Source organism: Miscanthus floridulus, chromosome 14 (genome assembly GCF_019320115.1).
Source record: "Miscanthus floridulus cultivar M001 chromosome 14, ASM1932011v1, whole genome shotgun sequence".
NCBI classification, from domain to species: Eukaryota; Viridiplantae; Streptophyta; class Magnoliopsida; order Poales; family Poaceae; genus Miscanthus; species Miscanthus floridulus.
Genome location: NC_089593.1, coordinates 18,186,415 through 18,258,503, shown reverse-complemented (window position 1 = coordinate 18,258,503; position 72,089 = coordinate 18,186,415). Strand labels below are relative to the sequence as shown.

At 45.5% G+C, this 72,089-nt stretch overlaps 1 protein-coding gene and 1 pseudogene across 1 annotated transcript; one reads left to right on the top strand and one right to left on the bottom strand.

Annotated features, from left to right (window-relative positions):
• Positions 1 to 19,898: 19,898 nt before the first annotated feature.
• LOC136503125 (uncharacterized) lies at positions 19,899 to 55,873 on the bottom strand (annotated as a pseudogene).
• Positions 55,874 to 60,205: 4,332 nt separating this feature from the next.
• Positions 60,206 to 62,969, top strand: LOC136505860 (protein SMAX1-LIKE 3-like). Its single transcript, XM_066500995.1, has 2 exons — positions 60,206 to 61,692; positions 61,835 to 62,969. Exons 1-2 carry the CDS (start codon positions 60,452 to 60,454, stop codon positions 62,967 to 62,969), a joined length of 2,376 nt encoding a protein of 791 aa, XP_066357092.1. The 5' UTR covers positions 60,206 to 60,451.
• The last annotated feature ends 9,120 nt before the right edge of the window (positions 62,970 to 72,089 follow it).

The window sequence follows — 72,089 nt, the reverse complement described above, 5'->3', positions numbered from 1 at the left end:
GCTTGCTGCTCCAAGTCACAGTGCAACTCAGTGGCTAGGGAAAGGCATCGATGATATTGTGGTCCACGGAGAAGATGACGGCGCCATGATGGCTTGGTGATGTGGCATGGCGAGGTCATGGATGCAACATGGAGGAGGTAGCGTGGCTCGATGGGGTGCCAGCGGCGACGACGGCTTGGCGAGGAGGGGAAGCTAGAGAGGTGGTGGCATGGTCGATTGAAGCAGAGGCGAGGAGCGAAGCATAGCATGGCGAGATCGATGGTGGTGGTGTGGCCGAGGGCGGCTGGTCCTAGCGCGGTTGGTTGTGGTGTCCGTGTGGTCGGCTGTGGCTGGTGTCATTGGCAGCAGAGAGCGGAGAGCGAGGAGAGGAGGAAGAGAGAGTGCAGTGGCAGATTAGGAGTAACAGAAAGAGCAGCGATGGCTGTTGTTCTTATAGCGAGCGGTGGCTAGGGTTGGAGGCACTCAGAAGATCGTCGTCGTCTGTGCCACGGATAGGACACACGACACGCATCCCTAGGTGCATGGTACAGACGTCGAGGCAGGGGCATGGCATGGGTGCGTGCTTATCGGCGGCGCCGACGGCTCAGGAGTGGGGCGCGTTAGGGTTTAGGTCAGGCGCGCTGTCGTTTTGGGCCCATGGGGGCTGTGACTGGGCTGGCGGGCTCACATCATGGACAGGCCTGTGGGGACCAGCGCAACGCTGGTAGGCCTACAGGGGCCATGGTGCGGAGCTAGGCCAGGAGCATCGCGTGTGTGGGCCATCACGGGAGCAAGCACGAGGCAGGCCTGGCGGGGGCGCTGTAGGGCCGAAGGGAGGCTGAGGCCTGGTGATAGTTTGGGACAAGGGCCTGCTCAGCTTACACAAGAAGGGAGGAAGGGAGGAGTTTTGGCCCAAAAGAAAAGAAGAGTTTTCCTATTTTGCGATTTATGGAATTTGAGATTGAGTCAAAGAAATTTGAAAGGGGAATTCAAAGAAGATTTGAGAAGAACTCAAAGGGGAGTTTGAGAAGGGATTCTTGCTATGAATTTGTGCACTCCAAACTCTAATGAGACTCAAACATAGAACAAACTCGAGAGCAATGACACACTTCTACACATAAATCTAAATGGATGCAACGATTTGTTAGTGGGTTAAACTCCGGTTTGTCCTAGAAGCTACATGCTTCACACAATTGTAGGAATTTTTTAAAAAAAAAGCTTGCATTTTTGGATGCTCGAAAACCCGGGTTGTTACATGTTCCTTCGACTGACAAAGGTAAAATTCTGGGACAACCGAAAGATCTAGAAACTACAAATCCTGTTGATATTAATAATGCAGCATACTACTGTATACAACCATTGACGGGAAGGTGAATAGATTATTCCTTGTCTGAAAAGAAGAGTGATCTAGGGAGACCTGTCATCCACATCGCCATTAGACCTCATATTTTCCAAGAATCTATCTCTGACTTCGGAGTAAGCGTCAACATTATGCCTAAGGTAATTGATGATCAAATTAATGGAGATACTTTGTTGTACACAAATATGAGTTTGCAGCTTGCAAATCAGTCACTCTACTACCCCAAGGGATTTCTTGAAGATGTCATTGTTCGAGTGGAACAATCATATGTTCCTGTAGACTTTGTGGTTTTGGAAACAGATGAAGATGTAAGGGCACCCATTATTTTGGGCTGACCTTTCTTGAGCACCACAAAAGATATCATCTACGCGGACAGTGCCAAAATCTGCTTCACAATCAAGGATAAAAAAGGAGAAGTTTTCTTTCAAGAATCATATCTTGCAATCTGCTGGACATCCACAGACGTTGTACCTACTCGAAGAGACAACAATGAGTAAGAAGAAAAACAACAGGAGAAGAAGGAAGAACAAAGCCAGGCAGTCACCAGAAGAGTTAGTCAACATGATCAACACACTTCGATCAGAGTACAACCACCTCCTCGCTTCACCATATCTTACCAAGATGGATGATCTAGGCATACCTATGATCGAGTGTACCATTGGACAAAGAATATTCCACAAGATCTTCTGCGACGTTGGATCGGGTGTCAATATAACGTCCAAGATGGCAGATCAATCAATACAATTTTCGGAGGGAATAGCCAAAGATGTCAAAGTGAGAATACATGATCAATATGCCCCTGCTGACTTCGTGGTTCTGTACATGGGAGAAGAAGAAGATGGCACACCCATCATCCTTGGAAGACCGTTCCTCAACACTACTAATGCAATCATCTATGTCGGATCTAGATAAGTCTACTTTTAATTCCCTAGAGAAAAGGTACGCTGCTATTTCAATAATTATACCACTTATGAGCAGCCAAAGAAGACCCTCTCCAGGAGGACACGCTGATCATCTGAACACCAGAAGAATCAATTCCCAAAGAATAGATGGGAAGCAGATGAAGAACCTAAAAAAGTTGTGAAAGATAAACCTACTCTACCAAAGTTAAGTCCACATACCAAGCAAGTGTGGAAGGAAAAAGTGACATCATTGGAGTCACCATCACAAGAGGTGCAACCATCAATGTCTCCATCTCCGAGACAAGATTGGTGGACCTGGGCTTTTCTTTTTTTGTTTTTTTCTGATTAACCGAGGCAGGCAGGCAATTGCCTCGGTTAAGGCCACGATTAACCGTGACCTTCGGCCGAGGCGGTTGCGAAAACTGCCTCGGTTTACCCGAAATGCCCTCAACGGTAAAAATTCCTGTAGTAGTGACACAAACCATTAGCAAGACAAATCAAGGTAACATATTGCCGATTCTTTATGAAAAAAGAACTCAGTTTTGACATATATTAGTTGTTGTACAATCAGAGTGAGGAGGAGCATGGCCGCTGTAGCCAGATCGGGCTGCTACAGTGGAGGCAGGGTGGCGGCAAGGCAAACACAAACTCGAGGAAATAGCACAAGACAGTTAAGGAATAGAGTACAGCCGGGTTTCCAGATACAGACGTCTAGCACCCGAACGTCTTTCGCCAGCAGCGCATCCAGACGCCCCGCGCCTGCTGCCCGCCCCGTGTCCGGCTTTCCCGCGCAGCGCCCGTGCGTGCTCCTTCCCCTATGCCTCTGTCGCTGGGTCCTGATTTGACCGTGCACACTTGTGGGGGGAATCATCGCGCCCGCTGCCATGAGAAGCAACACCAATGGGCCATGCCTGGCCACGCACTCCTGTTGCCCCGCATGCTGCTGTTGGCACGTGGTGCTGCTGTTGACCACATCCAGCTGGAATAAGGAGAGAGAGAGAGAGAGAGAGCAACCAAGCATGGATGCAGCTTCATGCTCCACGCTCATGGATACAACTTTTGTGCACCGCGCCTGTTGTCACGCCCGCTTGGCTTCCCGTGCATGCGGCGACTGCTGCGCCCGAGGGGACCACCTCCCTGCACCCCTTGTTGCGCCTGCTGATGAAACACTTGTAACATAAAGTATTTGCTGTAACATATGTCCGAAATAGATGAAATATTACAACATATGTTTGCAACATATGTGTATGTGCACTGCAACATATACAAGATCAAGATAAAACACTTACAATATATGTTTAAAACATTTGAAACATACACTTGCAATATATGTGTATAGCCAGTGCAACATATGCAACATTCAGATAAAACACTTCCACATACATTTAAAACAGCTAAACAGCTGAAACATTTGAAACATACACTTCAAACACATGTGTATAGTCATTTCAATATATGCAACACCAAATCTACTTTTGCAACATCTAGATAAAACATATGCAATATACTTATGTGTATAGCACGGCGGGAGGCACGAGGCGCAGGCGAAGGTGCGCGGCGAGAGGCATGAGGCGAGGTGCGGGGGCAGGTGCGTCCGTCGCGTCCTTTGGTGCGAGGCACGAGGCGCGAGGTCATGCAACGGGAGGCGTGGGGGCAGGCGCGTCCATCCCGTGCTTTGGCGCGAGGCACAAGGCGCAGGACACGCGACGCGAGGCCCGGGGGCAGGCGCGTCTGTTCCATCCAGAAAGGACGGACGTCCCGAGGGGTATCATTATCGTTTTAGATAACCTGCATCATGCTACCAGTCTCTGAATATATATAAGAGACATTCTGAGCTGCTTGGTTGCATGCTTGGATTGCTCTGTATATTCAGAGTTTCAGACCTGCTGCACCAGACTTTGTATTAGACACGAGGAACTGAACGCCAGTTATGAAATCCAATCATAATTCACGGTACAAACATGCGGACTGCCGTGGAACAAACCAAAGAAATAACTAAAACGGAACCTGCTACTTGCTGCATGCAATTTTCTTTTTCTATAATGAAATAAACCCAATACACCACAAGTGCACAAAAGTGCATCGATAACCAAGAATCTAGACTACCAATTGGCTACTCTATACAAATCAAAGTGAAGTAACAAATGCACAAACACATTTGCACATATCTCACACCAAATACATCTATCAGAAAACTGAAATTTGTTTCCCTTCTGAGGGATCGTCCCCGAGTACAATTGTGTGAGATCTCTGTCTTGCTTGCTAGCTTATCTAGCAAATATGTACATAACCTCGCAGCAAATAAGCAAATCCCCCACAATTCAACAGTAGCAAATATATGTTCCGATAGCGAACTAGAACAATGGATGTTCTTACAATTTAACAAGAAATAACTTCATCAACCATTACCATGTAATGCTTAAATTCAACAAGAACCTAGTTTCAAAGCCTAAATCAACAACCAAACATAATGTTTTGTAGCACGTGGAGAAGCAAAAAAACATAACTAGGCTGAAGTTTTCAGAAGTTGCAAATTGCAGAGTTACAAAGGCACACATGGGTAATTGGGTATAGAGGTGTAATGTGAGCTCTTACAATATTGAATATTTGCTAGCTGTGTTGTCCAAGATCTCATCATCAGGATCTGCAAAAGAAAAGGCAAGAGTGTGTTTGATTGCACAAGAACAGAGCACCTTCAGATAGGAGGCAACAAAAGGGAGGATATCGGAGTTGCCAACACTAGAATGCATTCATTTGACAACGCCATAAGACCTATCAGAAAAGCACTGATCATTTCAAATCAGCTGAACTACTTAACATAAAGATTCAAAGTACCATGCACCAAGCAGATCTATAACTTTGTAAAGTTCTATGTAACTCATGTTCTGTGTGATGATCCAGCGGTACCAAGCAGATTCTTGACCTTTTACAGACAAAAAAAAAACTTATTCCATCGGCTGAAATGAAGTTTAGGAAGATATAGATCTCGTGTACCATCTAATAGAGTTGTTCCATGATCACTACAGAGCTGTTCCGGTAGAATATAATGAGATGATAATTTCTACCAAGTCTACCTACTTCTACTTCCTATCCTTTAGGGTGAAGTCACTTGTAAGATTGACGCTTGTGCATATCTCTGAGGTGCTTCGCTTAGCCTGGCGTGCCACCGTCAGTTCAGTTACCTATCCCAGTCGGAAGGTAACAAATAGTCACACAAGAACAAACAGTGACCGCTCTGGCCACAATCGGTTCGCCCGGAGCGCGTGCCAGGACCCTTTGCTTGACGCCTTCATGGGGGCTGGAGACACGGGACCCCATGATCCAGGAGGCGCACAACCCCGTGCTACTCGCCGGACGGCGGCGTGGAGACGCACGGCTCGCCGGAATACGCGCCGGTGTCCGGCCTGTGGGCCAGCAACCTCTCCACGGCCAATACTGAGGCCCACGCACAGGGCATCCTCAACAACGGCAGGAAGGAAATCGCCTTTGGGCCAGGAGTTCGGCTCTCAGACGACGCCCAACTTGCCGCAATCTCGGACCAGGTCACGAAGATGGATATCGACGCTGCACGCCTGCACCACGCGCAGGGACAGTGCTGGGAGTTGGCTCTGGCGCTGCGTCTGACGGCGGCGATGCGGCTGGGGAGACGGAGGCGGGAGGACACATCACCGACGAAGGCTACAACTCTGGTGCGCAGGGGACGCTGGTGGCGGCCATCCCTGACGACTACGACTCCTGAAGAAATGAGACGTTAAGGGATGCAGTGGCCCCTGTGCCGCCGACTCCTGCTTCGCCTCCACGCCGCGGTGGGCTGTCAGGTGCCAGAGGCCGCAAGCGGACGATGGCATTGTTTGAGTGGGCCATAACCCCGGGCATAGATATTGGGCTACACTAGCTTGTATGGGCCTGTAAGTCGGCCTGTGCGCCGCGGGGGATCCTAGTTCGTAGCCCTGTCCCAATAATCTGTGCTTGATTGGTAAATTCCATGTGTTTTTTTGAAAGCGGTAAATTCCATGTGTAGTATCTGTGGGTGTAGAATTTTGTCTTAAACTCTTGATTAGTTTACACTTTTCCTCGCAGATCTGCCCAAACTTGTATGTGAAGTATGCGTGATTTGGATCTATCGAAATACAATTATCTGGAATGAAACTTGAATTGTTGATTCAGTGTTTCCTTCTTATTAGTGCAAGTCAAGGAGAAATTTATAACATATGAATAAACACAATGTATCCTATTGTGCCGCATCTAATTGGGCACGTTAGTGCTGATCATGCCTTCTGTATTTTGCATTGACTGCAGCTTCTCCAGGATGCAGCAAGCAGGGTTTTTATGAGTTGTATTCACATCCTAGTTCTTTGTTTGCTGCACTCCTGCGACTATAACGAAATGTGGATGGGGTGGAGAAGTATTTAGTGTCTATCTGTCCAAGCCATTTGCAAGATGAATTTATCCGCTTTGTTAAGGATAATAAAAGGTTTCCCGTGAAGACATTGAACTTGTAAGATGAGTTTATTCTATTTTGAATATTGGAATGTCAGGGATTTGGGTACAGAGTTTGACCTTCTAGTCTTCTGAGCGACAAAAAAATGATTTTGCAGGTTCAGAATCTGATAGAGCATTGTTGACAGCTATATAAGAATAATGAAGAAGCTGTTTGACCTTCTATTTTTACAGTTTTAGGTGAGAAGCTGATTTGTTCATTGCTCTGAACCTGTAATTGCTTATTGCACAGAATTGAAGTCCGACCTGTAATGCTATATTGCTCGGAACCTGAAAAATGCTAATTACACATGTAAAATTACATATGAACCTTTGATATGGATTTAGAAGCCTCTTATCTGGGGAGCATTTATCAGCTATGGTCAGCAGTGACTACATACTCTTATTAGCTACTAGTTCTCACTTGTATCTATTCCAATAACTATGAAAGAATATTGGCCATTGCCTTCCAAATACATTCCAGTCTGCTAATTACTAATTTTTAAATCCTAGCGATGATACATCCTAAAGCCAAGCTTGTTTTGTTTTCCTTCTCTAGCATTCCAGCACTACATTATTTATGCACCTTATTCATTCTTTGTTTTGTTTCTTACAAGGAAAAGTGCCAGAAAAAGAAGTTCAACCACCTACTCGCTGCATGGTCTACAAAGCTTGTGAGAATTCCCTTCATCTTAACTTGTAGGTAGCCTTAATATTTGAGATGGTGGATTAGCTCTGTATGCAGTTGTAAGCTATAACTGGATGGAAGATATTTGAAACAGTGAGTAATAAGCTATGTATGTAGGTGTTAGTTCCCTTCATCTTAACTAGTGGCCATCTTATCATTTCAAATGATATAAGATATTTTTGTTGGATGCTGCAATTCATGATCAAGGTTCCAACAATAGATTAAATCATTGTGTGGCTTTTTATAAAATTTAGGGAAGCTTGGATAGCCAGAAGGATTAGAGAAAGGATTATCCATGTATGCTAGTGTTGATGGTTCATCAAGATATGAATAAGTGAATGAAGGTATAGTTGTTTTGTTATGGAAAACATAGAGTCTGAAAGGATGGTTTTATTCCATTGTGCTCAAGTTTACTTTATCATTATGAATCCATGCGAAACAAGTTTTATTCTATTGTTATGGCAAACATGGAGTCTAAAAGATTTTGTCTCTTAAAAGTGATAGCGATTTTCACCGCCAGCTCCAAATGGCACTGCAGCCTTCCATCGTCAAACTGGCAGTGAAACTTCTTATCACCGCCAGTTTGTAAGTGCATTGCGCATTGCATGACTAGCTGGCGGTGTTAAATGTTTTCACAGCCAGTTTGGCACATGATATGGCGACGAAGACTAGCGTTGTTTTCGCCGCAAGATCATATGTCGATCCGGCGGTGAAAATGTTCATCATTTCTGGTGGGTGGCCCTTCTGCACACCCTCTGCCTATGAACCAGCGGTGAAAGTCTAGGCAATCATCATCCTTTCTGCAGTAGTAAAAAGATCTAACTCGATGATCAAGCTCTGAATGCAATATATGAAGAGCTTCATCCCAAGGTCTTTGAGTCCATCAAGGTCTTGGAGATGGCACTTAAGGTGTGGAAGAGGCTCTAGGAAGCATATGAGAGCACCGCAACTGTGAAGGATGCCAAGCTTTACATATTCAAAGATAAATATGACAAGCCAAGGAGCTTACGACCAGATAGTGAAGCATAATCACTGCTTGGTCCGACAATGATTGTCTGTTCTTTACTAGTGCAAACATATATTTCAATTAATTATTTTTAAATTTAAATTAAACTTATCGTTTTGAATTATTGAACAAATCACACATTCTGTCAAACAAACCACAAAATCTATTTATTTATTTACGGAAGCGCTAGCGCCCTGACGTCAGGACACGCGCGTCCGGATGCCCGCACTTGCACTTCGTTTCCGCACACCTGCACTCTGTCCCCTTTCCGCGCTTCGTTTCCTGCGTTCACCTGCGCTCCGCCCCCGTGTTTGCATGCCCCGCCGTGCCTGCATTTTGCGCGCCCACACAGGGCCCACACCGCCCGGACGTTGCCCGTGCCGCTAGACCGCGCGTGGGGACCGCTCGCGTCGCCTCTGCCATCAGCGCCCGCTTGGCAGCTCCCCAGCAACTGCTACAGGTGGCTGCTACAAGTGGGTCCCGTTACAACTTGTGCAGCACCCGATCTACTTTTGAAACATCCAGATGCAACATTTGAAACGTACGTCTGAAGGCAGATGAAACGCTTGAAACATGTGTCTCGAACACTTGTAAAAACACCTGAAAACACTTGAGAACCATTGCAAAACATACACAATATCCAGATAAACACACTTACAACATATGTGTGAAACATATGCAACATCCAGATAAACACACTTGCAACATGCGTCTAAAAAACAAATGAGATATTAGAAACATAAGCTTACAACATATATGTACAACCATTACTAATATGCAACATTCTGATCTACTTTTGTAATATTTATATATGAAACACTTGCAACATACCTATGCAACATTTGAAACACTTAAAACATACTCTTGCAACATATGTTGTTCATCCTTTTTTTCGAACGACGCAAAGAAGACTGGGGAACAACTGTTTCTGGCTAGCTTGCGGCCGAGGATGGTGGTATGGCCTGGCAGCGGTCAGCTACGCCTGCCAGCGACGGCCCCTCTCCTAGCCACACATGGCGGGCAGCGCCAACACAACGCTTGGTGAGCACAGCGGAGAGGGAGGAAGGCGGCAGTGAAAGCTCTAGTTTGATTTTGGTGAATTGATGAAACCCTAAGTGCTAACCTAGTTTATCAAAAGTGATCATGAGGTAGGTAGCACATTCCAAGTGGTTAAACAAATGAAGATCATGACATGATGATGGTGATGCCATGGTGATGATCAAGTGCTTGGACTTGAAAAGAAAAAAGAGAAAAACAAAAGGCTCAAGGCAAAGGTATAAATGGTAGGAGCTATTTTGTTTTGGTGATCGAGACACTTAATTAGTGTGATCACATTTAGGATCGATAGCCGTACTATTAAGAGGGGTGAAACTCGTATCGAAATGCGGTTATCAAAGTGCCACTAGATGCTCTAACTCATTGCATCTGCATTTAGGATCTAGTGGAGTGCTAACACCCTTGAAAATATTTGTGAAAATATGCTAACACATGTGCATAAGGTGATACACTTGGTGGTTGGCACATTTGAGCAAGGGTTAGGAACTTCACCGGTGCCCTATATAGAAAAGACAGGGTCTCATAGAGTGGATCGGACGCTGGCCTCAACTAAACCGGCGCATCCATTCAGTAGAAGCAGTGAAGACGCTGGTGTCAGTCTTCGATCGGACGTTGAGTGGGTGCGTCTGGTCCCACTGACGTGGCAGCACATAGAAGAGACGTTGAGTGACCGGACGCTGGATGAGCCCAGTCGGGCATGACCGAGCGCGTCCGGTCGTGATTTTTCGCTTCTGGTACCTTACTGGAAACGATCGGACGCTGGGGTCCTGCATCCGGTCACTTTGAGCAGCGCGTCTGGTCACTACTTAAATGTATGGATGACCGTTGAGATCGGGCGATCAATATTTGAAGTCGATGACGCGTGGCAAGCATCAGGCGACCGGACGCTGGGGTCCTGCATCCGGTCGATCTGATCGGAACATCCGGTCACCCCGAGCTATGCCTAGTGAAGGGGTGCAACGGCTCTATTTCATGGGGGCTTCTATTTAAGTCTCATGGCCAGCTCAAGTTCACTCTCTTGACCATTTGCATTGATATAACAACCTTGTGAGCTTAGCCAAAGCCCTCTCACTCATCTCCATCATAGATTCAACATCTTTGTGAGATTGGGAGTGAATCCAAGTGCATTGCTTGAGTGTTTGCATCTAGAAGCACTTGGTGTTCGTGTTTCGCTGCGGGATTCGCTTGTTACTCTTGATGGTTGCCGCCACCTAGACGACTTGGAGCAGTGAGGATCGTCGAGCAGAGGTTGGTGATTGTCTCCGGCTCCGATCGTGGTGATTGTGAGGGGTTCTTGACATTTTTCCGACGGAGAGCCAAAAGGTACTCTAGTGAATTGCTCGTGGCTTGTGTGATCCTCATCTTGTGTTGGTTGTGCGGCACCCTATTGAGGGTTTGGCGTGTAATGCCAATTAGCACGTGAACCTCCAAGTGAGTGAATCGCCACAACGAGGACTAGCTTGCCGGCAAGCAAGTAAACCTTGGTAAAAAATCATTGTGTCATCATTTGATTCCGAGGTGATTGGTCTTCATTGGTATTCATTCTTGTGATTGATTGGTTCACTCCTCGATTAGGTGGTATAAGCATCTTGCTCACTCTCTTTACATTACCTCAAACTAGTTGTTAAGCTCTTTAGTGTATCTAGTTGTGAGAGCTTGTTAGTTTGGTTAGTGTGGCTCTTTAGTTAGCTTTTGAGAGCGCACTAACTTAGTGTAGTGACATTGCTACTGTGTGGATCGAAACTATATAAACTAGAATTGTGGTAGGTGGCTTGCAATTTTAGTAGGTTAGCGCAACATTTGCTTCGCCTCATATTTGTCTAACCCGTTTGCTAAGTGTTGTTGTATAAATTTTTAATAGGCTATTCACCCCCTCCACCCTCTAGCCATTAGGACTTTTCTGACAGCCGGTGCTCGAATGCGATAGAGATTGAGGAGGGCGCAGGGGAGGTGGAGAGTGTGGCATCGGGAGCAGCGTGGAGAGGAGCGGGGCTCGGTGGACGGTGCGGACACCGCGGCGCAGCGAGCGATTGGGCGAGGAGGAAGAAAACTGCGTTCATTATTTTTAGATGGACCATGAGGGGAGTAGGCCGGGCTGGTTTGTAGGCCTAGGGATCCAGCGTCTAAGTAGATGGACACCCTAACTCTGGCATTACCGATTTATTTAATTATCTATATCTATACTTAATGTTAAAGAGCTAGCAAAGTGATTCTTCCCTCTATCTTTTTATTTGTACCCTCGTGCCATATGTGTCTCGTATGTGATCCAAACTCACGACTATGCTCATAAGAGTTGGAACAACTCACGTCCTGTGATCATACAAAGTCCGTTACAATGCATGAGCACATTAGCTAGTAAAAAATTTAAAAAGCGAAAGGATTTTTGTCCTCCATAACCTATAATCGTTCGATGGGGATCTAACAAACGCAATGCCTCTCGTGCCTGCACAAGTTAGAGTAAGGCATGTAAGAATGATGCAGAGTTTAATTCCAAAACCAATTGGAATACAAAATGTTAGAGCATATAACAGATTACTTATCCCACATGTCCTAAAAGTCTATATAAGTGATCTCCTATTATTAGTAATAGTGGAGCTTTTTTTCTTCTCTTCCAAAAGATTATGAATACCTTTAAATAAAGTGGATAGGGGAGAGGAGGTGGATCTCCTACATTGAGGAAGAGGGGGGTGGATTTTCAGTAACTACATAAAACTTTTAGGTGTTGGGGATAGGATCAGTAATCTATTGGAGCAACCATAATCCCTTATACTATATATTTTAGTATTAGGAATGGGATAAATAATCTATTGGAGATGCTCTTACATTGGTCTGTTCAGACATGGTGCAGAGTTTGATCCCAAACGAATTGGAACGTATGACATGACCATCGATAAATCTCTAAATTAAACCTATTGTACTCAAACGAGTTAGAGCAGCACCCATCTAGACATAGTACGGAGTTTGATTCCCAGATGAATTCTGGGGCGGACCTAGGGTCCAGCGACCCTGGGCGCCTGCCCGGGCTCCTCGTCGAGTGTCAAAAGACCTGCACAGCAATACCCGGCAAATATCAGTTCAAACCATGAAGCATAGATGGGAACTTAGAGCCTGTTACTAGATAGTATCATGTTTTGCCCGGGCTCGAGAAAACTGTTGGGTCCGCTACTGGATGAATTGAAACACATATAAGGATTGACCGCTAAATAAATCTTTAAGCCACAAATCATCTAAGTAACCATGCAACAAGCTGAATATCATGTTGCTACATACGGATATGTTTGCTAATAAGTAGCTAACAATATCTCTGAGGATACACCCTTATTGGTCTACTTTACCAAAGGCCAAAAGAAATGATGCTACACACCAACTTAATATGCAATAAATATACTCTCTTCGTTCCAAATTGTAACTCGTTCCGCCTTTTCTTGGTACATATATATATTTTTTTGCTAAGTATCTAGATATAACATAGTAAAAATTATGTATCTAGAAAAAACTAAAATAGCTTACAATTTAAAACGAATAGAGTATATACTAACGGCTAGCACGTTTAGTACTGCCATATCTGTGGAATCTTGAGCTGCCGGTGAAGCTTATCGTGCAACCATCCAGCATATATATGTTGAGGGCATTCAGGCATGGGTAAAATTATTTCAGGTTCGTAACACAACCAATGCAAGCTGGATACCGTATCCAGCACCACCAGATATGCATGGTCGTACTATACGAGACACGGCCGTAGCAGCAGCAGAGATAGCGCTGCGCGTACACCCTGCAGCAAATTAATTGGTTCTCCCGGCGACCGACGGCCGGCGGATCTCCTCCAATCCACCTGGAGAGCACCGCACTCCCGTAGGTACGAGCCGGCCGGCATACGCGTCGTGCGTTCCCCGCCGGCGTCTCGCTCTTCAATCGTCACATCCAGTCCGCTGGTGTCCGCCCGACCAGAGTTGCCCCACGGCCCTCGCCACGCGCAATACAATAACGCCTCTGTGCTGAGATCTGATCGTAGTAAGGAGCGGCGCGGCCGTGAGCCCGTGACTACAGAGCCAAGCAAGCATGCAGGCGGATGCATCTTGCATGAGCTGGTAGGTTGCGCCTGCCCTTAGCAGCCATGTTCCTGTTCCCCAGGAACGAAAACTTGGAGCATCATAACATGAAAACGAGAAAGCTCCTCTTTCTTGAAGGTAGGCGGCAAAGTTCCTCTTTCTGGTAGACGTTACAGGAACATGGGAACAGGAACCTAGTCCATGTTCCCGTTCCCAGGCTGCGCTAAGCACCGGCCGATCGACCACGACGCTCACACGACACACGGCGATCGATGTCACGAACTACTCTACTGTCTACAGTCTACACACACGAACAGCCTGCGGGAATCACACTCCGATCCGCAGTCTGCACGCAGGATGCTCTGGCACTGCACGTAGGGCATGCAGCTGGGCGTACGTGTTTCACGTGCACCCTCGATCGATCACGTCGCCCTCCGCGGGTCCGCCGGACGACAGGCGTTGACGTCGATTAGAATACATTCCTGTGCACAGCACGTCACTTCCCCAGTTCATTTACGCCTGTCCTGCCCTCCGTCTCCGTGCTGCGTACACGGTACACATACGTGATGACTGATGACTCCGCAATTATAAGGGGGCACACCTGCGAAAACTCACGTACGCGCATGTGCATCGATGCATGCAGGCGCGTGTAAGAACAAGCTAGCTGTTGGTCGTATAGATTTTTGCAGCTATTTGTCAATCCACTCATATAATAGTTAGCTCTTCCCTATTACTACATGGCTCACTTGTCTTTTTCACAAAGTTTTCTTTTCTTGTGTCTAAGTCGGCGGTAAATTATAGCCTATTTTTTCTCTCTCTCCTCTCAGCCCACCTGTAGTCATTTACTATAGTTGCTCTAAGTGCGATCGATGTATGACGTCGTAGACGTAAAAACATGTAGGGCGTGTTTGGGCCCGATTAAAATCAGATTCCATGTTAAATTAATCGATAATCCCACCCAAACGACTTTGATTGTATCTCGAGTTTTTTTTCTATCGCAGCGGTGGTAACAATCGCAATTTCAACTGGAACCTGCGTTCACTGTACCGCGAGCCAACACTCGCGTTTCTTCCACCGCGAACAAATTGCCATCCCTGCTCCGGCACCGGGTTTGACATGAATCGGAAAAGCCGGAGGCGGCGGCGATGAGCCCAGTACGGAGCACGGGAGGTAGCGGTGGTGGCTCGGCCAGAGTTTTCGCAAGGGTGGCGTGGAGCTCGGGTTCGGCCAGAGTTTACCGCAGGGGAGGCGTGGAGGTCGTCCGCCCTCGCGCTGAAGATCCCACGGGGTCAATCGGAGGCTCCCTCGGCCGCCCTCGCCCTCGCGTTGGAGATTCGCGGGCTCGGTCGGAGGCTCCCTCAGTCACCCTCGTGTTGGGGCGGCGTGGAGGTAGTCGGTCCTTGGGCGGAAGTCGACAAGTGTGAGGGACTCCCTGGGAGATGGCCGAGTTAGGATACGTCCATTGAGGAAGAAAAAGGGTTATTGGTCTTTTTACACTATCTAGTAGTATCATAATAATCAATATTGCCGAACACTCTTGATTGTTTTTTACTAGAGATTTTTTAGACCGTGACTTATAAAAGAATCATTATTGAATTATTTCGGCCCCAAACACGCCCATAGGTCGTCCTGCAGATTAATTGCTGGACACACATTAGGACACAAACATTCCTGCAGCATGCATCTCTCACTGTAGCGGATCTAGCCAACAGCCTCGGCCTCACGTCAGTGCTGCGTGGGAGGTATGTAATCGTCTCGCCCGCTCTGCTCCTAGATCGAGGGCATGTTCGGTTGAACTTATCAGCCGGCTTATTAGCTAGAATCTACAATATTTTTCTCTCACAATAAAACAACTTCAACCAACTTATCAGCCGGCTTTAATACTAGCCGAACAGGCCATCGATCCGTGCTGGGGCAGCGTGGAGGTAGTCGGTCCTTGGGCGGAAGTCGACAAGTGTGAGGGACTCCCTGGGGAGATGGCCGAGTTAGGATAGGTCCATTGAGGAAGATAAAGGGATATTGGTCTTTTTACACTATCTAGTAGTACCATAATAATCAATATTGCCGAACACTCTTGATCGTTTTTTACCAGAGATTTTTTAGACTGTGACTTATAAAAGAATCATTATTGAATTATTTCGGCCCCAAACACGCCCATAGGTCGTCCTGCAGATTAATTGCTGGACACACATTAGGACACAAACATTCCTGCAGCATGCGTCTCTCACTGTAGCGGATCTAGCCAGCAGCCTCGGCCTCACGTTAGTGCTGCGTTCAGCTGGTATTAAAGCCGGCTGATAAGCCGGCTGAAGTTGTTTTGTTGTGAGAGAAAAATACTGTAGATTCTAGCTGATAAGCCGGATCAACCTCTAAAAAGAACCAACACCTAGCCTCTCCACCATGTAACGGATACGTACTATATACCTACAGACTACTGTACAAAAAGATTTTTAGAGACGGTCAAAATAATTTTTAAATGATTTTAAGAAAAAACCCAAAAAAATAGGTCTTTGAGGATTCAAATCCCAACCTACTACACAAATATGTATAACACCTCTACAACACACACTTATTTGTTATTATATATAGGATGCTAACTTTTTATATCAATATTTTGTAATCTTATATTGAATATTTTAACTACTAATATGAACTTGTTACGAACGACGTATAGGAATATGAAGTAAAGAATCAAGCCACAGAGGAGACACACGATTTAACGTGGAAAACCCCTCCGATGTGAAGGGGAAAAACCATGGGCACCAGCCAGCAACAATCTCACTATCTCAAAAGTTTTGGGTTACACGCCTATGGCGGCTTACAAGAGAATCAAGTCTCCACGAAACCCTAGCAAGGGTGTATATACCGCTACGCTCCGGCCCAAGCCTCCGGCGACGGGCATCCGCTTCGCTCCGTCAGAAGCCCGGCCTATATCCTGGAGTGAATTTGGAACAACTCCAACAGAACTCAGATGAAAAAAGTTCAAACTTCAAAGTTTAAAGTCTTATGAACCACTAAAACTTTTGTATAGGATGTGTCTCCACATCCAAGATTGTTTGAAGAAATAAAAAATTTGAATCTCAAAATTGTTAATCTAAAATAAATATTTTAGACACTAAAAAACTTCAAATAAAAAAGTTGTCAACAACAAACATGTGGCTCAAGTCGGTCACTACAACTTTGCTATTATCTATATGAACATTCACTATCGTTTGGAAATTCCGAAGTTTGAATTTCAAAATCTATGAACTTAAAACACATATTTGTGACTCTAAACAACTTTAAATAAAATTTCAACTAGAAAGTTGTAGATTGTATTTAGAACTACAGCTTTGGTATAGACCATGTCAACATCTAATTTGTTCAAAAATTTTAAATTTTAAATGTTAAATTTTAAATCCATGAATTATTTAAAATAATATTTTTGGAATCTAAATAGTTTCAAATAAAGAATTATCAACTACAAAGTTGTAGATCACATTGATTGCTACAATTTTGATATAAAGGTTATCTCCATCTAACTTCATACGAAAAGGTTATGAATTATTTTTTGATGCAACTATTTCTATGGACGGAGCCATTAAGATATTCGTCTCTGTTAATCGATTTTTAGAGACAGGCCCTTAGAATGGCCGACTCTGTTAATAGTGATTTTTAGAGATGGGTATCTTAAAGTTGTTTCCCTCTGAAAATCGATTTATAGAGATGGACGTAAGACGACCGTCTCCGTAAATCGATGATTAATAGAAACGGATGCCTTAGAATGTCTGCCCCTCTCTAAACCTATTTTTAGAGGCTAGCATATTTTTTAAGTGTCTTTTAAAATATTTTGTCTCCCAAAATTATTTACAGAGGCAGTCAAATAAATGTGTCGTCTCCTATAAAACAAAAAAAAACTCTATGTCCTATTTTTTTATTAGTAATTTAAGTACGTGCATGTGGGGCTCCAGCATGAATGAAAACACTCAGGCGTGTTTTCGAAGTTTGCCACATCACAAGTTTGGTACAAACTTGGCCTACTATTTGCTGGTAACTAAAGACTTGGCTGCCGCGCATTTGTTTACTTGTTTTTCTCTAGATTCATCTGAGTGCCATAGCTTGCCAGATTTCGCTGCCGCACTCGTTCCGGTTTTGCCACGATGGGGATGCAAAGCAAACTGGCCCTAAGCACCACATTATTTAATTCACATAAAGTCCTTATATAAAAAAACCCACAAAAAGTAAGGTAGGACAAGTGACTTGATCCTGATATTAGGAATTCAAATCAAATATCTCAATTTGAATCCTAATATGTTCTCCGTTTCAAATTGTAAAATGTTTTGATTTTTTTTAGATACATTACTTTTAGGTACTTTTATTATATATCTAGATATAGTGTATATCTAAGTATATAGAAAAAATACTAGAAAAACAAAAATGTCTTACAATTTGAAATTAAGAGAATAAAAGAGTATTATTCAGGCTCGTAGGCATCGTGTCGTCTCCGTACGACAAGATGTTAAAGTATAATAAGTGCAGTAGCTCTGTTTTACTGATAATACATAATAACGGATCGGTAATGCAGACATTCACAACGTACGCACACTCATCCCTATGAATGCACGCGTGCAAAAACCCTACGCCTATAAGCAACGGCGGAGCTACGTGGGGGCCATAGTGGGCCATGCCCCCCCCCCCCCCCCCCCCCCCCCCCCTTGTTCTGAAATTTTTCTAAAGTCCATATACTGTTCAGAGGGAATAGAAATACAAATACAAGGCCATGACTTAATAATAGCAAGCAATCAGTCCATCCGTAGGCATGGCAAACAACGCAATCCACTTTCAGTCTCCATTTCTCCCTTCTGCTTTTCTTCGTCAGAGTGATAGTGTCTCTGTGGCTATACATCTCTCACCGCAGATGGCTCTGCACTTGGCATGCCGCAACAGAGCTCTTGCCAGCCTACAAAGCTCTCGGACTGCCGCAAAGTGTCTTCTTATTCAGCACATGCTTGCAAAATGGCCCCCCTTGCTTGGGCTGCACGCTCCGCCACTGCCTATAAGCATCTTTGAAGACTGTGTTGGCAAATCCTCAAGATTGACGAAGTCACCATAAGTGCCTCGCTGTCGATGGCAACATCGCCTACCACTAAAAGCACAACGCCGTTAAATCCTAAAATATTCGCTTTCACGGGGAGTTGAACCTAGAACCCTTACGTGCTACTGAGGCTCTTGTAACCACTAAGATATAGGCCCTTTCGCAGAAATGCAGAATTCTTTACTACCATAGCTTCGTTAGGTACTCATGGAGGCTGTCGCGAACATGCTCAATCTATATATGCGAGTAGAGGTGGGAATAGGGAAGGAAGAGAAGGAAGAAGGGGAAGGTGGTGTGTTCAATAGTGGTAGCTCACTGGTGGCGCCTCGATTCTCATCATCTTCCCCACATGGTGTTATGGTTCAACGTCGCCGCCAAGGAGAGAAGAGAAAGGATGACTCTTCAATGGACACACTCTTGATGCCCAAGCCAATGAGCACCATGGCCAATGTGAGGACAAGTTTCCGCATGAAGAAGAGCTTTGCATTGCTCTTCTACAAGAGCACCATGACGCCTTTCACCAGCACCACAACTCTCGTCGAGACGCCTTCACTACCACCTTGCATAGCTACAACATCGCATGGGCAAGTGCAGACCACCTATGCAATCCACTTAATTTGGCTCATTACTACCCGCAACTTCCTTCAGTTCCTCATAGCGCCACCACTAAGTATCGTTGTCGTCAAGATGCTTGCATGTGAGAGGGGAAAAGGAGGCTAGGAGCAATTTGGTCATTCCATGTGGCTAAATGGATTAGAAAAAACAAAAAGGAAAAAAGATCCTTTTTTTTTTGGAGTTCACGTATATAGTGGCAACCACGCTTTAGAAAAAATGATGCCATGTCATACTAAAACTAGGATTTTCTGTGTTAGGGGTGGCGGGTGATATTTTTTTGTTTCAATAGTTGGGAGGTGTCTGCTACCTTGTTTCCGAACTTAAATTTGACAATCAAACTACCATGCTAGTTGAAGGTTAAAAAATAGACTTTACGTACACTTAAAAACAACATCCATGAATGACAGTGGAAGGACTGGGTGTGGTGTGGGTGTTAAGTGTTAACTTATGGCGAATTGAACGTCGGATCCTTTTAAGGTAGTACAAGTGCATTAGTACTTTATTGGGCGCAGCAGTTGACAGACACTTCTTAGCTTGCTAGTACGAGCGCATTGTTATTCCTGAGTTGTGGCATTGACATAGTCCTGAGCTTGAGCTTGGTAGGAGGGCATTATAATCAAGGGACAATTGTCTATTGGACATCCAAATTGATGGTTCTTTGTTGACGGACACCTACTTTGGAGTATTTTGCTAGAAGACACTATAGTTCGATGAAATTAGGCCACAGGACACCGCTGACCGGTTGCAGTCGGTTGAGGAGAGAGAACAGCGGTGAAATAACATTCTTGCCCCTGTCGCTTTCTTCTTCCTCTCCCCCTTTCTCTTTTTTTTCTGTTTCCTGTCCCCGCCACCCTCTCCGCCTCCGACGCCCGCGCCATCGTACATAACTATAAGAGTGAAACCAAGACAAATGGGGAAGAGCGCGTCGCTGACGCTGTGGCAGAGCACGACGGAGGCGGTGAGCGCGGTGCATAGCGCGGTATGTGAGGACGGCATCCCGCTGGAGCTAAAGAGCATCCATATATAGGTCTCACCGGCGCTCGACGACAGAGGTGAGCTGTGGCAGAACCGCCTAATCTAATGCCTTCTAGGAGTACTTGTCTTTCATTAGACACTAAGTACTCAAGGGAGAACATTAAATTACGCAGTTCCGTCGGGCACACCCCATGAGAGAACCCAAAAATCTACATTTTTCCATCAGGATCACAAATGGGAGAATAAAACTTACATCATTATTAATAATTTCTTACATCACTTTTAATACAACATCAGAGTTTAATATTTATTATTTATAATAGCGGAATATAAATATGTGATCAGAGTTACAGCGGAAATAAATATCTATTCATGACATGATGAAACATTAATGTATAAACTATGACAACAGATTATAAAACTTCTATTTTATAAAAACATTTAGTGAGAGTTATAAATAAAAACTTTGCTCGCAGCTTAAAGGAATCCTCTCTGAGCCCACCAAGAGGAATTCACACCTAAGAGTCAGCTCTAGCATCTGCCTGTCACTTGCAACAGGGGAAAATAAAACCCTGAGTACTCAATTATACTCAGCAAGACTTACCCGATAGGAGGAAAGAAAAGACTCCAAGGATATGCAAGGCTATCTAGCTTGTGGGTTTATTGCATCTGCAGTAAGCATTCTAAGCGTGCGTCCTTATATTCAATTTTATTCGTAGTCATCATTAATTCATTAACTAACTATTCTATGTAAGCACATATGCTACTTTCAAGCAGGTGGTAAGCGATCAGATTTATTTTACCATCTTTTATCTTCCAGTTCTTACTACGGTGCTAGACTATAGACAAGTCGTACCGGATCGCCCGACAATTCGTGAATCAATGTGCCCAGCTGGGTACCCTGAAACACACGCCCCGCATATACCCCAGGCACAAGCAGGAACAACCCACCACTCTCCTATCATGAGGTTCAGGTCCTTGTCCAAACTTGGACTCTAAGCTTCCACTCCTGAGTCCCGGACTCAGTGCGGTGCTTAGACCTCCACCATCCCTGCCTCCAATCAGTCGGTCCGGAAAAGAGCCAGAACCCACGACAAGAGAGCAACAAGCCTTCCCTACGCCCATACACAAGTATGTGTTTGGGATAATAAGTCTGTGACCTGCCTAGAACTCAATGCAACGGTCGGTCCTTAACCGACACAGGCGGAACAAATGCAATCCAAGCCTCGCTCGAATGCCAAACCAAGTTTAGATCCAAAGTACCATTCCGCCCGGTCTCCAATTATCATTCATATATATTTTCCAGGTGATAATAATATAATAGTAATAATAATATAGTTTCTATCTCTCATGAGTGACATGCAATCACTCGACTTCTTCCGGAGTCCTATAGCATAGCAATCAACACGATCCTGTCATACTAGTAGGACTCATAGGATAAAGATATATATATATGCAAGTGGGTTTCATTCAACTCCTTAAACTTAATGCACAAGCATAAATTAAAGTGCAGAATAATATGGGTTATGCACTGGGGCTTGCCTGGGTAACATATAACCAAAAGTTAGTATTCTATCTTGGTGACACGATCTCCAAAAGTACCATCTCACCAGCAACTCCCGATGACTCTGCGATCCATCGTCGTCCCTATTATGGTATGCAATGCGATGTAGAGATGATGCAATAGTTAATTAACAATGCAACAACAACTCTTAAAACAGAGTACATACTACGAACTAACAAGCTAGCTCTAATGACTAACGTACTAATCTACGTATCAACACCGTCGAGAAAGGTGTCGTTTCCCAACAAGTGTTTTAGTTATGCAATTCCAAGGTGTTTCTTTACTTCATTTATCTGATTTAATATACTCAAAACTAGGGCACATTAACCAATCTAGTAAACTAATTATTATTGGGCTACAAAAATTACAGAGAACACCTGATAACACTTCTAACCTACTATAAAATTTTTAGAGCTAACACTATCACCGATTGATCACGAAAATTCCTACAAGTTTATGTCTTAACAATACTAAGCATGTTAAAATAATTAGAGCAATTCTAAAAACATACAAAACCTGTGCGAACAAAATACACTATCAGATAGATCATGATTTTAGAAACTTAACAAAATTCGTTTAGCATTTTTGTGATTTTTCTACACTTTTTGGTGGATTTATGAAGTTTCTGCAAATAAGAAAAAAGGAAAATGCAATTCCTCTAGACACTGGCTATGCGGCCAGCCCGCAGCCAGGGCGGCCCATGCGGACGCACGGCCCAGGCGCACAGCGCATGCATGCGGTCCAGGCGTAGGCGGCACAAGGCCGGCCCAGATGGGGCGCGCGGTGGCCCAGCAAGCCGGCCCACGTGGCCGGGGCAAGGCGGCGACGGTACATTTGTGAAGAGGCCCCTGAGCTTTCCTCAAATCAACCCGCAATACTTTAGGCACTATGCATCACTATTCATATGAGTCAGAGATTTACATTGGGGCCCCTAGAAAAATTCTATTCTTACACAGCGGTCCTTTTCGTCCTCGTCACAAGTAGAGCATGGGCAGGGGAGCTGGCCGGCGACCGATTCGGCACGAAGGGTGGTCGGCGACGATGGAGGCGGTGCGCAGGAGCAGCGAGGGTGACTGTCGCTCTCGTGGGCATTGGCCGCATGGCTAGGGGTAGCGCGAGGCGGTCCAGCCGCGAGCGCTGGCGGTCGGCTGGGGCGCAACGGCGACAGCAGGCGACGGCGGGGACGCTATGGGGCACGACAACGGAGGTGGAGCAGCGCGGGGCTCGGGCACGCTCACGCGCATGGTGGCTGGCGATGGGAGGGGCTGCAGGTGCTTGCAGCGGGCTAGCCACGTGCATGGCGGTGTGCAGAGGCCGTGGTGGGGGGAGCCATCATCGATGGGTCTCTGGCTAGGGCGAGGAGAGGTGGTCGTGGCCAACAGCAGCTCGGTGTCGTGGCTACCGTGTCGGGGTGGCGAGGTCATGGCCTTGGTGAAGCAGAGGAGGCACAGCGTGGTTCCCACATCGGCGAAGCGAAGCACGGCGTGGTAGAGGAGGCTCAGCCGGCTGGGGCGCAACAGCGGTAGCTGGCCACGGTGACGGCGCTCCTGGCTCGGGTGGCTGCACAGCGGCGGAGGAGCAGGGATGGAAGCAGAGTTGGTGGGGTGGTGACCGAGCCCGAGGCTCACGACCATGGCGGTCGGTGCGCACGCGCCAGAGCAAGGAGAGAGTGGGGTCGACAAGGACCGAGCAGGGCAGGTGCCAACCGGGCGGGGCGAGGCATGCGGCAGTTGTAGCGATAGACAGACAACATTGCAAGGACGTGGGCAGCAGCAGCTCAGTGAGTAGGTGGGATGAACGGCTGAAGAAATGCCACGTCGACTAGGCAGTGGCCGCGAACGCAACCCGAAAGACAGAAAATGGCGCCATGCATGCTATTTAAATCATACCAAAAACTGCTTAAAAGCTCGACTAAGGCTCAACCATCTACACGAACCTAAAGTCCACACCACCGGCTATCTAGTGAAGCAATCATCCAGACTAAAGAGTGACTAGTGAAAGGATCAAGATGCCCAAGAGAGGGGTGAATTAGGCTAATTCTAAATTTCTTTGCGACAATTAAACCCTATGGTTAGCCCAACTTCACCCCTTGTGCCTAGAAAGTGTTTCTAATGTTCTACCATACAAAAAGTCTTACAACCTAAGTTCCAATCCTACTCTAGCATGGCAATTCTATGAATGTAAAGACAAGAATTGAATTGCTCAAAGTAAATGCTCAAAGTAAAGGGAGAAGGAGGAACGCGACGATATTTTGCTGAGGTATTGGAGAGTCACCACTTCCCACTAGTCCTTGTTGGAGCACCCGCGCAAGGGTGTAGCTCCCCCTTGATCCACGCAAGGATCAAGTGCTCTCTATGGGTTGATTTTTTGACACTCTGTCGCGGTGAATCACCCACAACCGCTCACAACTTGAGTTGGGTCATCCACAAGCTCCGTCGGATGATCACCAAGCTCCCAATCACCACCAAGCCATCTAGGTGATAGCGATCACCAAGAGTAACAAGCACGAACTCTCACTTGACAACGACAAGCCTAATGAGAAGGGTGGATGCACACTTTGCAACTCTTGCTTTCAGTAACGAGGCCTCTCTCTTGGATTCTCAAATCTCAATTACCTCACTAGGACCTTGCTCTTCTTGGCACTCTCAAGGGTGTTTCTCAACTATTGGAATGAGCAAAAGTACCCCCTCACATGAATGGAGGAAGTATTTATACACCCGTGTTCAAAACGAACCGTTATGTGCCTCTGTGGGGTGACCGAACGCTCCGGTCAAGTTGACCGGACGCTCCGGTCAGTTCTCCCCGAAATCTAGTGTTTAAGTTATGACCGGACGCTGGACAGCGTCCGATCAGCACTGACCGGATGCGTCCGGTCATAATTTTCCCTCTCTGGAACCTTACTGGAGTCGACCGGACGCTGGCACCCAACGTCCGGTCGCTCACCTCTCAGCGTCCGGTTGCACCAGATGATTTCACCTTGATCAAATGAACTGACCAGACTCTACACCAGCGTCCGGTCAACATTTGACCCTCCATTCACTTCCAACTCTCAATCATACGTGAATAAAGTTTGCTCCAATTGATCTAAGGGATTTTTAGTTGCTACCTAGTGCTAGATTTAGCAAGTGTGCACCACACCTAACCCACTAGACTCACCTAGGTCAAGCTACCCGTCCATACCCCCCTTAATAGTACGACCAAAGGAAAAACAAAGTCCTAAACTACTCTAAGTGTCTCTTCAACACCAAACAACACTTAGAACTAGTCCATCCTTAACCTTGTCGTCCAACCTTTGAAAATCGAAACGATTTCCATTGTAGGGGCATGGCAACCATGATTGCCCAATCAATTGCCATTACCATGACCTAACTTAATTGCATCTGCAAAACATATGTTAGTCACAGTAATCTCGTATTATCATTAATCACTAAAACCCAACTAGGGGTCTAGATGCTTTTAATCTCCGCCTTTTTGGTGACTGATGACAATACCACCTCGAGTATATGAAAGAGATGAGGTTTTTAAACATGCGTGGTTCATATAAGCTTTTGACAATAAGAACAAAAGAGTTAGGCAAGCTTATATGACCCAAGCCAACATGATGCACTCAATAGATATGAAATAAGCATGAGTATAAGTAATAAAGCTCATTCGCATTGGAGTAAAACACGAAAGCAAAGCAAATGAGCATAACACAAGTGATATGACATATAAATAATTCAAAGTAGAGAGCACACATGTCACATATCACATAAATATCATGATCATGTAGATAACACTATCACATAAATATATGGTTCGATGCATGAAAGTAAACACACTAATGCATAATAGTGTATCACACATAAAACTCCAAATATAATAGATAAGCTAATAGATAAACTCCCCCTAAATGTATCACTCCCCCTAAGTCCAACATACTCGAACCCTCTCCCCCTTTGGCGTCAAAACACCAAAACCTAAGGGTCGGTTGGTGGGGCTGCAGTGGGTGAGTCGGGCATTGAGATACGAGGAGTGAGCTAGAACTATGTGCCATCATCATATGATCCTAAGCTCTGAGTAGAATGACCCCCTATAGCTAGAAGCGACGCTGAAGCGGTCTAGGCCAGATCAAGAACTAGTGCGGCCTGTGATGCTGCAGGTATGACTGACGCAGGCGGCTCTGATGATGCAACTGAAGAAGGGAGCATCTATGTAGTCCTAGTAATAGGTGAAACTATGGAAGGACCTAGGACATGTAGATATGGCGGAGTAGGCTGCCTTGTCAACTCACTAAAAGTAGCACCAAGGCTCCTGGAGACTGATGTATCTGGCATAAGCAGCGAGGAAGTCTGAGCCGGTGTGAAGCCCGTCTGAAAAGGTCTGAACTGCGGGGCTAGCACTGGCGAGGCAAACCACTTAGACACCTGCTCTGGAGTCGTAGAAGTGGTGGTAGGCTGGCCGATCTAGGGTGAAGGCTATGGCGGTGGAGCCCCAATAGCAGTAACTATATGCTGCATAAATCCGAGTAACTGCTACTGCATGAGTAGTTGCTACTGATGCATGGCTTGCTGCTGCTGCTGTATAGCATGCTACTACTGCTAAATTGCCTGCTATTATCGCTGAAACTCATCCTGCCTAGTCTAAAACTGAGCAAATATAGCAGCGGTCTCCTAGGCCTAGCGAGCCTAATCCTGCCTCATCCGCTCAAGTATGGCAAGTAGAGCGAGGTCTATCTGTGGTGCAGGTGGAGCTGAACTAGAACTACCGGCCTCATGGTCATGTCATCATGGAGGCATCTGAGGGATAGCCTAGTAGTCATCATCTAAGCTGTTACTAGGGTCGCTCTCAACCATCCCCTCCTGCTGAGCATCAAGCTGCTCCTCCTCTATAGCTGCAATACCCCTGATGGTCTCATCCTACTAGGCTACAGTCCCTAGCACCTCTAGACGACGGCACGGCTGGCTATGTGTCCTCACTGCACTATGGCGGAGCATCTGAATCATGTTGTATGCATGGGACTCTATAGTAGCACCACTATACTCTGCCAGCATCTCAGGTGGCCTCACAGTAACTGCCCTATGGATCAAGAATATAATCCAGTGAGCATATGGCAGCTACATGTGACCTCTGAAGCCCTCTGTAATAGTATCCTCCATCTCTGATAGTAAGAGATCCCAAATATCAAAAACAGTCTGCTGCATCAGAGAGTTTAGTAGCCATAACTGTATGCGAGCTAGGCCCTCGCAATATCCCATCCTTGAAAGCAGGGTCCTCCTCATAATAGCATCAAGCACTCTAGCTATAGGAGTGAGATCCCTGGGTGTCCTGCTCGACCCCTCGCCGAAAGGCTCTGTGAAGCAATGGCGGACAAGATCTGAAGGGGGCACAAGACCGCTATGAGGGCGTCTGAGAGGCTATGTCTGTCCATAGCACTCCTCATGTAGCCAGATGGGCTGCTCCTAAAGCCTGAGTATCTCTCTGACCCTAAAGCTCATCAGCCTGTAACCTCTGCCTCTGAAAGCAAAGTGAATGAATCTGTGCTGTGGGTCAATCTAGAGTGTAGCATAGAACTCATGGACCTAAGATGGAACATATAAGCCTATCCATCCGAGTAAGTCTATCCACCCTGGCAGGTAAGATAGGTATGGGCGAATATGCTCTCTAGCTGCTGCTACAATAGACTCAATGTTGCACACCCTCTGAGATCTGAATACTGCCCCACTGTTAAGATATGCATCATAAAAATCTTCCTACAGTGGTGTGTAGAAGCCCTCTGATGCACGCTCATCTCGCCTCGACGGAAACCACTCCTCGAACTGAATGAACCTGAGCTCCTACACCTGCTTGGCCGTGGCGGTCCTCAAATCCAGATGAGTCACTAGAGGTGGACCCTATGGTCTAGGAGGTGGACGAGAACCCCTCCTCTGTGTCTCTACCCTCGGTGTCACCTAGGTACGAGTACGACCAGAGCGGCATAACTATGGCTGAGGTGCCTGCTCTGTCTCCTCTGACTGCACTCCCTTTTGAGTCTGCTCTATCTACTATGGCTCCTACTATGACTCCCCCTGAGGCTGACTCTCATCAATAGCTACACACCATCCTCCAACCATGGCTGTCCCAGCTGGACCACCATGACGGCGCTCAACCTGCTCAAGTGAAGCCCTCTATGCTGGTGAAAGCTGATCTACGATCTGGACTCCACTCCTAGCACCTCCTCTCTCTACACGCTCTACGGCCTCTACAACTGCGGCTGCTCTTGCTGTGTCAGCATTTGGATACTTGTGCTTCTTTATTGCAAGCTTCTTTGTCGCCTTGCCTTTTGCCTCAGAAGGCAGGCGAGGCGGGGGCCTCGGATCCTCATCACCGAGACCACCTCTGACATTCTTAACACAAGCCATCTGATGGAGTTGAAAAGAACAACTACCCTAACAAGAATCAACTGCCAATTGTCTCTTCCGAGGCTTGGCCTCGATCCGTACTCACGAGCTTAGCCCTGAGTTGACTGACAACTACTAATGAGACCTCAGAAACACTGACTCGCTGCATGTTACAATAGATCGGATATATGAATAATTTCAATATACATCTAGAGATACGAAACCCTAAAAAAGCAAGCAATAGATAAGAAATTAGAATCGAGGGCTTGCTACCTGACGAACCGGCGAATCGATGAGAAGAGGAACGGATTGGGGAACCACCGGATCGGCAATGCAAGGCTAGGGTTGCAATGCGTTGAGGATCAACAGTGCAATGTGGTGAATCGGCCATGGAGAGGCGATGTGGGCACTGATGCATGCTGGTGAGGTGAGGATCGGTGGTGCTTGGGCACGGCGGCGCTGGAGCAGTGCAGGTGAGGCAGCGCGGGCTATGCAACACAGCGGCGCTAGAGCTGCGCAAGCGTGGCATGGGCAGGCGGCGTGGTGAGGTCACGACGGCTCGGCGATGTTGGTGCATTGCGGTGGATGCGAAATAGGTCAAACACTGGTGCAATTTATAGTGGCCCCCCGGACGAAATAGAAAAGGAAACGAGAAAGAGTCCGGATCCCGCACATTTTCTACTGACTGGACGCTCCGGTGGCAACGACCGGACGCTACCACCCAGAGTCCGGTTGACTCCAGAGAGGTCCAAATCCCTTGGAGTCATGACCAGATGCGTCCGATCACAACTAAACGGACATAGCCAGAGTCCGATCGATCCTGTCTTTGTCTTCTTTGCTTGACCGGACATAGGATCACCTTTTGACCGAACGCTGAACAGCAGAGTCCGGTCACTCCTTCGCAGCTTCTGTTCACCTCCTGTGAACTGACCGGACGCTGGACATCAGAGTTCGGTCACTCTTTTCTAGCAAATCTTCAAAATTCCTTCGCGTTGCCTGTTCCTAATCAAGTCCCAACTCGAATAAGATCCAAATAAACACCAATTGGGACTGATGTGGGTGACCTCTCTCAAATCCTCAAAATTTTTCAAAGTATTTTGCCTTAGGATATAATTCTTTCTAAGAAAATAGGCAATAAAATGGTGATTGAAGATAAATGACAAAACAACATTCATGCATATGCAATGCAATACTTGAAAGTAAATCTAGTTGCTTGTCAAGTTTGATCCAAGGTTAAGCTTCTTCACTCGCTTTTCGACGGTTATCTTAACCATGTTAGACAAGTCCTATATGCATTACCAAACATTAAACATGTTGTATATTACAATGCAATGCAAGGGACAACACAAGCTCATTTTCTAGTGAAGTTGTTAAAATCAAGAATATTGAGCTCATTCCGCAATCGACAAAAAGTCGCCTCATCTAGCGGTTTAGTGAAGATATCCTCCAATTGATCCTCGGTCCTTACACCTTCTAGTGAAATATCATTCTTTGCAACATGATCTCTAAGAAAGTGATGGCGGATATCTATGTGCTTGGTGCGAGAGTGTTGAACCGGATTATTTACAAGTTTTACCGTACTTTCATTGTCGTACAAAAGAGGCACATTTTCTAGAACTACACCACAGTCTAGCAAAGTTTATTTCATGTAAAGTATTTGTGCACAACAAGCACCTACGGCAATGTATTCCGCTTTGGCGATGGACAAAGCCACACTATTTTGTTTCTTGGAGGACCAAGACACAAGTGATCTACCAAGCAAATGGCACCCTCTGGATGTGCTTTTTCTATCAACTTTGCAACCGGCATAATGCTTGGTGTGTGCTTAAGATACCTAAGGATTCTTTTAATGGCAATTAAATGAGTTTTCTTAGGATTAGCCTAAAATCTAGCACATATACACACACTAAACATGATGTCGGGCCTAGATGCGGTTAAATATAACAAGCTACTAATCATAGAGCGGTAGAGAGTTTGATCAACCGTGTTACCTCCCTCATCTAGGTCAAGATGTTCATTAGTTGGCATTGGTGTCTTGATTGGCTTACATTCATCCATCTTGAATCTCTTGAGAAGATCATTTATATATTTCTCTTGAGAGATGAAAATCCCTTCTCTCATTTGTTTGACTTGAAAACCAAGAAAGAATGTAAGCTCTCCAATCATTGACATCTCGAACATCTTCGATATCAATTCACCAAACTCTTTGCAAGAATCTTCATTTGATGATCCAAAGATGATATCATCAACATACACTTGACAAATGAAGATATGCCCATCAATCTTCTTAGTGAAAAGTGTGGTGTCAACCTTCCCAATGGTGAAGCCCTTCTCAATGAGGAAGTCCCGAAGGCGCTCATACCAAGCTCTTGGGGCTTGCTTAAGCCCATATAACGCCTTAGACAACCTATAAACATGATTAGGATATCTAGGGTCTTCAAACCCAGGAGGTTGATCAACATAGACTAGTTCATTAATAAAGCCATTTAAAAATGCACTTTTCACATCCATTTGATATAGTTTCATTTCATGATGTGATCCATATGCAAGGAGGATACGGATGGCTTCTAGTCTTACAACCGGTGCAAAGGTCTCTCCAAAATCTAAACCTTCAACTTGAGAGAACCCCTTTGCAACTAGTCTTGCCTTGTTCCTCACAACAACGCCTTGATCATCTTGCTTGTTTTGGAACACCCACTTTGTTCCAACGACTCTTGGACCTTTTGGTCGCTCTTCAAGAGTCCAAACTTCATTGCGGGTGAAGTTGTTCAACTCTTCATGCATGGTATTTATCCAATCCGGATCTTGAAGAGCTTCTTCTACCTTAGTAGGCTCAAAGCAAGAGACAAAAGAGTGATGTTCAATAAACGAAGCAAGCTTTTGAGATCGAGTCATTACACCCTTTGATGGACTCCCTATGATGAGATCTTGCGGATGAGCTTGTAGTAGAGGTGAATTTCTTCTATCAACCACTTGAGGGGGAGGTTGTGGAGCATCAACATCTTGTGCTTGTACCACCATTTGCTCATGGGAGACATGAGTGTCTTCATTTTCTACTCTTCCATCTTTATCACCATCTTGTGGCACATTTGATGAAGAAGGTGGATTGATCACTTGTACATCATCTTCATCATCTTGAGGCTTGATGTCTTCAACCGGAATATTCTTTATAGCCTCCCTCAATGGTTCATCACCTACATCATTAAGATTCTCATGTGCTCCTTGGGAGCCGTTAGATTCATCAAATTCCACATCATATGTTTCTTCAACCAAGCCGGTGGCATGATTAAATACTCTATATGCTTTGGACTTTGATGAGTAACCAACAAGAAAACCAATATCACAACATCTTTGAAACTTCCCTAGGTGTTGCCGCTTCTTGTAGATGTAGCATTTGCAACCAAACACCATAAAGAAGGAGACGTCCGACTTCTTCCCATTGAGTAACTCATAAGGTGTCTTGCCAAGAAACTTTTGAAGGAATAGGCGGTTGGATGCATAACATGCGGTGTTGATAGCTTTCGCCCATAGAGCTTCGGGGGTGTTGTACTCATCTAGCATTGTTCTTGCAAGAGTGATCAATGTCCGGTTCTTTCTCTCAACTACACTATTTTGTTGAGGAGTATATGTTGCAGAGACCTCATACTTGATCCCAACTTCATCACAATAGACTTTAATGTTTGTGTTGTCAAATTCCTTCCTATTATCACTTCTAATCTTCTTAAGCTTCACTTCAAATTTATTTTGTGCTCTCTTGGCAAACTTCTTGAAGCATGATGCAACTTCGGATTTTTTATGAAGAAAGAATATCCATGTGTATCTTGAATAGTCATCAACAATCACACGACAATAAAGATTTCCTCCTAAACTCTTGTATGTTGTTGGTCCAAATAAGTCCATATAAAGGAGTTCTAGCACTCTTGTGGTTGACATAAAAGCTTTTATTGGATGAGTATTTGAAACTTGCTTGCTGGCTTGACATGCACTACAAAGCTTGTCCTTCTCAAACTTCACATCCTTCAACCCTCTCACCAAATCATTCTTAATTAGCTTCTTGAGTGAGCTCATTCCAATATGAGCAAGTCTTCTATGCCATAGCCACCCAAGTGTTGTTTTGGTGAATAGGCATGTCAAGTTAGCATCTTCGGAGGTGAAATCCACTAGATATAGGTTGTTGTATCTAAATCCTTTGAATGTCACTTGATCATCATCCTTCTTAGATACAACAACTTCCTTCTCGGTAAACAGGCATTGGAAGCCAAGATCATATAATTGTCCAACGGATAGCAAGTTGAAGCTCAATGAAGCAACATATAGCACATTTGAGATTGAATGATCATTTGATATTGCCACTTTGCCCAATCCTTTAACCTTGCCCTTTGAATTATCTCCAAATGTGATTCTTTCTTGTCCATCTACTTCTTTATCTAGCGAGGTGAACATACGAGGATCACCGGTCATATATTATATGCAACCACTATCAATTACCCAATGACCTTCACCAGTCTTGTAGTTCACCTATACACAAGAGATTAAGCTTTAGGGTCCCAAACTTGTTGAGGGCCCTTCACCTTCTCAACAAGTGACTTTGCAACCCAAATTTTCTTAGGCCTATTCTTGTTGGGAGGTCCTAAGAACATAACTTTTATCTTTCCACTAGAGTCCTTTCTAAGTATATAATAAGCATTGAAAGCAAAAGGTCTATCATGCTTGGGCAAGGGTTATGGTGGTGGAGTTTGGCACTCATGGGCAAAGTGGCCTTCTTGTCCACACTCAAAACATCTCTTTGGCTTTGGCTTTGACTTATGTTGTTGTTGAGCTTGAGCCTTCTTCTCTTGGTTTGCCAAGTACCCAATGCCACTTCTATCCATCTTCATGACGATGTTCATTAGTAGCTCACATTGAAGATGTTTTCCTCTTGTGAACTTGCTCAATCCAATCTTGAGATGCTCTTTCTTCAACTTGAGCTTCTTGTTCTCTTCCTTGAGTGCATCATTATTTTTCTCTTCTTTGAGTTTCTTGTTCTCTTCTTTTAGCTTCTCATTCTCAAGAATCAAATCACCATCATGATCAAGAGTTTCTAGCACAAAAGTATTATGGGTCTTGATTTCTTCAAGATCTTTCTTGAGCTTTTCATTGTCATTCTTGAGCTTGACAAACTCATCATAATCATTGGTCTCAACCACTTGCTTTCCCTTGCTACTAGAACTTTGCTCAATGCTATCAATGATCAAATCATCACATGATGTAGCTATATCAATCTTAACAACATTGTTAGTAGCATCATGTGGCTCATTGGATAAAAATTCTTGAGCAATGATAAGATTATCATGATTAATCTTAAGATTGGTATATTCTTCTTTTAGCATATTATGGCTAGTGATGAGCTCATTGTGTATCCTCTCAAGTTTATCATGTTTATCTTTAAGCTCTTTCTTAGAAGATTTGAGCTTCTTGAGTTTGGATGACATAGCATCATTTGCTTCTCTAAGCTCAGCACTAGCCTTTTCAGCCACATCACATTTTGCTAAAAGAGAATCATTCTTAGCTTCTAGCTTGTCATTCTTAGCTCTAGTCTTTCTAATGATCTTAGTGTATTGATTTAGCAATTTAACAAGATCATCATAAGAAGGTGATTCATATTCATCATCATCACTATCACTATCACTATCATCATTATTAGCATGATCATCACCACTACTATCATCATCATTTGATACCTTGCGTTCACCTTTGGCCATATGGCATAGGTGTGTAGAGGATGATGGAGGTGGTGTCAGTGAAGATGATGAAGAGTCAATCACAATTGCGGCCACCTTCTCATTATCACTATCATCATCGGATGAGCAACTTGATAAATCAATATCCATGAGCCAATCACCGACGATGTATGCCTTCCCATTCTTCTTCTTCTTGTGGAAGTCCTTTTTCTTGCCATCCTTCTTCTTGTATGGCTTGTTTTTCTTCTTCTCATCTTCTTCTTCATTACTTGAGTCATCTTTCTTTCCCTTGTACTTGTTTGTGTACTTGTCTTTCTTGGGCTTTGTGCATTGGTGTGCTAGATGACCAAGTTCTCCACAATTGTAGCAATCGATCTCCGAGATTGACTTCCTTCTACTTCCTTCTAGAGCTAGTGAAGAACTTCTTTTTCTTCCCATCAAACTTGATGCCACTCTTGTTAAGCTTCTTTAGCATCTTGGCGGTTCTTCTCACCATGAGAGCAAGACTTGCATCATCAATTTCATCATCACTTGAGCTCTCATACTCAAGCCTTGCTTTGCCCTTCTCTTGGCTAGCTTTGAATGCTAAGTCCTTGTCTTTCTTCTTAGTAGAGGATGAGCTATCATGTGGTGTGATGTGCATGTACATCTCATGAGCATTGATCTTTCCTAAGATTTATGTTGGTGTAGCGGTGGAAAGATCACCTTGATGAAGTAAGATCACAATATGCCCATATTTGTCAATGGGGAGGACACTCAAGATCTTTCTTACAACATCGGATGGTTGCGTTTGAGTGAGTCCAAGCCCATTGACTTTCTCTACAAGAATATTCAAGCGTGAGTACATTTCGTTAGCACTCTCTTTGGGAAGCATCTCAAATGAATTTAGCTTTTTCATAACAAGATGATATCGCTCCTCACGCTCGCTCTTAGTTCCCTCATTGAGTGCACAAATGTCCGACCATAGTGCATGGACGTCCTTGTGGTTCCTCGCCCGGTTAAACACATCTTTGCAAAGGCCAATAAAGATGGTATTTTGAGCCTTTGCATTCCATTTCTCATAATTCACCTTATCGCCTTATAGGTGTGTAGCATCTCGAGGTTTTGGAAAGCCTTGTGAAGCGGCTCTAAGTATTCCAACATCTAGAACTTCTAAGTATGCCTCCATGTGGATTTTCTAATAAGGAAAATCATCCCCTCAAAGATAGGAGGAGGTCCATCCCTGTGAGACATCTTTCTCTAGGTGGTTAAGCCTAAATACATGAGCACGAGGCTCTAATACCAATTGAAAGGATCAAGATGCCCAAGAGAGGGGTGAATTGGGCTAATTCTAAATTTCTTTACGATAATTAAACCCTATGGTTAGCCCAACTTCACCCCTTGTGCCTAGAAAGTGTTTCTAATGTTCTACCACATAAAAAGTCTTGCAACCTAAGTTCCAATCCTACTCTAGCATAGCAATTCTATGAATGTAAAGACAAGAATTGAATTGCTCAAAGTAAAGAGAGAAGGAGGAACGCGGCGATGTTTTGCTGAGGTATCAGGGAGTCGCCACTCCCCACTAGTCCTCGTTGGAGCACCCACGCAAGGGTGTAGCTCCCCCTTGATCCGTGCAAGGATCAAGTGCTCTCTATAGGTTGATTCTTTGACACTCCGTCGCGGCGAATCTCCCACAACCGCTCACAACTTGAGTTGGGTCATCCACAAGCTCCGCTGGATGATCACCAAGCTTCCAATCACCACCAAGCCATCTAGGTGATGGCGATCACCAAGAGTAACAAGCGTGAACTCTCACTTGACCATGACAAGCCTAATGAGAAGGGTGGATGCACACTTTGCTACTCACGCTTTCACTAATGAGGCCTCTCTCTTGGATTCTCAAATCTCAATAACCTCACTAGGACCTTGCTCTTCTTGGCACTCTCAAGGATGTTTCTCAACTGTTGGAATGAGAAAAAGTACCCCCTCACACAAATGGAGAAAGTATTTATACACCCGTGTTGAAAATGAACTATTATGTGCCTCTGCGGGGTGATCGAACGCTCCGATCAGTTCTCCCCGAAATCTAGTGTTTAAGTTGTGACCGGACGCGTCCGGTCACGATTTTCCCTCTCTAGAACCTTACTGGAGTCGACCGGACACTGGCACCCAGTGTCCGGTCGCTCACCTCTCAACGTCCGGTCACACCAGATGATTTCACCTTGATCAAATGAACTGATCGGACTCTACGCCAGCGTCCAGTCACACCGGAACCTGTGTCCAGTCAGCATTTGACCCTCCATTCTCTTCCAACTCTCAATCATACGTGAATGAAGTTTGCTCCAATTGATCTAAGAGCTTTTTAGGAGCTACCTAGTGCTAGATTTAGCAAATGTGCACCACACCTAACCCACTAGACTCACCTAGGTCAAGCTACCCATCCATACCCCCTTAATAGTATGATCAAAGGAAAAACGAAGTCCTAAACTACTCTAAGTGTCTCTTCAACACCAAACGACACTTATAACTAGTCCATCCTTAACCTTGTCATCCATCTTTTGAAAACTGAAATGATTTCCATCGTAGGGGCATGACAACCATGATTGCCCAATCAATTTCCATTACCATGACCTAACTTAATTGCATCTGCAAAACACACATTAGTCACAGTAATCTCGTATTGTCATTAATCACCGAAACCCAACAAGGGGCCTAGATGCTTTCAACTAGAAAGGGAGAGAGGAGGATGCCAAGGTGAGCTCAACACTAAAATGCTGGTTCATGCACAGAGAGCCAAAGACCTGTCCTCCACGCGTTCTAGCGAAGTTCGGTCAATTTTTACGTAAGCATCGTAACTCTAACGTAACCATGACCCGCACCACGTCCTAGTATACACCTATATACAACTGATTGTGCGAAAACATGGATGTAGTGTTTAACCATTTTTTTGTTGGAAATCGAATGCCAAATTGGCATTGTTGTTAGGTTTCCAGACTTAAATCGTTTAGTTCTAGAAGCTGAAATTATATTTCACTTTCAATTCTTGAGCTATCCAAAATACCATGGAACAACATCTATTCACCAAATCAACAGTTGCATTTCATCTACTAAACTTGCACTTCAAATTTTATTTAAGTACCCATTACAAGTTATATTTTATTTTTGTTTATAAAAATTATTTTTCATGCTTAATCAAATAAACAAGCCATTCGCTATTTATTTGCTATCAACCATTTTTAAGCACTTTCTTCATACTTTTCCAAAACAAGCCCTAAACAACTTTTGTCCACAAGATTATTTAAAAGTTCTTAAGCACCGAGACAAGTTGACTAGCGACACTTATTTGTTTGTTTTATTCACGAAAGCAAGTCACACAAGATTCATTTACAATTCCATGTGTGCTTTAAACTTTTAAACCCGAAAACTTCTTTTGCTAATTTCTCTTAGGCATTAACCTATGTGCTAAGCAAGCTTGTAACACTAGAGGTGTTACATGAGCAGGGCCTTAGCGGCCTACGCGGCCACTCACACCACCAGCCCCGACACGAAGGTTGGGTTGGCCTCTAGCGTGTAACACCCACTGTGTTACATTGTTTTGTTCCTGCTAATCCTTTCATGAGCATCATAATTATGTGCATATGAAACGTTCATACGAAACATGAGACAAAGGTTATGTTTCATATAATATTGTTTAGTATTCTGATCGAATGGTTGTCGAAATAAAAGTGCTATAGAACGTTTGGCTAACGGCGATGAAATGTGTGCGGTCACGGACCAGGATAGCTGGTTAGAACATCGAGTAGGCCGGATTTGGGGTTCGACGCGAAACCATTCGGAACGATGCCCATTCGCGTAGGCTTGAAAGAAGGTCGATGAACCTAACTTTGGCCAGTGTTGTAGAACGATCGGCTTAGGAAATAGCGCAATGTCACTGCTGCGATTGATTGCTTGAGGTGCCATCTTGCGCATCGAACAAGTAGTTTGGTGTTTGGAGCATCGGGTACGACCTTTCCAGCTACTTTAAAAATCGTGCACGGCACCTAGCTGAGTCCTAGGCGCGGTCACCACCCTTGCTGGCTTGCCAGCGCGCCCTGCAGCGTGGGCCACACCCGCTGCCGCACCGACTACGCCCCACCGCCATGCCGTATGTGCGCATGCCCTGCACGCCAAGGCCACAACCCCGCTGCCATTGGCCACGGTCCCGCTGCTGCTCACCTGCCGCCGGCTGGCTCGCCTTGCGCGCCGAGGCGCAGGCCATGTCTCCCAGCCACCGGGATGCGACGTGCATGTCCTGCATGGCTGCCTTGGCTGCTTGCTACCCTCGCTAGCACGCAGGTTACCTCTCCAGCTGACACGCTATGCCCTAGACGTCGGCTGAGTCCTGCCAACGCCTTGCCCTACCTTGGTCAGAGACGCACCAGGTCATGCGCTACACGTCACTAGCGGCCAAGCCCAGCTCTGCTCCATTGACTCCACTTGGCTGCTTGTGCGAAGGACGATGGCCTGCTTCCCCCATCACCTCCATGTCACTCGCGTTGTACCATCCTTGTCTAGCGTCGCCTGCTGCATTGCCGTACCATGCCTCGTTGTCTTGCCGCAGTGGCCGTGTGGACAGCCATCTGGGGCATGTCTCGCCTATCCCGCTATCACCCGTAGTGGTGTGTTGGCTCATTGTGTTGACGCCACAGACGGACCAAGCCAAGCCATGATAGGACCCCCTACCTCCGCTGTCTCCATGGCCACCGAGACACTTCTTTCTAATTCACCGAGGTAGCAGCGTCTTGATTCAAATTGACCACGTGTTTGACTCCGCCAGATAGCCTGCAGCCCTATCGACCCTGCATCACTGACTGTAGCTCCGCCATAGGCCCCAATTTTGAAAAGCTACGTCTTTGGGTCCTTAAGACCGGGAGTGCCCGCGCCGTCGGCTACCACTGCCACCTAAGCATCTCGGTCCAATCCCTTGTGCTACTAGCCTCTCCTCCAGTCAGGTGTCACCGTGCTCACCTTAGTTTAAGCACTGCCACCTTGTAGCAGTCTCTGGTGCAGCCATGCCACCGTCGGGCACCGCCGCACCACCTCGCGTGCACGTGGCCAGCTCTGCTCAGACCACCTCCGTCTGAACTATCAACGCGAAGGTATCCATGAGCACTCCCTGGTGCTCGCTAGCTCTTGTGCTGGCTTTGCCTTCGTTGTTGCTTACTAGAACGCGCCCGCCTTTGTAGGTCAAGGGCCACCGTCGGGGAGGGAGTTCGGGACAACACCCCTGTCCACCATAGCACTTCCAGCCACCGTGTTTTGTCTCCGAGGTAATCATTGGCCTCTTAGTTGAGTAGTGGGAGGTCGGGTGGCGCCGGCGTGGCCGTCTAGTGCCCGCACCGTTGCACCAGTGCGCGCCTTGGGGATAGGGACTTCGCCGCGGTGAAGAAGGAGAAAAGGGAGGGTGCAGCTATAAAAGCTCACACTGGGGAAATAGTGTCCTTGAGCTCGCTGTGATTTCGTAGTACTTCGAGGGTGCCTGTGCTTAATTGCCTGTGCGCGGGGGCCTTTCCCCGTCGCAGGCCGTTGGCTGGCTGGGCCACGCCACAGCGTGGGCCGCGCTGTAGTCTGCTAGCGCACGCGGGCGGGAAGGAGGAATGGGCCGAGCCAGCGCGTAATGGGCCAAGGAGGAGAATTTAGTTTTCTTAATTTCTAGAGAATAGAAATGCTTATTTATTTGTAGTTATGAATCCAACTTCGATATATCGTAGTAAATTGCGTAGCTGTCCAAAAATAGTGAGATTAATTTTGTTAGGTCTGTAAACATATTATCTACCTGTTAATACAGCTAGATTGTAGTGAGCTATGGTAAGTATTGGGTCATAAATTCAAAGCTAGATAGTGAATATTATGTAGATTCATATTTGTCAAAATATTTGTGGACAATCGGTGATAGCTATTGGCATGAAAATTTTATAGTAGGTTCCCTAGGCCATTATGTACTTGCTGTAAAATTGGTAGCCTTAGAACAAGTTGCTTAATAACATAGTTATTATCCTTGCTTTATTGTATATATCGTAAATCGGTATTAGGAGTTGGAATATATGTAGTTGCTATAAGAATGTATGTTACGTTCATACTTGTTAGTGGTGGTGGTACGTAGCTTAGCCTTAGTGGGTAGACCTCACTTAGTAGTTTAATAGATGTACCTTTAGGTTAAGAGTTGCTGTTGTCATCTTATTAAACGTTGCATCATCATTTCATGTAGATCACGAACTGGTAGATTCCGTGCCCATCGGCGAGCTAGAGTACGACGAGGTGATCGAGTAGTACGAGGAGGAGATCTTCGCACAGGAGGAAGCCCAGGAGCCTGTTGGTGCTAACCCTGCTGACCCAGCGCCTGCCCAAGGCAAGCCCTGGTGCATAACCCCTATTTTTTAATGATCACTGAATATATATATGATATGCATTTACGTTACAGGCATTTTATGAAAACTATATGCATAAATATATCTACCCATGAGTCCTACTAGTATAGGTCGAGTAGTTGCTATGCTCAGGATATCGGTAGCGTGAGTAACCTGCCGTTACTCACAAATAGGTGATTAAACTATGATATCATGATGAAATAATGAAAAGGTAAATGGTGATCGGGCAGGGATATGGATTTGGTACTGGTGGGTGTGAGGGTTGTGCCCTGCGGCCAATAGGGCATAGCCCCGTTACACTTTTTCCATATCTATGTCGATTAAGGACCGGTCATTGCATATGACTCTAGGCAAGTCACAGATTATTGTCTTGAGTGCATACTTGGGTATGGGTGCAGGGAAGGCTTGCCGCTCTCTTGTTGCGGATCCGGCTCTTTCCGGACCGACTAATGGGAAGAGAAGGTGGTGGAGGTCCTTGCACCACACTGAGTCCGGGACTCAGGGGTGGGGGCTTGGAGTCCAAGTTTGGACGGGGACCTGGACACCCAGGACAGGAGAGTGGTGGGTTAGTCCTGCTTGTGCCTAGGGTACAAGCAGGGCGTGTGTCTTCGGGGCACCCAACTGGGCACATTGATTCACGAATCGCTGAGCTATCTGGTACGGCTTGTCTGTGGTTTAGCACCGTAGTAAGAATTGAAAGTGGAAAAGGAGAATGAACAGAATGATTGCTCAACCCTTGCTTGAAAGTAGAACAGGTGCTTATATAGACTGGCTAGCTAAAAACTTAATACGACTGATAATAATAATGCATCAATAAGGACTCACTATTAGTATTGCTTTCTGCTAAAGAAAACCAACAACATTAAAGCCTAGCATATCCCTTGGAGTCGGGAAAGTATTCCCACTAGTCGGATAAGTCTTGCAAGTACATTGAGTACTCAGGGTTTATTTAGCCCTATTGTAGGTGATGCTTGAAGAGCACCTTGTGTGGAGGATCCTTCTGGTGGGCTCTGACGGAATCCTCGTCCCTACCGCTAGATGTTATTTTTAAATTCTGTTGTTTATCATTCCGAACTCTGGTATTTGGTATTGTAATAATGTACTTTTTAAGAAACTCTAATGTATGAAATGTACTTGTGTTGTAACTCGTTCTCATTATTGGATCCTTAGGAAAAATGTGGATCTTTCGGGTTCTCCCTCGGGGTGTGCCCGACGGACACCACTCGATGTAGCTTACTTTCAGGGTGCTTAGTGTCTGGTGGAAGACAAGCGCCTCTGTAAGTGTGCTATTTTGGGCGGTTCTGCCACAGTTGGTACCAGAGCCAATAATGGTCATGAATTTCATCACTCTTTTCCAAAACTAAAAATTTGACCAACAAAAGTTTTGCAAAAAGTAGGATGCGATTACATTATGTAAATAAGTATATGCCCTAGCAATATGGTCTATCTAGGATGGCGACACTGGTTTTATCTAATCAGTTTTCTGCAGATACACTGACTTACGTTGCGTAAGAAATCATTTAGAACACGGAAAGTGAGCGTGCGATGTGCCGAAAATTCTATGAATGCCGCTATATTCCGGCTTGAGTCAACGAATAGGTCGAAGCATGCATCATGTTAATAGCATCTTACTTGAACTAAAATTCCCCTTCACGTATAAGTGGGTAGTAAATTAGTAGGACTAACTAAATGAATGCTTTAATAAATTGTGTTGGCATCTCTCTAATCCCTTGATCCCGATCGGAAATGTGTTCTAATGAATGGTCCCTATCTCTTACAGATGAACTTAAGGTCTGGACACGGGAGCACCAGTTCGGGGGCGGCCAACGAGGGCTAGGGTGACAGTGCTTGGGCCTTTGAGCGTGGCAATGGGGGAGGTCAGGAGGTTCCACCTCTGGCTCCTCATCCTTTCCCACCGCCGCCACCGCCGCCGCTGTTGACTCCCGTAGAGATTATGGCAGAGTTGTTGGCAGCTCGTTGGGAGTCAGCCGCTGCTCACCAGGAGATAGCTCGTGCCATGGAGATTATGGCACAGGCCGTCGCGGGCCTTGCCTACGGAGGTCCCGGGGGCAACGGTGGGAATGGGGGTGGTGCTCGCTGTCCTGAGGGACAGTCCTCTTACCAGGACTTCCTCAAGACTCACCCACCCACATTCACGCCGTCGGATGAGCCCTTGGAGGTGGAGCACTGGCTTCGCACACTAGAGCAGAAGTTTTGGTTGCTCGGAGTAACCGATGAGCAGAAGGTGCACTTTGTGTCTCGGCAGCTTTTGGGATCTATAGGTGCCTGGTGGGAAACTTTCTAGGCTGTAGAGCTGCCGGATCATCCAGCAACATGGTAGTTCTCCACTACCTTCAGAGAGTTCTTTATCTCTGCTGGTGTTATCAACTAGAAGGTGACTGAGTTCCTGGAGCTACGCCAGGGGAGCAGGACGGTAATGGAGTATGTGACCTAGTTTAACCACTTGGCTCAGTATGCTGGTAGTCAGGTGGATATGGATGACAAGATGAGGGAACGTTTCTTCTAGGGTCTCGCTCCTCTCCTTTAGGAGAAATTGTATCTGGGGAACTATTAAACCTTTGGAGCTCTAATGAACGCTGCCATTGCTCTTGAGGGTTTTTAGTGGGCATCTCAGGCAGATTGGAAGAGGAAGTGAGTGGCAGCTGGATCCTCCAGCCATCCTCATACATAGAAGGTACAAGTTGTTAGGCGGGGGCCCTATCAACCATCCGGTGGGCCTCTGTTCTGGTCACCCTAGTAGACATCGCAGACTTCCTCTACTCAGTACCGGGCACCTCTACAGCAGGTGCAGCCCCAATAGACTCAGGGACAGTAGGTCCCACCTCATCAGGGGTTCAGGAACAAGCCCGGTGCTTGTTTCAAGTGTGGCAAGGATGGCCGCTATGCCAGGGAGTGTCCTCAAAATTAGGCAGCTCAGTCGTCTCAGCCGTCCGCAAATTCTAGGCTTATTAAGAGGACTATCATCAAGAGGAAGGTGCCCAACAGATCCGGTCAGGTGCACTTCACGAATGCTCAGTAGGTTGTGCAGCAGGAGATAGTTATGGCTGGTATGTTTACCATCGACTCCCATCTAGCTTTGGTGTTGTTTGATTCTGGTGTATCGTATTCCTTTATGAGCATGGGGTTTGTAGAGTGGCACAACTTATCACTATTGGCTATACCGTATGCCTATAAGATCCGTACTATGGGTTCATAGATGTTTATCAATACCCGCACGGATATAGTAAGTTTGGTATTAGCCACCCACACTTACCATCTACAGTTCATGATAATGCCTAGGCAAGGCATTGATGCTATTCTTGGAATGAACTGGTTGCGGGTGTATGGGGTAGTATTGGATATGAAGAGAAGAAGTGTGGAGTTATAGCTTCCTTCTTCTGAGGATATGATGTCTCTTATCATACCCTCAGAACCAGTCTTACCTGTTGCTACCTATGCTAAAGTTGCTCCTTATCTTACCTCTATTCTGGTAGTATGTGAGGTCCTAGATGTTTTCCCTAAAGATCTTCCTGGTTTACCACCAGACCGTGAGGTAGAATTCTCCATTGAGCTTGAGCCTGGTATTGCTCCTATCTCTAGACGTCCATACCGCATGGCTCTAAGAGAACTAGCAGAAATGAAGAAGCAACTGGAAGAATTGATGGACAAAGGTTTCATCCATCCGAGTTCCTCACCATGGGGTTGCCCAGCCATTTTTGTGAAGAAGGATGGTACTCTATAGATGTATGTGGATTACCGCCCCCTCAATGCGGTAACAGTTAAGAACAAGTATCCTTTGCCCCGCATAGATACTCTGTTCGATCAGCTAGCTGGAGCCAAGGTGTTCTCAAAGATTGATCTTAAATCGGGCTATCATCAGATCAAGATCAGGCTGCAGGATATACCAAAGACAACTTTCTCTACTAGGTATGGGTTGTATGAGTACCTAGTGATGTCTTTCGGTCTCACCAATGCTCCTGCCTTCTTCATGTACCTGATGAATTCAGTTTTTATGCCAGAGTTGGATAAGTTTGTGGTAGTTTTCATTGATGACATCTTGATCTATTCCAAGAATGATGAAGAACATGCCCGACACCTCTGGATAGTGCTGACTCGACTAAGGGAGCACAAGCTATATGCTAAGTTCAGCAAGTGCGAGTTTTGGTTAGATCGAGTGCAGTTCTTGGGGCATGTGTTGACACCTGAAGGCGTTTCTATAGATCCTAGCAAGGTGCAAGATGTATTAGATTGGAAGTCTCCCAAGTCTATGCACCAGATCCATCAGTTCCATGATCTAGCTAGATACTATCAGCGTTTCATCCCTGATTTCTCCAAGATAGCCCAGCCCATGACCAAGCTACTCCAGAAAGAAGCTAAGTTTGATTGGAGTCCAGCTTGTGAAGAAGCTTTTCAGTTTTTGAAGACTTTTCTGACCACTGCTCCTGTGTTGGCCCAACCGGATATTGATAGGCCCTTTGATGTATACTGTGATGCCTCAAAGATGGGGTTGGGGTGTGTGCTTATGCAAAATGGGCATGTGATAGCTTATGCTTTGCGCCAACTGAAGAAGCACGAGGTGAACTACCCCACCCATGATTTAGAGCTAGCTGCTGTAGTCCACTCTCTGAAGATTTGGAGGCATTACCTGTTGGGCAACAAAGTGCATATCTTTACAGACCACAAGAGCCTCAAGTATATTTTCACCCAGTCCAAGTTGAACATGAGGCAAAGGAGATGGTTAGAGTTGATAAAGGATTATAATTTGGAAGTCCATTATCATCTCAGAAAAGCTAATGTGGTAGCTGATGCTTTGAGTCATAAGTCGCATCAGGTTGAGGAAATACCCTTGTCACTCCACCACACAGAGGTGTTAGCTCATATTGCATTAACCTCAGAGTTGCTGGAGCAGATTGTTCGGGAGTAGAAAGAAGACCCTGAAGAGATTCCTCACATCAGGAAGTTGATGTCTAAAGGGCGTGGCCCTCATTTTAGCATTGATGAGTAGGGGGTCGTGAGATACAAGGATAGACTGGTGGTTCCATCCAATGAATAGCTAAAAAGAAAGATTTTGAATGAAGCCCATCATTCAAAGCTGTCTATCCATCCTGGTAGCAACAAGATGTACCATGATCTGCGCCAACTGTATTGGTGGTCCTACATGAAGCAAGATATCACCCAGTTTGTTGCGGAGTGTGACACTTGCAGTAGAGTCAAGGCAGATCATATGCGTGCTCCTAGATATCTGTAGCCCTTGCCCATTCCTGTTTGGAAAAGGGAGGATATTTCCTTAGATTTCATTGTGGGTTTACCCCGCACCTCCACGAGCTTTGATTCTATTTGGGTCATTGTGGACTGTCTCACCAAGTCTGCCCACTTCCTTCCGGTGGATACTAGATACACTGCCAAGAAGTATGTGAAGATATACTTTGATCAGATTATGACCTTACATGGAGTTCCTCTTACTATCATCTCTGATAGAGGGTTAGTTTTTGTCTCTCGTTTCTGGGAGAAACTCCAGGAATGTCTGGGTACTCATCTTCTCAGAAGTTCAGCATACCACCCACAAACTGATGGTCAAACGGAAATGGTGAACCAGGTGCTCGAGGATATGTTGAGGGCTTGCACCATCTCTTTTCCTAAGAAGTGGGATAAGTGTTTGAAGCTAAGTGAATTTTCATATAATAACAGCTACCAAGAGAGTATCCGCATGGCACCATTTGAAGCTTTATATGGACAGAAGTGTAGGATGCCACTGAACTAGGTTGAAGTAGGAGACCGTGGGTACTTCAGGCCTAATTTCATAAAGGAGGCTCGAGAGAAAGTAAGTATTATTCATAGGCACTTGAAAGCAACTCAGAGCCAACAAAAGGCTTATGCAGACAAGCGAAGAAGACATTTGGAATTTGCAGCTGGGGATTATGTGTATCTCAAGGTATCTCCAATGAGAGGGGTGCATCGGTTTGGTGTCTATGGCAAGTTAGCCCCTTGGTATGTGGGTCCATACAATATGTTGTAGCAGTGTAGCCCCATTGCTTATCGTCTCTAACTTCCTGAAATTCTCTCAGCGGTTCATAATGTATTTCACGTCTCACAGTTGAAGAAATGTCAGCGGGTTCCTGAAGAAGCTATGGAAATTGAAGGACTTCTGCTCCAACCTGATCTGTCTTATGTGGAGCATCCTATAAAAATCTTGGATGAGAAGGAGAGAGTGACCAGGAACAGTGTGATAAAATTTTACAAGGAGCAATGGCAAAATCATTCAGAAGACGAAGCCACCTGGGAGCAAGAGAGCTACATATTAAAGCATTACCCCCACCTCCTCTCTGATTAGGATAGTTAGTTATTGCGCAAAAATGTACTCCCTATCTCTTTCTCACACTAGGCACATGAAATCTCGGGTCGAGATTTTGTTTTAGGAGGGTAGATTTGTAACACCCGCTGTGTTACATTGTTTTGTTCTAGCTAATCCTTTCATGAGCATCATAATTATGTGCATATGTGTATGACATGAATTATAATTCGATGTTTGGCACTTGAAACGTTCATACAAAACATGAGACAAAGGTTACGTTTCATATAATACTGTTTAGTATTCTGATTGAATGGTTGTCGAAATAAAAGTGCTATAGAACATTTGGCTAACGGCGATGAAATGTGTGCAGTCATGGACTAGGATAGCTGGTTAGAACATCGAGTAGGCCGGATTTGGGGTTCGACGCGAAACCGTTCAGAACGACGCCCATTCGCATAGGCTTGAAAGAAGGTCGATGAAGCTAACTTTAGCCAGTGTTGTAGAACGATCGGCTTAGGAAATAGTGCAATGTCACTGCTGCGATTGATTGCTTAAGGTGCCATCTTGCGCATCGAACAAGTAGTTTGGTGTTTGGAGCATCGGGTACGACCTTTCCTGATGAGGACATGACACCATCGGATACGACCATTGTTTATAAGGTGAGCTCGTTCCTACATTTGCATAGTGATTTTTGGTATAATTTCCTTGGTTCCACATGTACATGTCGTTATTTGAATGTAGGTACAAATATGTCTCAACGTGCAAGTTCATCAAATTTGAATTTTCGGTTCACCGGCAGCTCGACAGTGCTTCATTGGGAAGGCCATAACTCAGCCATCTGGAGTGCGATCGAGGTCAATGAGCACTTGATGGAAAGCTTGTTTGATAAGATTTCAAATAGATCTGGTCTCATCTCAATATCACATCAACAAGGCCTCCAAATCATCAAGATATTCTGTCGCTGTTTCTACTGGGAGCTACACTGTCGTTATGGGCTTGTTATTCATCCTTGGGACCCTGGCCCAAGTGGGAGCACACCCCAAGGACTTGGAGAACCCACCAAGAAAATCCTTGGACATCCTCCTCCTTGGCCACCACCTTAGGAGGCCAGCAAGGACGTCCAAGCCAAGCCGGAGGCCTAGTCCAACTTGAGTTCGAGTCCATCTTGGGTTCTAGGACCAGAGTGTAGTAAAACGGACGTCTAGGTCGTATACGAACTCCGTTTTTGATGATCCACATATGGATGGAAAGATAATTTCATAAGGAAACCAATGAAAGTGGTCCCACATCAAAAATTCCATCAGAATCAATGGGAATCGTCGAAACAAGTTGACATCCAGAATCTGTCACGGCGCTGCATCGTCGTCTTTTGGGTCGTTGGGCCTTGTAACGTGTTGGGACACCTTTAGGACGTGAAGAGGGATCCTTGGATGTCCCTTAGGCTATATAATCAGTAGCCACCACCTACTTTAGGTTTTGGGTTTTGTTTTAGATTAATCTGTCATTGAACAGTCACCGTTATCGGTTTGCAAGACCCCAACTTCGAGTGTTTAATCATTCATCTGCAATTGTCACTTCAATTGAGTTGCGTTTTATCTTGTTCTTGCTTGTGTTCTTCGATTCGCAGTAGGGATTAGCCTTCTTGGTGAGGTCAACTAGATTGTGACACGGTTGATAACCAGAGGAGACATGGTGCTAAGGTTGTAGGGTTTGGGTCTTTGTGATCTGAAGCCGGATTGGTGTGTCGCTCTCCGAACAAATCATTGTTTATCTTGAACCTGACGGAAGATCAGGATCCCCTACATTAAGTGGTAATCAGAGCTTCAGGTATACCGTCAAGTTCGCATCTTACCCTTAGTTCGAGTGTTTTTTCTTTTATCCCATAGTCCAATGCCATATTTGTTTCCTGTCCTATAACCATCCGCACCATAGCCTTTGCATGATTCAGTTTTAGAGTCTGCTTTGTTGAGTTTGTGTCCTAGGTCAAAGTCTTGTTGATGGTTTAGATTGTATTCTTTTCTAGTTTGTGTTGATCCCTTCACCCGCCGCTATTCCGTATCACCATCGGTTTGCATCTTGTGTCCACTAAAACCCTGATTCGAGCAGCTTCCTTAAAACAATCATAACTTTTGCATCCGAACTCGAAACGGGAAAAATTTTATTTCTACGGAGAATGCCAGAAAATTTTAGATCTATTTCATCTCAGCTTTGCTGGGTTTGCAAATATTAGATTTGTGAAATTCGATTAGAAAAATTGAGTTTCTGAGCCCACAAGTTTTGGTATGCTTTTTAGAGCACAGTCCTAATTTTCTATAGGCCACATCTTTTATTCAATTGAGCTCAAATTTTTTGTGGTTTATTCTTATGTGCTCCTTGCTGAGAAAAAAATATCAAAAGAGCAAAAGCAAGAAAAAAATTAGACAAAAAATAAAAGAAAAAAATAGTAAAAGAGAATAGAAGATATCGAAAAAGAGCACATAAGGAACACTCAATAGCTCTATTGTTTGTGGTATCTTTTGCCTTGTTCATATCCATTGCTACCTTTAATACTTGTTTCCTTTCATCCTTGTTTCCTCTCTTGTTTATCACAACTGGTGATAGAAACACGTATAGGCCAGCAACTAGGACAAGTGCTCTGGACATTTATTCAATATTGCTGTCTGTCACTAACTTATGTGCCACATGTATATATTTGTTCTTTTTCGTGCCTCCCAAGCTCCACATATACTTCAGATCAGTACAGAAAAAGACCCTTGCAATCTTGGTGTCACACCCTCATAAGTATCATGAACCAGCCACCGGTTGTACCGTGCACTGCTTTGCGTTGGTAAGAACCTTGTAAGAACTTGGTAAGACGTGTGAGAGTGTGATTCCACTTACCCATAAATAGTTGATAGGGGATTTATATTAATTTCTAACAATATCAAACAACGAGTTTCTGTTTAAGAGTGAATTGCAGGAAATCATGGACCAGAAGTTTGCAAGGATGGACCGAATAAAGAACAATGAGCCCTCACATATAGACTATAATCATCAAGGTATGAGAGGTAAATTGACCATACCATCCTTTTTGGGTCATTATGATGCTAAAGGATACCTTAACTGGGAGATAATGGTAGAACAAAAGTTTAGTACCCACCTTGTACTTGAGCAATATAGAGTTCAACAAGCTACTAGTGAGTTTAAGGACTTTGCCATTATTTGGTGGTATGGGCTAGTTGCAGAGGATGTTTTACCTGGTACATGGGAAGAACTTAAGATAGCTATGCTACCAACATTGGCGACAACCTCAACTAGATTTTAGTAAGGGTGGAGCAACCATTTGCGAAGGTTGAGACTGTGATAAAAAGGCGAGTGGTTACTTTCGCCACTACAACAACATCTTCACCACCACCACCTCCCACACATACATTGGAGTCTGGTAAAACTTTAAACCATGCTAAAAATGCACAAACTAATAGAGATAGAGCTGCTAATGAAAGGAAAGAATTGGATGTTAAATCTGAATTACCTTTGTCAAAAAATAATTATTCTAATAATGCTAGTGATAAAGAAGAGCTGTGTGAAAATGCTTTTATTATACGTATGCCACAACTAGTGAATGAGTATGATGCTTTGGCTTTGGAACCAATTACTTATGCTGAACATAAAAATTTGCTTCCCATTGCTACCGAAAAAGATGAAAAGAAATTATTGTATTCTTCAAATACTTTGGGTTATATGGAGTTTGATACTTTATATGCTCTTTGTAGTTTAGAAGAGAAACTTAAATGTGTTGAATTGTCATGGTTGTCTACTTGTACATATCATTTTATTGGAAAATATAATTGTAAAGGAGAGTATATGGTGCATCGTGTCTATATTTGTTCAAATCTGAAATATCTCCTTATATTGTGCAAAAGTATGATCAACCAAAGGATTACAATTGCTATAATCTTATCAAGTCGAGTTCCCCTAGTTTTGTTATAAAGAAACATGTTAAATTTCAAGAAGGGGAGCAATGTTGGCTACTACCAACAACGTTTTCTTTAGCTAATCCCAAACCGAGGACGGTTTGTTGTCAAGAAGGGGAGGATGATGAGGACATGATACCATCGGATACGACCATTGTTTATAAGGTGAGCTCGTTCCTACATTTGCATAATGATTTTTGGTACAATTCACTTGGTTCCACATATACATGTCATTATTTGAATGTAGGTACAAATATGTCTCAACGTGCAAGTTCATCAAAGTTGAATTTTCGGTTCATCGGCAGCTCGACAGTGCTTCATTAGGAAGGCCATAACTCAGCCATCTAGAGTGCGATCGAGGTCAATGAGCACTTGATGGAAAGCTTGTTTGATAAGATTTCAAATAGATCTAGTCTCATCTCAATATCACATCAGCAAGGCCTCCAAACCATTAAGATATTTTGTCCCCCTGTTTCTGTTGGGAGCTACACTGTCGTTATGGGCTTGTTATTCATCCTTGGGACCCTGGCCCAAGTGGGAGCACACCCCAAGGACTTGGAGAACCCACCAAGAAAGCCCTTGGACATCCTCCTCCTTGGCCACCACCTTAGGAGGCCAGCAAGGACGTCCAAGCCAAGCCGGAGGCCCAGTCCAACTTGAGTTCGAGTCCATCTTGGGCTCCAGGACCAGCATGTAGTAAAACGGACGTCTAGGTCGCATACGAACTCCGTTTTTGATGATATACATATGGATGGAAAGATAATTTCATAAGGAAACCAATGGAAGTGGTACCACATCAAAATTCCATCAGAATCAATGGGAATCATCAAAACAAGTTGACATCCAGAATCTATCACAGCACTACATCGTCGTCTTTTGGCCCGTTGGGCCTTGTAACGTGTTGGGACACCTTTAGGATGTGAAGAGGGATCCTTGGACGTCCCTTAGGCTATATAATCAGTAGCCACCACCTACTTTAGGTTTTGGGTTTTGTTTTAGATCAATCTGTCATTGAACAGTCGCCGTTATCGGTTTGCAAGACCCCAACTTCGAGTGCTTAATCATTCATCTGCAATTGTCACTTCAATTGAGTTGCGTTTTATCTTGTTCTTGCTTGTGTTCTTTGATTCGCAGCAGGGATTAGCCTTCTTGGCGAGGTCAACCGGATTGTGACACGGTTGATAACCAGAGGAGACGTGGTGCTAAGGTTGCAGGGTTTGGGTCTTTGTGATCTGAAGCCAGATCGGTGTGTCGCTCTCCAAACAAATCATTGTTTATCTTGAACCTGACGGAAGATCGGGATCCCCGTCTACATTATTTCTAGCTGCTTTAAAAATCATGCACGGCACCTAGCTGAGTCCTGGGCGCGGTCACCACCCCTGCTGGCTTGCCAGCGCGCCCTGCCACGTGGGCCACACCCACTGCTGCACCGACTATGCCCCACCACCATGCCGTATGCGCGCACGCCCTATGCGCCAAGGCCACAACCCCGCTGGCGCTGGCCACGGTCCCGCTGCTGCTCGCCTGCCACCGGCTGGCTCACCCTATGCACCGAGGCGCAGGCCACGTCTCCTGGCCACTGAGATGCGACACGCACGTCCTGCACGGCTGCCTTGGCTGCTTGCTGCCCTCGCTGGTGCGCGGGTTACCTCGCCAGCTGACGCGTTGCGCCCTGGATGTCGGTCGAGTCCTGCCAGCGCCTTGCCATGCCTTGGTCAGAGATGCGTCGGGTCATGCGCTGCACGTCGCCAGCGGCCAAGCCTGGCTCTGCTCCATTGACTCCACTTGGTTGCTTGCGCGAAGGACGACAGCCTACTTCCCCCATCACCTCCACGTCACTCACGCTGTGCCATCCTTGTCTGGCGCTGCCTACTGTGTTGCCGTACCGCGCCTCATCGTCTTGCCGCAGTGGCCGTGCGGATAGCCATCTGGGGCATGTCCCGCCTGTCCCGCTGTCACCCGTAGTGGTGTGTTGGCTCGTTGCGTTGACGCCGCAGACAGACCAAGCCTAGCCATGACAGGACCCCCTTGCCTCCGTTGTCTCCATGGCCGCCGAGACGCTTCTTTCTAATTCACCGAGGTAGCGGCGTCTTGATTCAAATTGACCGCGTGTTCGACTCCGCTAGATAGCTTGTAGCCCTACCGACCCCGCATCGCCGACTGTAGCTCTACCATAGGCCCTAATTTTGAAAAGCCACGCCTTCAGGTCCTTAAGACCGGGAGTGCCCGCGCAGTCGGCTACCACCGCCACCTAAGCATCTCGGTCCAATCCCTTGTGCTACTAGCCTCTCCTCCAGTCAGGTGTCATCGTGCTCACCTTAGTTTAAGCCCTACCACCATGTAGCAGTCTCTGGTGCAGCCGTGCCACCGTCAAGCACCGCTGCACCACCTCACGCGCACATGGCCAGCTCTGCTCAAACCACCTCCGTCTGAACCGTCAACGCGAAGGTATCCGTGAGCACTCCTTGGTGCTCGCTAGCTCTTATGCTGGATTTGCCTTCGTTGTTGCTTACTGGAATGAGCCCGCCTTTGTAGGTCAAGGGCCACCGCCAAGGAGGGAGTTCGGGGCGATGCCCCTGTCCACCATAGCACTTCTAGCTGCTGTGTTTTGTCTTCGAGGTAATCATCGGCCTCTTAGTTGAGTAGTGGGAGGTCAGGTGGCACCGGCGTGGCCGTCCCGTGCCCGCGTCATCGCGCCGGTGCACGCCTTGGGGCCAGGGACTTCACCGCGGTGAAGAAGGAGAAAAGGGAGGGTGCAGCTGTAAAAGCTCAGACTGGGGAAATAGTGTCCTTGAGCTCGCTGTGATTTTGTAGTACTTCGGGGGTGCCCGTGCTTAATTGCCTATGCGCGCGGGCCTTTCCCCGTCGCAGGCCGTTGGCCGGCTAGGCCACGGCACCGCGTGGGCCGCGCTGTAGTCTGCTGGTGCGCACGGGCGGGAAGGAGGAGTGGGCTGAGCCAGCGCGTAATGGGCCAAGGAGGAGAATTCAGTTTTCTTAATTTCTAGAGAATAGAAATGCTTATTTATTTGTAGTTATGAATCCAACTTCAATAAATCGTAGTAAATTGCGTAGCTGTCCAAAAATAGTGAGATTAATTTTGTTAGGTTCGTAAACTTATTATCTACTTGTTAGTACAGCTAGATTGTAGTGAGCTGTGGTAAGTATTGGGTCATAAATTCAAAGCTAGATAGTGAATATTATGTAGATTCATATTTGTCAAAATATTTGTGGACAATCGGTGATAGCTATTGGCATGAAAATTTTACAGTAGGTTCCCTAGGCCATTATGTACTTGCTGTAAAATTGGTAGCCTTAGAACAAGTTGCTTAATAGCGTAGTTATTATCCTTGCTTTATTATATATATCGTAAATCGACATTAGGAGTAGGAATATATGTAGTTGCTATAAGAATGTATGTCACGTTCATACTTTTTAGTGGTGGTGGTACGTAGCTTAGCCTTAGTGGGTAGACCTCACTTAGTAGTTTAATAGATGTACCTTTAGGTTAAGAGTTGTTGTTGTCATCTTATTAAACATTGCATCATCATTTCATGTAGATCACGAACTGGTAGATTCTGTGCCCGTCGGCGAGCCGGAGTACGACGAGGTGATTAAGGAGTACGAGGAGGAGATCTTCGCACAGGAGGAAGCCCAGGAGCCTGTTGGTGCTGACCCTGCTGACCTAGCGCCTGCCCAAGGCAAGCCCTGGTGCATAACCCCTATTTTTTAATGATCACTGAATATATATATGATATGCATTTATGTTACAGGCATTTTATGGAAACTATATGCATAAATATATCTACCCATGAGTCCTACTAGTACAGGTCGAGTAGTTGCTATGCTCAGGATATCGGTAGCATGAGTAACCTGCCGTTACTCGCAAATAGGTGATTAAACTATGATATCATGATGAAATAATGAAAAGATAAATGGTGACCGGGCAGGGATATGGATTTGGTACTAGTGGGTGTGAGGGTTGTGCTCTACGGCCAACAGGGCATAGCCCGGTTACACTTTTTCCCTATCTATGTCGATTAAGGACCGGTCGTTGCATATGACTCTAGGCAAGTCAAAGATTATTGTCTCGAGCGCATACTTGGGTACGGGCGCAGGGAAGGCTTGCTGCTATCTTGTTGCGGATCAGGCTCTTTCCAGACCAACTGATGGGAAGAGGAGGTGGTGGAGGTCCTTGCACCACACTGAGTCCGGGACTCAGGGGTGGGGGCTTGGAGTCCAAGTTTGGACGGGGACCTAGACACCCAGGACAGGAGAGTGGTGGGTTAGTCCTGCTTGTGCCTGGGGTACAAGTGGGGCATGTGTCTTCGGGGCACCCAGCTGGGCACATTGATTCACGAATCGCCGAGCTATCTGGTATGGCTTGTCTGCGGTTTAGCACCATAGTAAGAACTAAAAGTGAAAAAGGAGAATGAACAGAACTATTGCTCAACCCTTGCTTGAAAGTAGAACAGGTGCTTATATAGACTGGCTAGCTAAAAACTTAATACGACTGATAATAATAATGTATCAATAAGGACTCACTATTAGTATTGCTTTCTGCTAAAGAAAACCAGCAACCATAAAGCCTAGCATATCCCTTGGAGTCAGGAAAGTATTCCCACTAGTTGGATAAGTCTTGAGAGTACATTGAGTACTCAGGGTTTATTTACCCCTATAGCAGGTGATGCTTGAAGAGTACCTTGTGTGGAGGATCCTTCTGGTGGGCTCAGACGGAATCCTCGTCCCTACCGCTAGATGTTATTTTTAAATTCCGTTGTTTATCATTCCGAACTCTGGTATTTGGTATTGTAATAATGTATTTTTTAAGAAACACTAATGTATGAAATGTACTTGTGTTGTAACTCGTTCTCATTATTGGATCCTTGGAAAAATGTGGATCTTTCGGGTTCTCCCTCTGGGTGTGCCCGACGGACACCACTCGATGTAGCTTGCTTTCGGGGTGCTTAGTGTCTGGTGGAAGATGAGCGCCTCTGTAAGTGCGCTATTTCGGGCGGTTCTACCACACAGCGCCAGCAGGTACAGGCTCTCCCGCGCCTTGGTCACCCCCGCCGCTGTGGTGCTCATGAGCAGCGTCCCTATCCTGGCCCCGCCCATGGCCGTGGCCGCGAGGTCGGGGAGCTCCCCTCCTGTGCGATGGCCCCGCAGCACGGCGACGAGGAGCCGGGCGAGCGACGGCGGCGGCGTGGTGGCATCGGCCATGGGGCCGCAGGCGGAGGAGGCTAGGGTGTGGACAGCGCCGTGGGGGCAGTGGCCGCGGGCCACGGGTGGAGGACGCTAGGGTGTGGACGGCGCCACGGGGGCAGCGGCACGGGGGCTTGCTGAGGGGCCTGGAGGACGGGTCAAGGAGGCTCGGGAGGAGTGCCCTAGCGAAGCGGCTAGAGCTGAGTGCCTCCATTGCTTCTGCTCCACATCGCTGCGCGGAGGTGGGGGCCTAGAGATCGAAACGAACGGCGAGCCAAAGCCCGAGAGCGTGATGGCCAGGGCGAGCAGTATCCACACGGTGACATCGTTGACGGCCACGGTGGACACGTCCATGCGGCCCACGTCGGTCGTTAGGAGCTTGAGTTCAGCGAGGAAGCGCGTGAGCACCAGAAACACGATGGGCGCGATGGCGGCGCGCCGCGCCAACGAGGAGTCGACGCCGAGCGTGAAGGGGAGGGAGATGCCGACCACGGTGATGGAGAGCGCATGGCTACCCGTGCGGCGAAGCAAGGTTGGGTCCAGGTCTAGGCCGACGAGGAAGAGGAACAGAAGCAGGTCGATGTTGGCTAGCGTGTCGAGCACGGTGAGGCTCTCCATCGGGAAGACGTGGTTGAGGAAGGCCTTGTTCCGGCCAAGCGCTGACGGGCCAAGGACGATGCCGCCCTACATGCATTGTCATCAATCGATTACAGCTCTGAAGCGAGCACACTGCAATTTCATCCAGCACTTGACGCAGGAGGCAAGCAGCGGGCGTCGGAGGCGCAGCCGCCCGCGACAACGTGATGCGCGACGGCGGGTGCGGGAGGCAGAGAGGGTGGCGGGGACAGGAAACAGAAAAAAAGAGAAAGGGGGAGAGGAAGAAGAAAGCGGCAGGGGCAAGAATGTCATTTCACCGCTATTCTCTCTCCTCAACCGGCTGCAACCGGTCCACGGTGTCCTGTGGCCTAATTTCACCGAACCAGAGTGTCTTCTGACAAAATGCTCCAAAGTGGGTGTCCGCCAGCAAATGACCATCACTTTAGATGTCCAACAGACAATTGTCCCTGTAATCAATGAGTCATAGATGGGTTCTGTAAAGAATGCAATTCTAGGTATACTTTTATAAAAATATTTAAAGTTTAACCAAATGTGTAGATAAAATGTTATTAATATTAATGACTTTATATTTGACCTTCAAATACTTTAGTTCTAAACGCATAAAAGTAGAAAAGAACATAGGTAACATATAGAAGAGAAAAAATCTATGGGTGTGCTTCGAACTTTGGCCAAGATCCCCTCACCTTCGCCTTGCTTAGATGCTGCAAGCCACAAGATGCTTGCCAGGCCGATTTGGCTCTCTGGGGGCAGCAAGGAGAATCTTGCTGGCAAGGAAATCGAAATAGGGTCTTTTTTTTTAGATTGAGGTTAGGAATCAGTATTTGGTACTGTAGCACTTTCGTTTGTATTTGACAATTATTGTCCAATCATGGCCTAACTAGGCTCAAAAGATTCGTCTCGTAATTTACAATCAAACTATGTAATTAATTATTTTTTTATCTACATTTAATACTCTATGTATGTGTCCAAAAATTTAATGCGATGGAGAGAAAGTGAAAAAACTTATAATCTAAACAAGGCCCAGATGAAACCCAAGATGCCAACTGACAGCATAAAATAAACGTCTTGGGCACCTTTCAGCTTTTATTAAGGCCCCGTTTAGATCCCACCCAAAATCTAAAATTTTTCAAGATTTCTCGTCACATCAAATCTTGCGGTACATGCTGGAGCATTAAATATAGGTAAAAAGAATAACTAATTGCACAGTTTGCCCGTAATTAGCGAGACGAATCTTTTAAGCCTAAATAGTTCATAATTGGATAATTTTTGCCAAATACAAACGAAAGTGCTACAATAGCCAAAAGCAAAAAAAAAATTCGCATCTAAACGGCGCCTAAGTTGAATCCATTTGCATTTGTGCTAGTCTTCACTTCATTTTCTTCGCTCCTTTTTGGCTGGTAGAGTACATAAAACTTTGAGATGTCGTAGTTGTCCTTGAAAGAAAGAAAAGAAAGAGAGAAAATGACGAAGTTTGAGATGTCGTAGTCGTAGTAGCGGCAACTGTTATGTTTAGATTAAACGATAAAACTATAACGGTTGTATTTTAAAAATCTAGGCACACGATGGCACTAGGCACTAGTCGCCATATGGCATTAAATTTGTACTATGACACGGTACAGTACAACATCGGCCATGTTCGTTTTTTTATAATTCATTTTTTTAGTTTATTTTTTAGTTAGAACAGTGTTTTTCTTTTCCAATAAATCAACCAGAACAGTAGTTTGATTTATTTTTTCAACGAAACAAACGGGACATCGATTGCACGATATAATTTGCACTCAAAATGACAAAGGCTTTCATTAGACTGACAAGTTCTGGATGTTGTCGGAGGCTTCTGGGCTCTCAATTGCAGGAAGTAACGAGGTTTTGCTGCAATCAGATCAGATCACCGAGTTACCAGATGTTGTAGACATGGTAATCAGGCTATTCGTTAGTTGATTTTTGGACTTATAAGCTTGGTTGGTGTTAGTTTATTGGAAGAAAAAAACACTAACTAAGGGCTTGTTTAGATTCTAAAAAATTTTGCGCAGTATCTGTCCCATCGAATTTTGCGGCACATGCATGAAGTACTAAATGTAGACGAAAAAAAACTAATTGCACGGTTAGGTGAGAAATCGCGAGACGAAACTTTTGAACCTAATTAGTCTATAATTAGATACTAATTGCTAAATATAAACAAAAGTGCTATAGTAGCCAAAATCCAAAAAAAATTAGATCTAAACAGGACCTAATAAATCCTGACCAAAATCAATAAACAAACAGGCTGAATATCACATGGACACAGCTATTGGTCAGGGGGTCAGGAGTCAACTGCCCCTGTAGTTTCTGGACCCCGGTTTGCCACAGATGCATAGATTCGTAGTACGTAGACTAGAGATTTGCCAGAGATGCATAGCTTCAAACGTTTGCGTGTTATTGATGCAGTGACTTCAAACAGTCAAACCCGTACCCAGTGAAGCCAACTGTACTTGTAAGCTGCATCCCATTGGTGGAGAAAGTAAAATTTTGGACCATTGAATCAATGTACTTCCTCCTATAGCAAATGTAACTATATAAATTCATTTGAACAGGTCTTTGATCTAACATGAAAATTTAACTAGCAATACTTTTATATAAGTATATTGTCTTGAATGAAATATGTTATATGTTGCAAAAGTCGTTTATGTTGCCTATCTAGGTAAAATTTTACATGGTGATGGTCATAGTTAAAATTTTTGTGATTTTGGGGTAAGTTGGTAAGGACTCGTATTAATATTTGAACCGGAAGTCTAGCATCTAGGGTGATTTCCCAACAAAAAAAAATGTTCATAAGAATTTCACACAAAACAACTCAACTCATTCATGTATGCATCCAAAGCAAGAAACATCCCCGGACCATCTTACTTATATATAAATATAAATCCATTTACCATCTCACATATATGTAACTAATTTGATAATTCCACACATATATATTCGAAAACTGAGAAAGCTGAGTTGGTTAGGTGTTTGAGTAGCACCTTTTTTTATATATAAAAAAATCTCTCATCCATGTTCCACGCCAAAGTCTCGTTCTCATATGGGCTGCAACACAGTCTTCTTAATGCAATGCTCGGAAACTGTCGTACCTGACGCAGCTCGATACAAGAAAACCTCAAGAGATCGAAAATTAGCATGGAAAATTAGCATGGGGTTATAAGGGCAGTCCAATGACAGAAATTTATAGTTTCTATAATATGAGATACCGCATCAAAAAAAAATACTGTTTTTCAACTCATGATTTCTATAAGTAATAATTATTTTCTCTTTTTCTCTTCCAACTCTATCTTCTTTCTCTAATGGGAGTGTGGCACGAGCCCCTTAGAAACTGGTGGTTTCTCCTCAATGGCGATTTCATAGTTTTTTGGTGCATTGGATCAAGAGAAGACCTGATTTCTTCATGAGGAAACCATTTATAGGATTTTTGCTCTATTTCTTCATTAATTACGTTGCCATGTCAACGTTTACCTACGTGACAAGTCATTTAATAAAGATAGAAACCACCGTCAATACACTGTTGGGACTGCCGTTTAGAGCAAAGCTAATAATATAGCTGGCTTGCTGGCTGTAAGATTCTTTACAGCCTTCTCTTAGCCCACTCATACAGTAGTTAGCTCTTTACAGTTAATACATGGCACACTTGTCTCTCTCACAGACTTTCTTGGTTCTTGTGCCCACGCTGGCTGTAAGCTTACAACCGTTTCTCTTCTTTCTCCTCCCCTCTCTCCTCCACTTCAACATTTAGTCGGCTTACACATGCTATTATACTTGCTGTTATACAACATGACCACAGCATACATACATCCCGACAGCCACAATCGACCGAATCTCTTGAACGCGTCCTCCGTGTGAGTCGCTCACAAGTCACAAGTCACAGCTACAGCTACAGCTACTGGCAAGACGACACACTCAAAGCAGCTCAATTACTGCTCCAGCCAGGACTCCTCTCGTCTCCTCCCCTGCGCCAGCGGCGTCCCCTGGCCCCTGCTGTGTCTCATGGCGACATATAGCAGCTGAACCTCGATGCACGCGCCCATCCATCTGCACGCCGGACCGGAAGATCGAGCCGCAACCAGCGCTAGGATTCGGCAGAGTCAGGCCGGCATCGTACGTTCCTGTAGACAACAGGGAAGAAGGAGAAGAAGAAGACCAAGAGATGCGTAGCGGTGGCTGCGCGGTGCAGCAGGAGCTGGCCGGGGACGCGGCGGCCGTGATGCGGCAGGCGGTGAGCCTAGCGCGGCGCCGGGGCCACGCGCAGGTCACGCCGCTGCACGTCGCCAGCGCCGTGCTCTCGGACGCCGGGGGCCTCCTCCGCGCCGCCTGCCTCCGGTCGCGGGCGAGCTCCCACCCGCTCCAGTGCAAGGCGCTGGAGCTCTGCTTCAACGTCGCGCTCAACCGCCTCGCCACGGCGGGGGTCCTGCCGGCGGCCCCGCCGGCCATGTTCCAGTTCCACGCGGCTGCAGGGCACCGCGCGCCGGCGCTGTCCAACTCGCTCGCCGCCGCGTTCAAGCGCGCGCAGGCGAACCAGCGCCGGGGCGGCGGCTCGGCGTCCGACGCGGAGGGCCAGCACCATCAGCACGTCGCCGCCAAGGTCGAGCTCAAGCAGCTCGTCATCTCCATCCTCGACGACCCCAGCGTCAGCCGCGTATTGCGCGAGGCCGGCTTCGCGAGCGCCGAGGTCAAGGCCAACGTCGAGAAGGCCGTCTCGTCGTCGGAGCAGTCGTCGAACACGGCAAACAGCAGCAGCGCCTCCCCGAATACTAATACTAATAACCCCAAGGAGTCCAAAGCCAAGCAGGTCGGCGTCGTCGGCGACGCCGTGCGCGTACTGGACTGCATGGCGAGTGGGACGAACCGGTGCGTGGTGGTCGTCGGGGAGAGCGCCGCCGCCGCGGAGAGGGTGGTCAAGGCGGTGATGGACAAGGTGAGCAAGGGAGAGCTGCGGCGCCAGCACGAGCGCCTCAAGAACGCCCAGTTCGTGCCTTTCTCGGCCGCATCGTTCCAGCGCATGCCGAGGGAGGAGGTCGAGGCGAGGGCCGGCGACCTGTGCGCGCTCGTGCGCGAGTGCTGCGCCGCCGGCAAAGGCGTGGTGCTCGTGCTCGAGGACCTCGGCTACGCGGCGGAGGCCTGGACCGTCGCGTCGGGGAAGAGAAGTGACTTCAGCTCGCGTGGCCTCGACTGTTACTGCCCTGTCGAGCACGCGGTCATGGAGTTGAGCAGCCTCGTGCGCGGCGGCGGCGGCGGCCGCGACAAGGGCATGTTCTGGCTGCTGGGGTTCGGAGCCTCCGCGTCCTACACGAGCCGCAGGTCGGGGCAGCCTTCCCTGGAGACCGTCTTGGGACTACACCCCGTCGTCGTGCCGGACGGCGGCCTCGCGTTGAGCCTCGGCGGCGACAGGTACGCCACAAGCTTGATCCTTCATCATCATCAGTGGTGTCGCATCGCATGCAGGCGTCAGTTTGACCACTTTATTTATTTATTTATTTATTTTCGGTTACTCATCATTCATCAACGTGTGTTCTTGATTTGTTCTTTCCAGTGAGGTCACACACTGCAGTGCCGGCACGGTCGTGGCGGCGGCGAGCGTCCCCTCGTGGATTCACCGTTGCCAAGGTCCAGTTCGCATTGGATCGGAGCTCACGCTGAGCTTCTCCTCTCCGGTCTCTTCCCCCCACTGTGGCTTTACCCATGACGACACCAACAAGAGCTGCGCGCCATGGCATGATCTCATGGACCGGCGGCAACCGTTGCTGAACCGTCGGCACGATGGTGCGATGGCCGAGCCATACGATCAGCTGTCGCTCGCAAACCCTAATTCAGGGTCCTCTAACTCGGTTTCTAATAAATCCAACTCATCGGATGGCACGACGACGGCTCGCCGCCGCCGTCCGAAGTTCACCGAGCTCACCGCAGAGAATCTCAAGATCCTGTGCAGCGCACTGGAGGCCCGCGTCCCGCGCCACAGAGATATAGCTCCGGGCATCGCCAGCGCCGTGCTCCAGCGCCGCTCCGGCGTGACGAGGACGACGCGGCCGACCCCGGCGACGTGGCTCCTCTTCCAAGGGAGGGACAGCGACGACAAGATGGCCATGGCTTGGGAGCTCGCCAGGCTTGTCTTTGGCTCCTACGGCGAGTTCACCTGCATCACCGCAGTAGCATCAAAGCACACCCCGGACCCGGATCACTCCGGTTCCAGCAGCCCCGGCGGTCACCACAGCAGCCTCAAGAGGCAGAGGTCGCCGGACAACGAGCACGGCGGCAGCATGCAGATGTTCTACGAGGCGATCCGCGAGAATCCTCACCGTGTCGTGCTGATCGACGGCGTCGAGCACGACTTGGAGCTAGAAGCCGGCATCATGGATGCCATGGCGAGCGGAACCGTGAGGGGTTACGATGGTGGTGTGGTCAGCTTGGAGGACTCCATCGTAGTGTGCTGTGAAGTGTTCGAGTCGATGTCATCGCCTAGGGTTTCCTCCCCACGGTCTGTGAAGCAAAGGATCACAAGTGACGTTGACAGCAAGGTGGAAGATGATGGCGCAGAGAAAGGAGGTGTGCCACGTCGTTTCAGCTTGGATTTGAATGCCTGCGCCATTGACAGCGAAGGGGAGGACGGGAGTTCTTCGTATAATGCCATGGAGATCCTTAATGTTGTGGATGGTGTTTTCTTCTTCTAGTATTAACGAAGAAATAATTAATGGATTTAGTTTTGCTTCATTGGATGACACAATCTTTGCTGTTGTTCTGTTGTTTCGTTCTTGATTATATTCCTTTCAAGAAAACATATATAGGAAAACCGTGTTTCCTGTATATTATTGACGAGAAGCAAAACCAAGTCCAACTTTAGCCATAATTTTTCTATTAAAATATAGTTAGTTATAAGTCTAATAAACAAAGGAGATTATGAAAGTGTTATTCAAGATAAATGTAACCATTGCATATTTATATCTAAGAACTGAATAACTTTTTTTTAAGAATTACACAGTATAATGTAAACGTCAACAATACGCACGGCTATTTGTGGTCAAAGACTCAAATTAATAAAGTTTCAAACGTTCGACTAGATTTTTAAGTGTCATATATTCGTGAATAGAGGGAGTATTCCTATAATAATGATAATGTTATATGGTCAATTTAAACATTCACAAAAGATTTTACTGGTCATTGGTCAAGGTAAAAACTATCTTTTACTATACTCAACAAAGCAGCAGTTGCATTTGTCTCTATATATACAAGCGATCTAATTAGATGTGGTTCGTTGACACAACGCAGTGACATACTGACATATTAATCCCATGTCCGTGCGTTGATGAGCTTGGTTTCTTTCCCCACTGCTTGAATTGAACCAGCGACAGCTAGTAATATATATCTTATTGAATTGTTAAGATTCTGTTGGAACATTTGTTGGACTTAGTATTCAAAGTTGTACCCCCTCCGTTTAAAATTATAAGTTGTCCTAGCTTTTCAGCTGGATACATAGTAAAAGCTATAAATCTAGACATAGCATATATCTAAATACACTATAAAAAGCTATGTATCTAGAAATACCAGAATGACCTACAATTGAAAATAGAGGGCAGTATAAAAAGCATGAATTATCGTTCGATTTCTGGTGGACTTTGTTGAAATCCTTACCCACGTACTGACAAAATATTAAACCCATGCTTGTGCATTCATCGGCTAGGTTTCCTTATTACCCACAGCTTGTACAAATGATAGATGTACTTCTATATTTCATTCTGATTTTTTGTTGTTGTTCAGACAACGTGTAATTTTATTATTGTTTGAATATAGAAAAAAAATCATGAATTGTCATGCATTAGAAATATAGCAACTCTTATAGTAATATACTCTATGAATTGTCTTTCATGTTTCAGTTGGAACTTTGAGTATTTGTAACTCTCATAGTAATATACGCTATTTAATTTAAGAGGGGTTTCACTTAATGCATGAAAATCTCAAAGTTTTAATAACTGCAATGAGGTTGCTTGTATATAGTGGTTTAATTTTTTTTTTCTCTTGGACTCTCAGCAGTATAGCTAGATTCGTGTGAACACAAATGTTTTGGTATTTGTAGTGATCATTGCGTATTTTTTGGTATAGATTGTGTTGTCCAAGTAGTAGTAAGACTTCGGGTTTGTAGAAAGTAGGAGGCACTTTATATTACAAGGCAACGAGCGAGCTGCAATCGATCTCTCATTCAGAGATGACCAAAAGGTACATGCTTTTAGTGTATGGTGATGCCATTTGAGAAAAAGAATAAAATAACGGTCCTCTTTTTCGTGCTTTAGATCTCCAAATCAACATTGCCATATACATCTCAAAGCACTGACTGGGGTGTGAAAAAGCTTAGGCAGGATGAAAGCAGCAAGCAAGAGATCAAAGACGATAAGCATCTCCTCCCCCTGGTCATTAGGCCCTAAAGTTTGGTGCTTTAGAATCCTATAAAGATATTTAATCTCGCCCCAACATCTGATGATATGTAGGTCACTAAAATACGCAAACCAGCTGTAAGTAGGGCACTTGTCGTCTGCTGTTTTCAGAGATAAAAATTGACGACATGTGTTGAAATCTAAGAGCCTGTTCTCTGTGTGCGTCTCTTTCTCCCTATGAGGCCATGACTATCTATTCTTCCCACAAGCTATGTAATCTCTGTATAGTTGATTGCGTGTATCTCGCTATGCTTTTGTGTTTTAATTTAGATCTACCTTTTGCCTTATCTCAAAAGGGGAGAACCCCATACTACTTTCTTCTTAAAAGATGTAGTGCTCGTGTCTTCCCCCTAGATGTATATACTTGCGTATAATGATTTTACAGATTTACATTCAGTTCTATTGTATGTATGTATGTATATACACTTGAACCTGGTGTTGGGACATGGATATGTGAGTAGCGGAGGCTAGACCCCACTTTGGGCTACAGAAACTAACACCGACAGATCATGTATGTGATAATGTGCAGGAATCCCTAAAGGAAGCTTCGCGCATGATCAACTGTGCGGCGAAGGCATCGAACACGGCGGCGAAGGCACCAGACACGGCCGTGAAGGCCCCCGGGCGCGGTCCGAAATGGAGGTCTGAGAAACAAGTGTGGAGGCTCTGGCGGCTCGGACGGCAAGGCGGAGGCGGAGGCAGTTCGAGCGGAGGCTGGACGGTCTCCGCCGATCTAAGTGAACCTCCATGGCGCTGTAGTCCTGGGCCAGAGATGGGCCATAGGCTAAGGTCCAAGAAGCAGAGGCGGCACAAGAAGAGAAGGCCGGGATTGCCCCGGCAGTTAGTATAGGTGCTGGAATATTCCAGGAATGTACCTTAGCTGTCGCAGGGTAGAGACGTAAAAGGGTATGACAACAAATAGTGCTCTATAAAAAGGGGAGCTAAACCCTAAGTAAGGGAGGTTGGTGAATTCATTTATGAAACCCTAATTGAGTGTGGGCCCACCTTTTCACTCCCCTTCGCCTAGAGCCTCCGCCCGAGCGAAGGTCCTGCCACATCTAACCTGTCGGAAACCAGTTTTCCAACATTGGCGTCCACCGTGTGTAGGCGAAGCAAAACCCACAATGACAAGAAAAATAGCAGCCTCCGCCAGGGCACCTCCGGAGCCTACCGGAAGGGGAAGGCCGAGGCGTAATGCCCGCAGCACCTACGCGACTACTACAGAAGAACCAGACATAGAAGAAGATGCAGCGGAGGATCAGCCCCTGGTGACCGAAGAGTAGCCAGTGCCAGATCCAACCCCAGAGCAAGTGCTTCAACAGCTCCAAGCCCAATTGTAGAGTACGCAGCAAGAAAAAGATAGGTTGGCTGCAATCTTCACTGCAAGCCAGAGAGTAGTTCAAGTGTCACTTCAGGCAGCAGAGATCATGCAATAGTTGACAGTCCTGCATGCGGAGATACAAAGCATTCAACCCAGACAGCCTCTTTCTAACACATCCAACCAACCCCACTCAGCAAATCAAAGCCAACCCAACCCTTCACCAAGTATGGCCGCCCAACAAACCTTCGGCACTCCTTACACTTTACCACCAATCCACAAAACTATAGACTCCAAATCCCCATTGTCCGAAGGAATCCAAAACTCACCTTGGCCTTCCTCCTATAAATCCATCGCCCTACCCAAATTCAACGAAAGATCAGATCCACGCCAGTTCATGATGAGTTTTGAGGCAGTTATAGCCTCCACAGGCCGGAATGACACTGTCTTGGCCAAGCCATTTGTTATTGCAGCTGAAGGTGATGCATTGGCATGGTATTCTATGTTGAGGCCAAGTTCAATATATTCATGGGAAGATCTCTGCGACAAAATCATAGCCAGCTTCAAAGGGTTCACCATGGAATCCCTAGCCTCAATGGACTTATTTCAGTGCAAGCAAAATTAAGGAGAGGCCCTGAGGGACTGCTTTCAGAGGTTCGTGCAACTCCAAGCGAAGGCACCAAATGTCCTAGAGGATGTGGCAATCGAAGTTGCAATCAAAGCTCTCCACATCGGAGCCTTCGCAGCTCATCTAGCTCGGGAGAAGCTAAGCACCATAGAAGAACTATACAGTGAGTTCGAAAAGTATTGCAGGTTAGATAACGACCTTCGTTGAAGGCTAGAAGAGTAGAACCAGAACAAGCAATATCTGGGGAGCGGTAGGAATGCTCAAAGGGGCAGTAGAAGCCAAAATCAGCCACTATCTGCAAAGGCCAGATCAACAAGTATTCAATATAGAACAACATGGAAGCAGCCAGCAAGGGCAGCAGGAGCCAAAGGTAGGCCTAAATAGCGCGCCCTAAAAGCAACATGAAAGAAGGAGGTATAGTCAAGGAAAGAAGTGGAACAAGAACTAGGAACAAAGGCAGTGAAAGCAGTATTGCTTCTTTCATGGAGAGAACAAAGGGCATATCACCCGGTATTGCCTAGATGCAATGGAAACCCAAGAGAGAATAAAGAGTACAGCAAATCCACAGCCTCCGCCACAACAACCCGCAAGAGAGGTAAACCACACCTTTGCGGCTACCCCTCACAACCATACTACCCAATATACCTAAGCCTCAACTCCAATCAAATCCACCCATCCACCCTAGCAGCAGCATACTACCCAAACTTCTTGCCCGCATGGCGACCAAGCACCCAGCAGCAAGGGCAGGCCAGCACCCAGCGCGCAAAATCCAACCTCACCTACATAAACCCAAGGACTTTGCATATAACATTCATTAAGACAAACCAGCCAACTCAAACTCACAACAGGCGCTTGAAGCACTACCTCCGCCTCCACCTCCACCACTGCTAGTCGCACCCAAAAATGAACCTAACCCAGATTACCAGCTCAACCCGCACACACCCTTACCTACAATAGGCATGATACTGCTAATAGCCGAAGGCTCTTCAATGGAGTTCCCAACAAAGAAGTAGAAAAAGGATCACCTCAGACTTGTCAACAACATAGCAGTTCAGGGCCCAGTACGCTGCACTGATTGGTCGAAGACACCCATTACGTCCTCAGAGCAAGACCTAAAATTAGAAAGCTACCCCCATGCCGATGCCATGGTAATCAAGGTCAATATAACAGGCTGGGAGATTAACAGGATTCTTATAGACTCCGAAAGCTCTGCAGATATCATTTTTGTCAATGCCTTCGACCAGATAAAGTTGAGCAGCAGCCAGTTGTAGCCTTTAGACTCCCCACTAATTGGTTTTGGAGAAAAGAAAATTGATGCTTTGGGAAAAATATCCCTGCTGGTGTCCTTCGGGGGCTAGGAAAACGCAAGAACAAAATGCGTGACCTTCGACGTAGTAGACCTCTACTACCCATACGATGTCATCTTCGGCAGAGGGTTCGCAAACAAGTTCAATGCAGCTGTACATATGGGCTACTTATGTATGAAATGCCAGCCCTACACGGCACCATCACAGTCCACGGTAGTCAGAAGGAGGCAAGAAACATAGAGAGAGCCATCTACAAATCACATCGCAACATCAACTCTGTGGAGTCGGCCAAGAGCAATGCACCGAAGCCTCTGGATATGCCGAAGGGGAAAATAGATCTCAAGGATCAAGAAGAGACAAAATCAGTCCCATTGGAGAATGCAGTGCAAGATAGAAAAGTCACTATCGGAGGCAACCTTTCAAAAGAAGAAGAGGCAAAACTCATAGAAACCTTAGCCAAAAACAAAGATGTCTACGCCTGGTCAGCCTCCGACTTGAAAGGAGTAAGCAAAGATATTATACAATACTCTCTTGACATCAACCCTAAAATGAAGCCAAGAAAGCAGCGACAAACAAAAATGTTAGAAGACAGAGTCTTAGCAGTGAAGGCAGAGGTGCAGAGACTGTTAGATGCAAATGTCATCAGAGAAGTCAAGTACTCGGAGTGGCTAGCAAATGTAGTGCTGGTACCAAAGAAAAATAGGAAAATGAGGTTGTGCATAGATTTCACAGACCTAAACAAAACTTGCAAGAAAGACCCATTTCCGCTACCAAGAATAGATACCTCCGTCGATAAGGAGGCGGGCTACAAGCACTTCTCACTCCTAGATTGTTGTTGGTATATTTAATGCACACAGATAAATCCACAATCGCATAGATATTGCTATAGCTTTGACTTGGATGTATTCCAAGTATCGTATCCATAGGGAAACATGTGAGACTAACTACAGTCTAACTTAACAAGGGGTATTGACTAGGTTAAGGTTTAACTTAACTAGGAGTAGCAACAAGGCTAAGAATAAATAGGAGCGTAGAGAGGATAACTGAGGTTCTCTAATTCTAATCTTGGGTAAGCTATGCCTTTTACTATTCAACTAGGGACATTACTTAAGGAAAGACACCAACAGAGGATGCTTCCCGTAGTAACCGCATCCTACTTGCCCTACAAATGGGAGGTGGATGACAAAGGATCAACGATGCAATATAGTACGAGGCTATATAGTACTAATGTCACAACGCGATCTACCACCGATCTAGAATATAGAGTGCATCCATGATTAACCTAAGTCTAAGCACCATGCTTACACTTACGATTAACACTCTACTCCCCCTAGGAAGAGAATAAAGCTCTCAAAAGAGAGTCATGATCCTGATAAACAAAATACTTACTTGAATCAGAAGTTGATTACCAGAGAAATCTCACAGAAGCAAGCTCATGTAGAACTTGATTCCACTAAGGTACAAGCCATAGAGAGAGCACCGATAGACCGGCATCTCCTCCAAAATCTTCCATTACTCTCTATCTCACTATTTCTAATTATAAGACTAAATCCTATAGAGAACTAATCTTCTCTTGATAGTTGGCTCTGATCCTGATGAGAAGAATATGAATTAGGGTTTTAGGATGGCTCTAGGGAGGGTGGCAGGGGATGGTATATATAGTCCGGAGTGTCCAACGTGAGCCCTTGGATCAAACCAATCTAAAGGACGGCGTACATGCAACCTAGGAGGCAGTGGAGAACCGGCAATCGAAGGAGGGGCTGACATGTGGGCCCAGGGGGTTGGGCGGCCTATAGGTGGGGCCGACTGGCTCCACTTGGTAGCCTCTGCCCCTCTACTTCAACGTGGAGTCCTCGAGTCTTCTGGAGTCCGTTTCGCTGCGGATAAGCGCGATTAAATCTGTCATATAGGTCCACCTTGATGGTTTTCTAGATAAATCCTGTAGAAAATACAGATTCACCAAAACTCATGGAATTTATTAGTTTCAACCTCTATACCTATGTTTGGTGATGGAATTAAGTATAAATATAGGTTATGATGACGGTTTATAATTGATGTTAGTGACCGTCAATAAGTTCCCCCAAGCTTAACCTTTGCCAGTCCCTGTGCAAAGCTAAGCTCAGCAATAGATCAGGAGTTGCTACAATGTTTTCACGCCTCAAAAGTACACATGCGTTCAAACAAAAATTCTCCTTCGAATTAGAATAAACTGATCTGACTTTCAAACGTACCCTTATTACCTTCAATCATGGGGCTTCTTAGCCTTCACTTGGGTCTTGAGCAATTGAAAGACAGAATGATCAAGTCAAGCACTAGTCTCAAGTTCCTTGTTCTACCATTGTTCCGAAGTTTTTATAAGTTTTCAAAATAAAACTCAGAGATTACATTGTATGACACTCTCTCAGGTCTCTCAATATATGTGGTATTTATGGATCCTCACTAAGGCAATAAAGATGTTATGCCTTTTTTCTTCCTACTACTAGGGCTTATGTGGAGTTCATAGGTAGGGAAAAAGCTAGAGCATACTTGTAATGCATATATTGTAAAGTCAAACAACGGATCCAAAGAGAGTTGAGTCATACAATCAAATCAAGATGTGTATGTGTGTGTATATATGGTGGATGTATATGGTGGCTAACCTAATTATACTTTGGTCCTTGAAAACTTATCTCTCTTTTGAAACTTGGAAACATTTGCTAGAGAATAAGGGCTATTTTATTCATCTCTTTCAGGCGGGCATCTGAGTACCCATTGTTTTAAATATCGCAGACACTTGTCCATTTTTTCCAACTCTTTTTTATGAATAACTTTTGCATAGCTCCATGTCTCTTTTCTACAATAAAACTTTGAGAGATAGCAACAAGAACTTAGAGCATTTATTTGGTGGATGAAAAATCTATCAAGCATGTTTTGTGTTCACTCTTAGTGTAGGAGTAAAATATTTTTTTGGTGGATCTAGATGGACGGTATGTTTTGCATACTCCCAGTGTAGGAGCAGTAGGTATATATGGTGTGTACATGATCTTGATTTTAAGAGCATGACAAACCTCTCATAAGGCTTAACAAAGCTTGACAAAACTCAATGCAAAAGCAAACAACATATATGTGGAAGTTTTCCTAGCCTAAATAACATGTGTGGCTCTGTTGGGAATTCAAGCTTTGTCACACAGGAACTCATCATGTAGCATTTTTGTGTTTTTTAAAAGATAATTGTCTAGAATTTTAGTGTCACTTGGAATAAGATAAATAGTAGCTCAGACCTTCTTATATCATATCCATCAATTACCTAGACTTAGATAAAGCATTCTCTACCCACGAGTTTCAAGTTCAGAGTAAATCTTTATATCAAATCAGTTGTATCCAAAACTAGGGAGAATTCGAGGCTGAAAACTAGGTACTTGAAAGGAATTACAATAGAAGAACTATTCATCATTTCCATTCAAGAGATTATTCTGAGTCCTCTTTATTTTATTCAACTCTTAAAAATAAATTAAAGCAAACTAGACACACTTTTTTTGTTTTCAATTTTACTAGATCACACATTATTACTATAACTATATATAATTATTATATAGATAACTCTTTATTTTGTTTTTTAGTTATTCATCTTTTTAATACTAAAAACTAAAACAAAGGGGAAAGAATACTTACCTGGATACATGAGGATGCTTGCCCCCAAGCTAGCTCTTTCGGTGAGGGTTCAGTGTTGTAAATCCTTCGGACCAGACTTCTCCTTATGAAGTTCATTGATCAAGTTCCTTGGTTTGCTCTAAAGATGAGGATCATTGTGATGACGTCTCTAATAGTGATGTCACCTCCTTCTGCTAAAACACATCTTGGTTTTGAGTTTTGATTTTGGTTTAGCATGTTCAGAACCTTTACTTGTAGAAATTGAGGAATCAATGACTCTTCCACACTTTGCTTGAAGTGTGTCCTGCTCATAAGACAAGGTAGAGATCAAGTGCATGGGCTCTGTTGGTGGGAAAACACCAATAGAGCCAAAACTTTACTTATTCTTCTCTAACCTTAGGCACATTGAATAAGATAAAGTTCATGTTGTGTGTTTTGTTCATTTATATCATGGGTGATAATACCAAAAGATTGAGTATGAA

Bases quoted from the DNA above. Each gene is read 5' to 3' on its own strand.
- LOC136505860 (XM_066500995.1), top strand. From the start codon at position 60,452: ATGCGTAGCGGTGGCTGCGCGGTGCAGCAGGAGCTGGCCGGGGACGCG. The intron at 61,693-61,834 runs GTACGCCACAAG...TGTTCTTTCCAG, and splicing joins TTGAGCCTCGGCGGCGACAG to TGAGGTCACACACTGCAGTG.